Source organism: Heptranchias perlo, chromosome 25 (assembly GCF_035084215.1).
Source record: "Heptranchias perlo isolate sHepPer1 chromosome 25, sHepPer1.hap1, whole genome shotgun sequence".
NCBI lineage: Eukaryota > Metazoa > Chordata > Chondrichthyes > Hexanchiformes > Hexanchidae > Heptranchias > Heptranchias perlo.
In genome coordinates this window covers 25,257,605-25,318,552 of record NC_090349.1, presented here as the reverse complement: position 1 = coordinate 25,318,552, position 60,948 = coordinate 25,257,605, and the positions used below count along the sequence as shown (strand labels likewise).

General features: G+C 42.0%; 1 long non-coding RNA gene across 1 annotated transcript; it reads left to right on the top strand.

The window, feature by feature from the left end:
* Window positions 1-2,100: 2,100 nt before the first annotated feature.
* LOC137342118 (uncharacterized) lies at window positions 2,101-31,132 on the top strand. The gene is made up of 4 exons (XR_010967207.1): window positions 2,101-3,739; window positions 27,302-27,401; window positions 27,816-28,033; window positions 29,067-31,132. It is a non-coding gene; the product is annotated as an uncharacterized lncRNA (long non-coding RNA).
* Window positions 31,133-60,948: the final 29,816 nt, after the last annotated feature.

Below are 60,948 nucleotides of genomic sequence, written 5' to 3'. Positions count from 1 at the left end.
GGCAGTCTGTAAACACCATTTATTATTGTTCAATATGTATAAATGCGTAGGCTTCAAGGAGATCTTGAAACATTTGCCTGAGGAAGGAGAAAATCTCCGAAAGCTTGTGAATTTAAAATAAAATTGCTGGACTATAACTTGGTGTTGTAAAATTGTTTACGTTTTGACATGACAGTGAACTTTCTGTTTGCTGCTGTAAAGCACCTGCTCCAAACTGCCCAGTTCATATAATATTGTAAAATGGTGGCAGACATATGCCGTGTATTCTTTCGCCATCGCTTTTGTGGTTTTAAATTTTAGAAAAAAAGATTGTTTACCTGCACTAATAGTAGGATGTGCCCTTGAAGCTGTCCAGGAGTATAGTCAGGTCTATTCATGGTTTCAGTTGCTGAACCTGAATAACATAGAATTACATAGAATTTTACAGCACAGAAACAGGCCATTCGGCCCAACAGGTCCATGCCGGTGTTTATGTTCCCCACAAGCCTCCTCCCACCTCACTTCATCTCACCCAATCAACATATCCTTCTATTCCTTTCTCCCTCAAGTACTTATCTAGCTTTCCCTTAAATAAATCTATGCTATTCGCATATTCGGATTAGAGTGCATAATCTAGGCTGATACTTCGGTGCAATACTGAGGGAGTGCTGCGTTGTCTGAGTTGCTGTTTTTCAGAAGAGACATTAAACCTGTTTGGGCGGATGTAAAAGATCCCATGGCACTATTTTAAAAAGATTAGGGGAGTTCTCGTGGTGTCCTGGCCAACATTTATCCCTAAATAAACACATCTTAAACCAGGTTAACTGTTTCTCATTGCTGTGTGTGGGACCTTGCTGTGCACTAATTGGCTGCCTCGTATGCCTACAAAAACAACAGAGGTGTTTGGGATATCCTGCAGACATGAAAGCAACTATATAAATGCACGCTTATTCTTCCTATTTTTGGTCTGCACGTTGCTAGTGATGCAGGTTCTATAAGGGAATATAATTGATGCATGTTTTAGTTTCAATAAGCCTTTGAATATTATCTCAAGTATTTTTTTGAATTCCGAACTTTTGGTACACAGGTATGTCAGTGGATTAGCAACCAGAAATAATAAGTTCAAATCTCACCGTGTTATGAATTTGAAATAACACTAGAAAAATGACCATGCAATTTCCAGGTTATTGTAGAAACAGAACTGGTTTGCTAGTGTCTTTTTGATGAAGGGAACCTGTCACCCCAACCCAGCCAGACTTATACATGACACCAGTTCTACACTGTGATTGACTCTTAATGCCCTCTGAAGTGGCTGAGAAAGCCATTCAATTGTCAGATGGGCAGTAAATCCAGCCTTGCCAACATCACCTACACTCCAAAAACAAACTTTGGAAAAAAAATTCTATGATGTTGTTCATGGTGAGTTGGAGGATGTATTATTTTATTAAAATATAAATGCATCAGTTGGATTTAGTTGAGCCTAATTGCTGGAATGTTTGTATGATTCTTTTCCAAAATTACTTTTGTGGGGCGGGGGGGTGGGGGGGAGAGAAGAGAGATAAAAAGCTTTTTTAAAAAAACAAAATTCAAAAGCTGTATTCAGATAAAAATTTATATCAAGCTTTTTTTAAGAGACTGAGTAAGGGAGTGACTGCAAACATTATATACAGAAGAAAAGGAGACCCCGATTTTGGAAGCCTGATTTACTTAAGTTTTTCCAGATGGTAGCTGACTAGACTAGAATGTCCCAGATTAAATCCCTGTTCTGTATTCAGTTTGCTGATCTCAGTCAGGGCAGAGATATGGGCAGTATAATTGGCCTCTGATTTAGAGAGAAGGAAATCAGCCAGTGATCCCTATCCTGATCATTATCCAGCAACCTTTGGTGGAAGTGTATATGTGTGGGTGTTAGGAATGATTGTGGTGTTCCCTGTGGTCGAGCACTCACTCGAGGCTAAATGTGAATATGATCACTTAGGCAAGATATTGAGGGCAACCAATACTTTTGGAGCCATATTCCAGCAAGGAGTCGGTGCTGTCAGGAGAGATTAGATGGGATGGGGGGATGGCGGGGCGGGGGGGGGGGAGAGGCGGTTGATTTGATTTTTTTTTTTGCCTAAATTCCACACCTCTGAAACTCTGCTCTTGAACTTTGGGGATTCGTTTGTCATAGTCTTGGATCTCTTGAAAGCTTTTGACAGTTTTGCACTCAGCACTTCTGAACAGCTAACATCAGGTGTTCCACCATTTGGTGTTCCACTAACACTGTCCTTGGCCATTTAATTTCCTGTCAAATCACTCTATCTGTGCTGTAGTTAATGGCTCATCCTCAGACTTTTTTCCCCTACCAACATAAAGGTTCCTGAGGGCTCTGTTCTATTGCCCACTCAGTTTCTTCTCCATATCACCTACCTCTTTCATTATTAGACTTTACCCACTTCTGCTGCCAAGGCCACTCGTTCAATTTCTGTTAGATTGTTAAATCCTTATTGCACACCACTTCCATTCCCCTCGCAGTACAGTGGCTAAATCGCTCTTAATCTCATCCATGCCCTTGAATGGGCCAATGAAAATCTTTTTTTTATTCTTTAAAGGCACAGTTTCTTTGAGTCTCTGCAAGTTCAACAAAGTGACGACCTCTTGCCCTTGAAGGCTCCATTCTTAGTTTTTCATCTCTTGACATCCTTTGCCTCACTGTTTCTTCTGATCTCAAATGGAGCCCATATCTCCTCCATTGCTAAAATCTTCTCAATTTTTTTTCTCTCTAGAGCCCAAATCTGCCTAAAACTGAGAGTGAGACTTAAATCAATGAGGGCAAATTGTTCCAATAATTAGAACCATTGTGATCTCTACCCAGGATATTTTTCCAGTTTCATAGAGATGACTTATATGACATAATTGGACTTATTCTTTGGCTTAAAAAGTGGAAATATTAGCTCACTGAAGTTAATATTTATAAATGAGTATATTGGGAGAAATATCTCTTATATTTTGCCAATTTCCATGTTAGTAATGCTGGAAAAGAACTGCATCTGTGCAGTGTTCAAAATTTGATCAGGGGAGTGGGGGGGGGGATTTCTCTATGTAAGAAAGTGATAATGAAATTCTGGAAAATAGAAAGAGTGTCTGACCTGTTCCACTAAACTACCTGTAATGTGCTTCCCAACCATGGTCACTATTTCTGAAAAAATAATGGTCATTATTTGGTCATGGTATGGTCAATAAATAATATTAGAATTTACAGGGGAAGTTCATTTTCTGCACTTGTACATGTTCCGGTGAACACTTCTTTGCAATCCCTACATTGGCTGTGAAGCGCTTAGGCACATCCTGAGATCACGAAAGGAGTTATATAAATGCAATTTCTTTATTGGCAGCAATAAATTTAAAACCTGTTTTTTTTTAAATCATTGGACAGTGATAATTACTAAATAGGAAGCAAATCTGAGTTGGGACCCATATGAATAAACAACCTGACTGAATAAAGTCCAAAATGTCAAATGTTTAAAATACTGCAAATAATGAGGAAAAACATCTGTTTTCGTTCTGTGCTTCACCTGTTTTACCAATCTTGCTCAATTTTACTTAACGTTTTTTAAATTTTCTGAAACACTTCAGAGACTTTTGTTTGGATATGTGTGCTCTCTATTTTATTGTCCCTTTCTGTGGTCATTTTTAAAACAGATTAATTCCCATGGAATAGAAGAAAATGTTAATATTTGCAGTTAATGTCAAGATTCTGCAGTCGCTGTGTTAGGAGGTAGGCCTGAGGTTTTTGTACTTTTTCACGACTCAGTTTACGATGCAGTTTAATTTACATCTATTCTTAATAGCATTTGCTGGGTTAGCTCATTTATTAGCTTTTGGTTTGATTATTTGTATATTTTTAATGACCTAAATGTGCAGTGTTATTTTAACTGTAATAATGGTTTACATCCATACAGCAGTCTTGCAGACTATCACACTCGTTAAACAAGGGCAGCATACCTCTCCTTATAACATGAATTAAACTTCAACTATAATTTTTTGTGTAATTGTAGTCAAAATACTTTTCCAATTGATCAACATTGCATATAATGCTTCTGCTAAATACTTGCTAAACAGTTATGTGGAATTGATACTGAGTGGGTACTGTCTATGTTTGCAAAGTACATTTTATAGTTAATTGTATTTTAACAGTGCCTGTTTCAGCAGAATCTTTTGTATTTTGAGTGTGAATTGAAGATTTTTCTCCCTTTTGTAGCTATGTCTTTAATAAACCAAAACAGTGTGGTGCTGATCAAAAAATATGGAGTTCTATTAAATGTTTTTGATCTTTATTTTTATGTAACTTAGAATATTGAAAATGCAAAAGCTGAATTGAACAACAAATGGCAAACAATGTTGAATTTTCAGTCATCCCAATAAAGTTCTTGTTCATCTGTTTTGTATTTCTAAGATTTTATTGATCCAGCTTGATCAGCTGACATACTGCAGATCCATCTGGCTAATGATATACAATATGATGAGAGATGACTTGTGCTTCTCATAATAGCATGAATTTATTTCTAAATAACCAATCATCCATTAGCCACATTCTTGATGGAGGCTACCCAAGACTACGGGGATAAGCAATACAAGTTGTTTTTTGTAGTGAACTGGTGATAACTCTAAGTTGTGCTTCACCTGGGATCTGGAATTTCCTAACCCAAAAATGGGAGGAGGCCTGTTTTTATGCATAATTAATACACTCAGCTGTATGTTCCTGCAATTTTGTTACTTGATCATTAATAGTAGAGAAATAGGCATTCTCCCATATTTTAAGAGGAATTTTGGTTTCATAGTGAATACTGAAAGTATTGGAAAAATTGGGTTGGGATACCAGCAGGCAAGCCACAGATCTCTGTAGCCTCATGGCGCTAATTATTTTTTAACTGCAAATAGCAAGGAATTGCACGTTCTCATATGAACACATACAAGAGACTTCACAAAATGCTTTAATCTTTATGCACTAGTCTCATAAATAAACTTTTTGAAAACCTATTTCTAGTACAGAAACAGTGTAAGGATCCCTTTGTTTGCCATGTATACGAGGAACTTTAGGATTGAGCTGATGGCAGTTCATCTTTGGTAATTCAGGAAGTTTCATGAATAACTCTTAAATCCTCCAAAGAAAATTAATTGACTCCACTTGAATTGCTAAGAACAATGGAACACAGGTGCCAACCCAACACCAGAAATTATTTGAAAAGAAAAATTGAATGCTTGGTCAATGAGCTATTCAATCTTGATTTACAGCATGTGGTAGAAAGGAAACTGTGACAAAATAGGGAGAAGTTTGTATTTACTGTTGTATGATTCTGGATGAGCAGGATAAATCAGTTTAAAAAAATATCTTCAACCTCCTGTATCTTTAAGGGAACCCCACTGCTTCTGTGGTATTAATGACCAGTGCACATAACTGGCCAGGCCTATCTGCATATTCACTGGGAATTGTCTGTGCTGAATGGGTTTTCTTTATTCAGGAAAAAATATTTGGTGGCTAGAGCATTTATGTGCACATTGCTTCATGAAGGTCTATGAAAAGCTCAACCAAAAGCGCCTTTCCCTATCTAACTGTTCTGAATGGGGAAATTTTAACCCATGGTGGACTGTTTATTTTAAATACTGTATTTAATGCCTGCTGTGTCTTACTGCTATGTATTATTCAACCTGTAAATAAATCTTTGTTTTAGCCTCTACTCATTTGCCTGATACCATGGTATTTCTTAATTTTCAAAAGAGTAAGGGGAAGGTGTTGAAAATCCCACATGACCTCCAATGATTGTCTATTAGTGTGTCCAGGGTTAACAATTACCCCCTATCTTGGATACCAAGTATAATGAGACTTAGCCTGCTTATGGAAACCATCTTTTCACTATGCATGCAATGTTGTATTTCAGTTTCCAATTTACCTTGGTGATCATCCTCAGAATGGAGTCACTGAAGAAGAAATAGACATGGAATCTTTTCAATTGAGAATCCAAATGGCAGTGTGTGGGAACCGGTTGATGAACAAATCAATGCTACCATTGCAATCCTTAAAAAAAAAAAATCATCAACAATGCATCCATGCAAGTGCTCGACCTCAATTCATGGCTCAAAAAGCAAGTTTCCTTTTCATTCTCAAGGGGGATTTTGTCCAAAGGCCAAATGCCACTGCCATGGAGAACAGCAGTGTGAATGCAGAAAGCAGCTGGTTCCACTCCTTCACCTCTGCCAACCAGTGATTGCTTGCCACAAGATCACTGGGAGGTGGGAGAATATATTTTTGATTTATTGGCTATCTATTTAAAGCTCATTGCGCTTAGAGATCTTTTCCAGGATATTCCTGATCAACAAGGGATAGTTGAAAAACTTTTGAGAAGAATAGTCTACACATATCAGAAAAGCAATTTGAGAAGAACTGACAGGTTGTTATTTCTGATAAGGAAGCGAAACATTATGCATTTAAATTATATCTACAAAGGATTAGTTTTCTCTTAGATTTGGGATCTTATTATTTTGTCTACTCAAGTTAAATAAAAAATGTTCTATTAGAAAATTATAATAGATTATTCACTTGTTTATATAATAAATTCATTTCCTATTTTAAACTTTAAGTACAATCTCATCATGCTTTTGAAGTCTGAAATGGGATCCTTTGGAGAGATAAGATCGGCCAGAACCGAAAAGCCGTTATCGAACAGGATATGCTGTTTATTTTCCTAGTCGTGTTATCAAAATCTTATCTAGTCTCCAGGCAAGAATAGAGATTCTTGAGGTATGGGAAGTTGGTGCATGCGCATGAAGTATAACATTTTGCAGCACTTGTGGCCATTCGGCCTATTGCACCTGTGCTAGCTCTCAAAGAGCAACCCACTTATTACCGTTCCCCTGCCCTTTTCCTGTATGCTAGAGAACGTTATGGTTTCAGTCACTCTTTCCAAACTTGGAAGTGTAGTAAACAGTGAAGAGGATAGTTGCATACTTCAGGAGGAAATCCCCCAACCCTTCAGTACTCCTCGACCTTCCTACTCACCTGCCGCTATCGCAAACTTGCCTGCCTCTCAGATAAGCCTACAGCTTCCTTCTGTGCCTCTTGGCATCCTCCCAAAGACCCATCGAGGCACTCATCGCTGCCTCCTTATGAGCAACGACCTCAACTGCCCCATCCTACTCTCTCATCGACCTTCCTCCCCTGCTGGGGACTAATCTTGCAACTCTCCTTCCCGTTCCACTCACCCCTCCGAGGGCTGACCCTGTGGACTCTGCCAGCAGATCAGCTGTCACCGTCCCTCTCTGCATCTCCCTCCAGAATGTCCATTTGTGAACAGGGTCATTGCCATCTACAAGCCTATTGTGGATGATTGCATCGACATCATGGCCTTGACGGAAAACTGGCTGATGGGTGATGACACCTTCCCCCTTAAAGAAGCCTCCCCGTCTGGCTATATCTTCCGCCACTTTCCCCGCACAGACCACCACAGTGGCGGTGTGGCCCTTGTCACCAAATCGCACCTTGATCTGTCCACTATTCCTCTGGCACCGTCTCCTTCTTTGAGCAACTCACCTTGTTCCACCCTTCTCACCTCTCTTTTAAAATCCTCGTTCTCTACCACCCACCCAAGTACCACGCTAAGTTTCTCATCAAGATATCTTTACTGCTTTCCTCCCTCAGCCTCTGCACTGAGCGATTTCTCATCCTCGATGACTTCGACCTCCATCTCAACTCATCATGCCCTCTCTACACTGAGTTCACTCCCCTCCTATCCTCCCTTAATCTCTCCCTCCATATAAACTCCCCTACCCATATTCACGGCCACCCCCTCGACCTTGCCATCTTAGGTGACCTCTCTACTCCCATTGTGTCAATCACGGATAAGGCCATCTCTGATCACTTCCTTGTATCCCTCTTCACCCACATTACCCTTCCCCTTCCCAACCTTGTATCCTTCTGTGTCCAGCAATGGAAAAAAACTCATCCCCCAAGTCACAATGGCATTTTCAAATTCCCAACTGTCTAGCCTTTGCCCCTCCATTCACCACGACATTTCTGTAGCTACTGATGTGCTCAAATACACTCTCGCCTCCACCCTCGATGCCCCTGTCCCCATTAAAACCATTACCCCCTCTCTCTGGTTGTTTCCCCTGGTACGGCCCTCATTTCTGCTTCCTTAAGTCCAAGGGATGCAGACTTGAAGATTTATGGCGGACAACTGGTTTAGCCATTCATCGCCAGACCTGGCTGGACCACACAAAGCACTTTGGGTTCTGCTGTCCTCTGCCAGAACTGGTCACTATTCCTGGGTCGCTGGGTCAAAATCCTAGAACTCCCTAACAGCACTGTGGGAGAACCTTCACCACACGGACTGCAGCGGTTCAAGAAGGCGGCTCATCACCACCTTCTCGAGGGAAATTAGGGATGGGCAATAAATGCCGGCCTTGCCTGCGACGCCCACATCCCATGAACGAATTTTTTTTAAAAATCCCCAGCTTCTCTTCACTACAAGCCGTCTTCTTAAACCCCTATCCCCTGCCTCCTCCATCCTCACCTCCAAAAACAAGTGCAAGGAGCTCATGTAATCCTTTGTCACTAAGATTGAGACCATCCGTTCAGCTGCCTCTGCCGCTTCCTTCTCTTCCCCTAGCCCTGAACTCTCATCTTTCTCTAGTTTCTCTCCTATCTCCCCTCATGCCCTCTCTGAGCTCATCTTGACCATGAGACCCTCCTCCTGCTCCCTCGATCCTATTCCCACCAAACTGCTGACCACCCAACTTCTCTTCCTGGCCCCCATGTTAGCTGATATTGTTAATGGTTCCCTCTCCTTACGAACATACGAATTAAGAGCAGGAGTAGGGCATTCAGCCCCTCGAGCATGCTCTGCCATTTGATAAGATCATGGCTGATCTGATTGTGACCTCAACCCTACTTTCCCATCTACCTGCTATAACCTTTGATTCCCTTGTTAATCAGGAATCTATCTAACTCAGCCTTTAAAATATTCAATGACCCTGCCTTACCATACCATCCTCCTCCAACGCCTCTCCTCCATCGTCTAGCTGGGTGGGACTGCGCTCGCCTGGTTCCATTCTTATCCAGTCGTAGCCAGTGAATCACCTGCAACGGCTTCCCGCACTGTTACCTCTGGAGTCCCCCAAGGATCTATTCTTGGCCCCCTCCTATTTCTCATCTACAGGCTGCCCCTCGGCGACATCATCCGAAAACACAACTTCAGGTTCCACGTGTACGCTGATGACATCCAGTTCTACCTTACCACCACTTCCCTTTACCCCACCACTGTCTCTGATTTGCCATACTGCTTGTCCAACATTCAGTACTGGATGAGCAAAAATGTCCTCCAACTAAATATTGAGAAGATGATGCCATTGTCTTTGGTCCCCAAACTCCTAGCCACCGACTCCATCTCTCTCCCTGGCCAGTGTGTGAAGCTGAACCAGACTGTTTGCAACCTTGGCGTCCTATTTGACCCTGAGATGAGCTTCCGACCACATATCTGCTCCATCACCAAAACCGCCTACTTCCACTTCTGTAACATCGTGTGTCTCCGCCCCTGCCTCAGCTCATCTTTGCTGCTGAAACCCTCATCCAAGCGCTTGTTACCTCTACATTTGACTATTCCAATGATCTTCTGGCCGTCCTCCCATCTTTCACCCTCCATAAACTTGAGCTCATCCGAAACTCTGCTGTCCGCATCCTAACGCGCACCAAGTCCCATTCACCATCACCCCTGTGCTCGCTGACCTACATTGGCTCAATAGTTGGAACAAACTGTTAACTCGGACACAATCTATTCCCTTCATCATCTTATTAACCTTGATCAGATCACCTCAAAGTCTATAACTATTTTCTGCCTATGGCCTTCCAGCCAGTTTTCAATCCAGCTCAATATGTTACCACTAATACCAGAGGCTTCGAAGCCTCTTGTGCATTACTTTGTCAAAAGCTTTTTGGAAGCCTAAGTAGACAATGTCTACTTGGGCTTCCATCATCCACCATCAGATGCCTTTCAATTGTAGAAACATTTTTGTTTACATCTTATTTGTTTTTATATATGACCAGTCAGCCATCTTGGCTTTTTCTTACCACACTCCCTTTTTTGACTTTGGGGACATATTTGTCGTCTTCATTTTTTTAATCTTGTTCTTAAAAACTAACCAGTTAACCTGTTCCAAATCTTCTGCCATTTTAGCAAAGTTTGCCCTTTTGAAATCTGGTATGAGTTGTAGATTTTCAGTACCTTTGGTTGAAATTGAAACTGTATAATGTTGTGGTCACTTGCCCAGCTGTTCCCCCCCACATGAAGGCCTGATATGAGGACAGGCTCATTACTAAACACTCAATCTAATATATAATCATCCCTGGTTACTTCATTGACATGTTAAGTCAGGAAACAGTTGTGTATACTTTCAACAAGTTTTTCAGCTGGGATTGTTCTCCAGGGGAGATTTGATAGAAGTGTTTGAAATTATGAGGGGGTTTTGAAAGAGTAAATAAGGAGACACTGTTTCCACTGGCATGACGGTCAGTAACCAGAGGACATAGATTTAAGATAATTGGCAAAAGAACCAGAGGGGAGATGAGAAGAAATTTTTTAACGCAGTGAGTTGTTATGATCTGGAATGCACTGCCTTAAAGGCTGGTGGGAGCAGATTCGATAGTAACTTTCAAAAGGGATTTGAATATATACTTGAAAAGGAAAACTTTACAGGGCTATAGGGAAGAGCAGGAGAGTGGGACTAATTCATAGAATCATAGAAGTTTACAACATGGAAACAGGCCCTTCAGCCCAACATGTTCATGTCGCCCAGTTTATACCACTAAGCTAGTCCCAATTGCCTGCACTTGGCCCATATCCCTCCATACCCATCTTACCCATGTAACTGTCCAAGTGCTTTTTAAAAGACAACATTGTACCCGCCTCTACTACTGCCTCTGGCATAGCTCTTTCAAGCTCTTGGATAGCTCTTTCAACGAGCCGGCACAGGCACGATAGTCCGAATGACCGCCTCCTGTGCTCTGTGATTCTATGACTTACTGCTTGATTTTCCATGTCTCAGGGGAAAGTCCAGATCTATAGCACCTTCCTAATTATTCTGGCTGAGATTAGAAACTTGCCATTTTGAAAAATTACTGGGGGGAGACCCCATGTTCTAGAATTCCATAGTACATCAGTAACCTAACACAATCTCTCATTACTCGTTCTTTCCACTGCTTCATACTCCTCTGATCAAAACTTCAGTTTTCCAAGAAATAGATATGTAGATAACACAAATTCTGCTGAATTTCTGTATGATGATGATAAGCCCCAACGATAGAAAACATTACATTAGAGATGCAGTATCCTCCCCTCTTATGGTTACAACTTATACTTTTTGAAAAGGAACATTAGCAGGTCTCCTGTGGCATCGCTCACAGTCAGAAGATGAGCTCTTATCACAGCTCAATCACATTTTATATCGATGGCCTTGTTATTATCCTCTAATCACACAGAGGATAATATCAAAGCCGTTGATATAAAATGACTTCATAAAAATCAAATTTGACTTAATGATATTCGAGCATTTTCACCAGTACTTTGGGGATCAGATTTCACAACTCTGGCCATTATTCTTTGAAAACAGCAAAACCTTTGGGTAAAATAAATTAATTTCATTACATGTGTCGCATGTTCCATCAAAATGTCCTTTGTCAATGTTTCCTATGGAAAATCCAAATTAAAATGTCTATATTGCTGTGATGACACCAGGTTGTGTTGTATTGGTTGTTTCAAATGCTGAGTCCAGAAGTTGCATCTTGCCTGTTAGTGTTCTGCAGGGTGTTCATATCTTTTCCCCACAAATCATTTTTTTTTTGAAAAAAATCAGCTACCATTTTTGTCTCAGTAAGTGAAATTTCTAATGTTCAAAATAAGGTTTTAAACACAATTTTAAAAATACATATTTTATAATAACATTAAATTTATCCCAAAGGATTATTTTTGTGACTTTAAATGCCTTCATTAAAATTGTACTTGAAGGCCTCATCCTTTCCCAGAAAACTGGGTTAGAACTTGATTATTTTTGTGTGTATGATATAATAAAGTTACTTTGTAGTATTTTCTTGAATTTTCAATGAAAGGGAAATTGTAGGTTACAAAAATTCCATAAAATGTGTTGTTGTCTTTAAATAGACTACCGAGACCACCTATTGTCATTCACTTGTTCAATTAACACCAAGCGGGTTGTTTGAGTAAAACTTGGCTAAATCATCAAAAGGCAAGAAAACAAATCTGTAACAGGACCACTATGATGTATTATAAAAACCAACACTATACACCAGATACATCGACGACATTTTCTTTCTATGGACCCACGGCGAAGAATCACTGAAGAGACTACACGATAACATCAACAAGTTCCATCCCACCATCAAGCTCAGCATGGACTACTCCTCAGAATCAGTTTCTTTCTTGGACACACGAATCTCCATCAAAGACGGGCACCTCAGCACCTCACTCTACCGCAAGCCCACGGACAACCTCACGATGCTCCACTTTTCCAGCTTCCACCCTAACCACGTCAAAGAGGCCATCCCCTATGGACAGGCCCTGCGAATACACAGGGTCTGCTCAGACGAGGAGGAACGCGATGGACACCTACAGACGCTGAAAGACGCCCTCGTAAGAACGGGATATGACGCTCGACTCATCGATCGACAGTTCCGACGGGCCACAGCAAAAAATCGCATAGACCTCCTCAGGAGACTAACACGGGACGCAACCAACAGAGTACCCTTTGTCGTCCAGTACTTCCCCGGAGCGGAGAAACTACGCCATGTTCTCCGCAGCCTTCAACATGTCATCAATGACGACGAACACCTCGCTATGGCCATCCCCACACCTCCACTACTCGCCTTTAAACAGCCACGCAACCTCAAACAGACCATCGTTCGCAGCAAATTACCTAGCTTTCAAGAGAACAGCGTCCACGACACCACACAACCCTGCCGCGGTAACCTCTGCAAGACATGCCAGATCATCGACACAGATACCACCATCACACGAGAGGACACCACCCACCAGGTGCATGGTTCATACTCCTGTGACTCGGCCAACGTTGTCTACCTCATTCGTTGCAGGAAAGGATGCCCTAGAGCATGGTACATTGGCGAGACCATGCAGACACTGCGACAACGGATGAACGGACACCGCGCAACAATCGCCAAACAGGAGGGTTCCCTCCCAGTCAGGGAACACTTCAGCAGTCAAGGACATTCAGCCACCGACCTTCGGGTAAGCGTACTCCAAGGCGGCCTTCGAGACACACGACAATGCAAAATCGTCGAGCAGAAATTGATAGCCAAGTTCCGCACCCATGAGGACGGCCTCAACCGGGATCTTGGGTTCATGTCACGCTACACGTTACCCCACCAGCGAACAAATGTTATCTGTTTTTAATATAACGGGTCAGTTGCTGTCTTTTCTATGTTTCTACCTCTCTATCTCTGTTTTTTTTTGTTTGTTGTTTTTTTTGGTGATTTGTATATTCTGAGACCTGGCAGGTAACACCTGTCTGTCTGCACACTGATTGCCTTGGCAACGGGCAGTTGAAAAAACTGTCTGTTATCACCAAGCATTGTTCTGTGAATTATAAATGCGACTTCATTTCGAGGATTTCATTTCCACATTGTTCACCTGAGGAAGGAGGTAGCCTCCGAAAGCTTGTGAATTTAAAATAAAATTGCTGGACTATAACTTGGTGTTGTAAAATTGTTTACAATTGTCAACCCCAGTCCATCACCGGCATCTCCACATCGTATTATAAAGAGGGCATTTGGCATGATAGGCTGCCATGATAACTGTTGAAATATCAGGGCTCAATTTTAAAAGCCAAGTCCATGTGCGTTTGGGTGGGGGGGTGGGGGGGTGGGGGCAAAGAAAATCGGAGAAATCCGGAGTGGGAACAAATCCCGGCTCCAACCTGCTGACTTCCACATTTGACCCAGACCCATCTGGGTGCGCGCACTTCAGGAAGCCGGAAGTCCCGCCAGCAATCAGAGCAGGCGGGCTGATACTTAAACCAGTGATTAAGGGTGCTGAACTTGCTGAAGTACTTAATTTTATGTTGATTGAGGCATGGAAAGGATTTTAACTCCGCCTCAGCGTATTTCCCGTGCTGTGTGAAATACGCCATGTTGAAGGAGCCGTGTTTCAGCCGGCAGCTATTTGGATATTTAAATGCCTGTTTGACAGATGGGGATAAAAGGTGAGTTATTACAGCAGGGCACTCAGTTCTCTCAAACTTTTGGCTGGGAGATCTTTGTGTTTAGACTGAAAATTCTTGGTTTCCACTTAGAATTGTTCTGTTTACACATATTTACCAACTTTACAGAACACCTCAAACTGACACTATTAGGATGGGGGGGGGGAGCACGATGGCTGCATTCACCACTACATCCGAGGATGAGGAACATCACCATCCTCGCCAGGCACGGCGCGCATATCCGCCACTTGGAGTTCCACAACACAGTGCTGCGCCACAGGCACCCGCACAAGAACACAGAGGGGCACAACATAGGGAGCGATGTCGCAGGAGGCACTACCCTCTCTGAGGAGCAGTGCATAAGGAGGTTGAGAGTGAGTCGTTGGCCTGGCAGCATCTCATTACCCGTCGCAGTTAAAGCCACCACTGCCCTCAACTTCTTCGCCTTCGGATCATTCCAGGGTGCCACCGGTGACATCGCCAGAGTCTCTCAGTCGTCTGCACACAAGTGCATAAGGCAGGTCACCCATGGCTTGTTTCGCAGAGCCTCGCAATACGTCAACTTCCCCATGGACGACCCCAGCCAGACGGGGAGGGCAATGGGATTACACTCTGTGGCTGGCTTCCTATATGTTCAGGGTGTAATCGATTGCACGCATAGAGCAATCCGAGCATCTCCACACAAGCCAGGACTGTCCATCAATTGAAAGAGGTATCACTCCATCAACACTCAGCTCATTTGTGACCACCGCAAAAGATTCTGTCACGTGCGCGCCAGATTCCCTGGTAGCTGCCATGATTCGTTCATTCTGAGGGAATCCAACATCCCGGGCCTCTTCCACGCACCAAACGCCCTTAAGGACTGGGTCCTCGGAGACCAGGGTAACCCCCTGCACACGTGGCTCATGACACCTCTGAGGAACCCCATCAGCGAGTAACAGTGTCAATACGATGACAGCCACATCACCACCAGGTCTATAATTGAACATGCAATAGAGCAGCTCAAGATGCGATTTCGGTGCGACGATCATTCTGGGGAAGCGCCTCGATCGTTTTGGGGAAGCGCTTCGATATGCACCAGTGAGAGTGGGTCGCATTATGGTGTGTTGTGTCCTGCACAACATGGTGCAACAGAGAGGGGTACTGGTTGAGGAGGCCCCATCCCCTCACCCACCATCCACATTGAGGAGGAGCAGAAGGAGGAGGAGGAGGACAAACCCATGGGCAGAGCAGCGGCTCACCTGGCTGCTTGTGAGGCCAGGGAGTCACTCATATGTGAACGATTCCCATAAGAACAGAAAGTGAGAAGAGTCCAGTCCTCAACACCTGGAGAGACCAGCGTCAACACCTCCCTGCACAAAATAGTCCTGCAAATACACAAACACCCACTGTAAAGTGACCCACTGGGTGGCATCAAGAGTCACCGTTCATGGTGAAGCACATGAAAGGGCGTTACCACAAAAGCCAGTCAAGAATGGGCAAGATGTGGCAGTAGTGGTGAGAATGATAACATTTAATGTGACTTTAACATAAACCAAATATAAATGAAAACATGACAGTCTGTCAGACACCCTTGTGCATACCCTTTGTGATCACATCCTTAGCCTTTCTCTTCCTACCGCTTCTACGTGGTGCATCCCCTGTGGCTGCAGCAGAGGTAGTGGTAGGTTGCTCATGTCCATGGCCGGACCACTTAGATGCTTTCGGCCTACGCCCTCTTGGTTTTGGAGCCCGTGAGGGCCCCTCCAAAGACTGCTGCACCTGCACCTGTGCAGGAGCGGACTCGGCCACCTGGAGAGGAGGCAGCATTGCGGGTACTGGTTGAGAGGGGGGGCAACGGGTGAGATGTGGGTGCACTTCGAGTGGCATCCCCACTTCCATGACCCCTTTTGCCATCATCCCTCTCCTGGACCAGGCCCACATCACTCCTATCTTCCTGGTGGACAACAGTTTGGAGGACATACGTGATGCTTTGGAAGGCCACATCTAAAGTATCTGTCAGCCTGTTTAAGGCGGCAGAATTTTGTTCACCCTGAGTCCGAACGACCGTTGTCAGGGCCTGAATGGACTCATTTGTGAGCCGTGCTTGAAGCTTAACGGAGGCTGGCCTTCTCTCCATCGCAGACATTCCCACACCTACCTGCGACACCATCTCAGACATTTCCGCAGTTACCTGTGCCACTCTCTGACATTTCAGCAGTTACGTGCGACACTATCTCAGACAGTTACTCATGTCCCTGCGACACTATCTCAGAGATTCTCTCACGTACCTGTGCCACCATTCCACTCATGCAGGAGTTGGACTCCTCCATCCTCTATGCTTTTGTGGAGAGTGTGCGTGGCATCTGTACCGGTACTTGGCAAATGTGCTGCTGTACCTCGATCATTCTCCTTTTAAAGGATGGCCCCCGGGGTTTAGCATCTGAGTCCGCCTGAGCAGAGCCCGGAGAGGAGTGCGCCCACCAAAGCGGACTCTCCACAGCTGCCCCGGCCACCAGTGTTTGTTCATGCTCACTTGTGTGTGGTGACTCACCAGGTGCCAACCCTACTAACTGAATGCTAGGACCCACCGAGACGTGAGTATCTGCGCTGGTGGATGGCTCTCTAAGATGTGATGGTGCATCCTCAGAGGCCTGGAGCTTCTCTGAGGAACCGCCCTCTGCTGTCACAGCAATCGTTGAATGGCCTGTAAGAGAACAGAAGGAAATATTAAGAATCATCACAGATGTGTCATGTTGCAATGAGCATACTGAGGTGTTCAACATACCACGCATTGTTAACATCAATTCATGTTGTGTGTGATGAATGTTAAAGTTGTGTCACCAGACATTTGGGGAGTGCCAGTCTCACACTGGTCCTTTAAATCCAGACGCCCCAGCTGACAGCCTGTCATGCAGGTGCGCAGTCCCCCCACTGCGTAGCTTTCGGATGGCAAACCTGGAAGCCACGTAAAGGGCCACCAATTAAGTCACGATCGTGTGGGTAAAGATAAGTTTTTATTATCTGGGTTTGCCGCTTGCCCATTGGACCCCCCCACCGCCATCCTGCCACCCTTTTAAAATTGAGCCCCTACTCTCTACACTTTATTGTGTAGACGGTGGGTGCTGTTACGGTTCTGGCTTTTTAGATACTGGTTCTTGGGTCATCGGCTGCACCAGACTACCATCAAGCAGGCATTGGACAACAACTTAACTAGACTAGCTAAACACACAGAGGATAGTCTCAAGCATGCAAAAAGTCATCCAAGGAGCTGGTACTACTAAAGCTAGGTCCTAGAAATACCAAGTAGGCCTGGCGGCTTGGTAATGCTATTGCCACTGCAATTAAGCAGATTAGAGGAAGGTCTGTTTTGGAGAATTAGGTAGTCGAGATATCAAGTCAGCTATGTAAGCACTAGGTTTGCCATGTAATATCACAGTTTATAATGGTAGTGGTATTGACATGCTGCAGAATAGAATATGGGTTGCGTTTCCGTTCCCCATGTAGTGCTGAGTGGAGTCTAGGTACTTTCCCCACATGAAAGGAGAAAAGTGCACAGAGGTGAGTCAACCTCTGCCAACTCAAGCACCACTACAGCGTGGCACTGGTAGAGGCCAGAAATCAGGTTATGGAAAAGGGTATATTGAGGGTAGCACTCACTGAGGGAAGAGCAGAAAAAAATTACAAGGGAATTTTTGTTTAAATTCTGAGACCTCACAGTGAGGTGCAACTCATACCAGGCAGTCTTTTGTCATTGAATCTTTGATGGACCTTGCATGGCATGGTGTACAGAGGAGAGCAGATTCCACAGTCTGGGGCTTGCAGTGAGCAATGACCAGGGAATCGTGGCCTGATTTTCTGTCCAGTCATTTAAATGTATCAGGCAGTACGTGTCTGCAGGTTTCCCGCCCAGTGCTCCCTGTGAGCACCGTTTGATGCCCGGAGTGCCCAACTGCAGAATCAGCCCTTGGAAATCATTTTGTAAAATTAGCACGTTCACAAGTGCAAGCAGCATCTATACTGGCTCTATGCTTTCTACCTGTGGGTTAATCAAACACTGAACAATCCACTCCAAGATATATGGTGATGATTACAGTAATATGCTGATGAAGGGAGTAAAAGGATGTTTTACTAGTATGAGGTTGGCAGCAATTGATTAAAAAAGCAAAAGCTGTTTATTGAAACAGTCCACGTAGTTTTTATTTCATAGTACTAGAACCAAAAAGGACAGGGTTACAAATTCATTTATTGTTAAAATAATTATTATTTGAGCTCTTTTACATTAATGTCTCCGAACTCCCAAAATGCCTTGAAGCGGATGATTTTTTGTTTGGTCAGTAATAAATGCACTTAAAGCAGAGAGGCAGGTATGGCACTGCTTGTTCCCTGTCCCTCCCCAAAAGATATAGTGCCCTACATAGTCTGATTTGAGCACTCCTGTGCCTTTACTACCCAATACCCAGGGATTTGTAGCGAGCTCAGAAATCAAACAGAAAACTCTTACTACCACTGTATTTTGCCTACTGATGTTATCACATGTCGTCACGTGATTCTCCTTGACTTCAGAAGGTGGTAAAATAAATAGGTCAAGTGAGGTCATAGACTCCCAACAGATTTATTAACTCGTAAATGGATAAGCGAACTGAAGGAATAAAAAATTGTATATTTATTGTAGTTACAGGCTTATCTATCCCTTCTTGGAAGACAGAACAATACCAGTTGTGCCTGCTGTGCTACACTGCAGTGTAAACTGAATTGGACACAAGTTCCTTGAATATTGACCTTTTATGTAGTAGTTTGTTGTTGACCGTCCGTGGAGTCTCCATGGCCTACCTATCTCTCTCTGATGGCTTCAAATGGATTATCTAAGACAAGCTGAGAAATTATTTTCAAAAATGACTGGGATGATCAAAATTTAAATATGATGCAGATGCTGGAATTTAAATGTGTCTCTTAAACTCAAAAGAACTTCCAATCAAACAAATAAAACCCACAAGATGCTTGCATTTGAATTGAACAATCTGGCCTCTCCCTCAGACACCAGGCTAGTCACAACATAAAATCGCCAAATATTACAGCATGTAAGGAGGCCATTCAACCCATTGGACCTGTGCTGGCTTTCTGAACAAGCTATCTACTTAGTTTCATTCATTTGCTTTTTTCCTACACCCTTTTAAATCTTTCTTTCAAACTGATAACTTAAGGCATCTGAGCCATGAGAAGTAATTGAAGAGCATGGGATTGTTTACTCTGGAGAAGAGATGGCTTAGGGAAAATATTAAGTATTCAAAATTCTTAAGGGAACAGATACATTGAACTCCAATAAAAAGCATGCAGTTGTCACAAAATCTAAAATTCAGGAATATGAGCTCAGGCTTAAAATATGGAAGGTGCACAGTTTTGATTGAACTATGTAAGGGAAATTTGGAGATATCTTAGGGAGCGGGCAATTGAGCGGTATTATTTTGTGGGACTGACCTGATGGGCTGCAGTCTTTTCCTGTACTGACCTATATTATGTAAACTAATATTTCTAGCACCTCTCTGATAACATGGGCCTTTTTTCTGAGAGTAAAGTCAATGTGCACCTTCTAAGGGGTTTCCTGTGATACATGCCAGATTCTCTTCCAGCTAGAGAATGTGAATATAGTGTATCACTCCAAGTCCAGCTGGGTGGGACTGCGCTCGCCTGGTTCTATTCTTATCTATCCCGTCGTAGCCAGCGAATCACCTGCAAAGGCTTGTCTTTCCGCTCCAGCACCATTACCTCTGGAGTCCCCCAGGAGTCTATCCTTGGTCCCCTCCTATTTCTCATCTACATGCTGCCCCTTGGCGACATCATCTGAAAACACAACATCAAGTTCCACATGTATGCTGACGACACCCAGCTCTACCTCACCACCAGCTTCCTCGATCCCTCCACTGTTTCTGATTTGTTATACTGCTTGTCTGACATCCAGTACTGGAGGAGCAAAAATTTCCACCAGCTGAATATTGGGAAGACCGAAGCCATTGCCTTCGGTCCCCGCCACAAACTCCGTTCCCTAGCCATTGACTCCATCCCTCTCCGTGGCCACTGCCTAAAGAGTTCGCAACCTTGGCATCCTGCAATGAGCTTCCGACCACGTATCCGCTCCATCACCAAGACTGCCTACTTCCACCTCCGTAACATCGCCCGACTCCGCCCCTGCCTCAGCTCATCTGCTGCTGAAACCCTCATCCATGCCTTTGTTACCTCTAGACTTGACTATTCCAATGCTCTCCTAGCCGGCCTCCCATCTTCCACCCTCCACAAACTTGAGCTCATCCAAAACTCTGCTGCCCGTATCCTAACTCGCACCAAGTCCCGTTCACCCATCACCCCTGTGCTTGCTGACCTACATTGGCTCCCGGTCCGACGACAACTCGATTTTAAAATTCTTATCCTTGTTTTCAAATCCCTCCAAGGCCTCACCCCTCCCTATCTCTGTAACCTCCTCCAACCCTACAAATCTCTGAGATCTCTGCGCTCCTTCAAATCGTGCCTCTTGCGCATCCCTGATTTTAATCGCTCCACCGTTGGCGGCCGTACCTTCAGCTGCCTAGGCCCTAAGCTCTGCAATCCCCTACCTAAACGTCTCCACTTCTTTACCTCTCTCTTCTCCTTTCAAGATGTTCCTTAAAACCTATGTCTTTGACTAAGCTTTTGGTCACCTGTTCTGATATCTCCTTATGTAGCTTGGTGTCAAATTTTGTTTGATAATTGCTCTTGTGAAGTGCCTTGGGACGTTTTACTACGTTAAGGGCATGAATGCAAGTTGTTGATGGAATAGGAATGAAATGCTCACCATATGAGTATTGTGAGGGAAATGAAAACTAAGGGGATGTTATGTATCTGTTTTGATATGAATTAAAGTCAGTAGCTTAAGTGTGAGGTGATTGTTTCTCCAGGAAACCTCAAAGATTTAATACCATTATGACGTGTTTTGTAGGTACTAGGGCAGATTGTAAGATTAGTACTTTAGGGCTGTTGGTGGCAACAAAATGTACATTTTTACAGAAGGAAACAGACCAGACAAATCTGTGGTTTAGTGAGGTGGCAACCATTGAGGGTTTTCAAGATCTTGCAAACCAATCTAAAGTGGACATAGGGAACTAAAGGATTAAATCTGTTCACTAGAAATTGGTCTAGTGCATCTGCGGTTATGTACAGAGTTTGGGAATAAGGCAGGAGGCTGATTCTGACATCTTGAATCGATCACTATTACTGGAAAGTGCTCCTGAAGCATAAGGCTGCATATGTTTGATGTGAAATATCCATTTTTAAAAAATTTCCCTGTGCTCTGAAGATTTTGCTGGGATACAGCATAGATTTTCCAACTGGGGCTACTGAATCCCCGGGAGGTCTGTAGGTGCATAAGGATTCAATATTTTTCATATTTGATCACATGCAGGCATGTTATTTCTATTGTTAGATGCTAACAAAGTAATTTTCAGTATTTTCATTTGGGTAGCTGACACCGTCTTTTGGAAGTTAAGATGAGGAGTTCTCGGGAGTGTATCAAACTTTGCAAAGGCAACCCCCCACACAAAGAAAAGATTGAAAATCCCAGGTTGATCAGACTTACTCCAGTTCTGCTCTCCATCCAGTCTAATTGATTTGATACTGACATCCTCCAATCTCAAGTGAAAAAAAGCTGGCTTTCCTTGTGGAATGCTAGCGAGGTGACGCATTGATTGAAAGGCTCGTTATCAGCTTAGAAACACTGACTGTCGCCATGTATGTGGGATATAGTTCCACAGCCGGCAGCCATCCAATACTAGACCCAGGTGGCCATTCTTCATGAGCTTAGGCAGTGTCTATCAGGAGGCTACGCTTTTCGGGGTTATCATTGCTTGGGCTAGTATTTTTCCCACCCAACATCCATGAACACTTTCCAGTGAGGAAAAGCAATCAGCTCTGGTAATGGAGTTGGCTGATTTTTTCCATATCTGGTGCTGCAGCCGATTGTTTCACCCCTACTGTCATCCTGGCTGAAATCAGCTTACTCAGAACTGAATCTGGGTCCTTGAGGTCTGTATGGCTTAATATTACAGTGATCATTGGATGAGGTGTAATATTCATTTTGCGCTTTTTTATAATGTCATTTCAAAAAATATTTACATGAAAAGTAACAATATTAAATGTTAATTCTGCAAAAGAATGTTTTCTCTTTTATCCCAAAGAATCAAAAAAACCTACAGTATGATTTAAGAAACTTAATATTAGAATTTTTAAAGATTATTCAAAAATAAACCAATAGATATATAGATTAATTTCATAAGACACATAAACATGACAAAAATTTGAACCAATTCAGTAGTCAAATTGTTCGGACATATGACCAGAAACTTCATAATTTTACACATCTAACTCAGTCGGGAGATTTGTCTGTGGGAGCATTAGTTTTGTAATTTTATTTTTTTTGCACAATTTTATTAAAACATTTTGTTAGAAATTGTATTTTTAGGTGTAAATGGAGTGGGTTTGTTGAGTAACTAAATGATTGCTCAAAAAAATTGTATGATTTGGTTGTTTTTGTGCTAGTTATCATGCGACAAATTTTCTCGTAGCTTTGTTCGTTGCTTTTGAGTCAAAAAAAAATCTTGCATTTATAGAGTATCATATCACATCCTCAGGATTTCTCAAAGCTCTTCACAATCAATTAATTATTTTTCAAGTGCACCCACTGTTAAATAGGCAAATGTGATAGTCATTTTCACACCACATTGTCCCATAAATAGCAAATAAGATGAATAAGGGAGGTTTGTTGACCGGGACATCAGGAGAGCCTCCACATCCACCTGAAGCATTGGAACAGATAGATGGGGCCTCAGTTTAACATTTCATCCAAAAGACAATGCCTCTAGACAAGGCAATACTCCTTTAGTTCTAGAGCCCTGGAGTGGAGCTTGAACCCACAGCCTTCTGACTTGATGGCAAGAGTAGCACTGATTTCACTGCAAATGAAAATCGGGCAGGTCCTATAACGGTCTGGCGATCCTGGCCACAGCACAGACCCATGTGGAAATTGGCTTACCACGTCTTTTCATTCTCAGAAACCTTGTTTCACTCCTAGCCTTTGCCATCCGCCATCCATCTGTTTCTTTTCACACTGCGGCCACATTCTTGACAAGTACTCAACAACTGAAGTAGGATTGACTGGCCTATAATTTCCTGGTTTCACATTTGTCACTCTCCAGTCCCCGATCTTGGGAAATATGGTTGGTCACTTCATATGTGGTGAAACGCTGCGTCAGCGCGACTGCCCTAGCTTACTCTCCCTACTGGCTTCAGACTGACTATTAAGCTGAGCCCAGCGCGGACACGATGGCCTCCTTCTGTGCTGTAAATTTTCTATGATTCACAAGATCCTGGCCACAAAGCGGTCCATCAAAGGGATTACAAAGCCCTGTCCCCCAACACAGACCTGACACATGCCTACATCCCAGATATAGAGGTCAACATAAACCACTACCCCATGAAGTCGATCACTTTTTGCATTTGGAATCAAATGGATTCCCTTGATTCATTGATCTGTGCTCAAAGCTTTGAATTACCGCTAGATAGGTTCCCATCCAATGGTGATCAATTCAATCATACATAGCAAGCAGCTCCAGAGCTGCACAAGTCTCTGCTTGGCCCTGAGGTGTGAATGTTGGCTTGACTATAACGTAAATTCTATTCAGTGGGGTTCCGCAAGGCTCAGTCCTAGGTCCCTTGCTTTTTGTGATATATATTTAGTGGTTTGGACTTAAATGTAGGGGCATGATTAAGAAGTTTGCAGATGATACAAAAATTGGCCATGTGGTAGATAGTGAGGAGGAAAGCTGTAGACTGCCAGAAGATAGCAATGGACTGGTCAGGTGGGCAGAAAAGTGGCAAATGGAATTCAATCCATAGAAGTGTGAGGTAATGCATTTGGGGAGGGCAAACAAGGCAAGGGAGTACACAATAAATGGAAGGATACTGAAAGTTGTAGAGGAAGTGAGGTTCCTTGAAGTGCATGTCCACAGATCCCTGAAGGTAGTAGGACAGGTAGATAAGGTGGTTAAGAAGGCATTTGAAATGCTTTCCTTTATTAACTGAGGCACAGAATATAAGAATATAAGAGCAGGGAGGTTATGCTGGAATTGTATAAAACACTGGTTAGGCCACAGCTTGAGTACTATTTACAGTTCTGGTCACCACATTACAGGAAAGATATAATTGCACCATAGAGGGTACAGAGGAGATTTATGAGGATGTTGCCAGGGCTGGAGAATTTTAGCTATGAGAAAAGATTGGATAGGCTGGGGTTGTTCACTTTGGAACAGAGGAGGCTGAGGGGTGATTTAATTGAGGTGTACAAAATTATGAGGGGCCAGATAGAGTAGATAAGAAGGACCAATTTCCCTTAGCAGAGAGGATTAGAGGGGAGCTGAGGAAAACTTTTTTTTACCCAGAGGGTGGTAGGGATCTGGAACTCACTGCCTGAAAGGGTGGTAGAGGCAGAAACCCTCAAGTCATTTAAAAAGTACCTGGATGTGCACCTGAAGTGCTGTAACCTACAAGGCTACGGACTAAGTGCTGGAAAGTGGAATTAGGCTGGGTGGCTCATTTTTGGCCAGCGCGGACACGATGGCCTCCTTCTGTGCTGTAAATTTTCTATGATTCAACAACCTCAACAACTTGCATTTATGTAGCACCAAAGAATTGTCCTACGCCACTTCACAGAGGTGTAAGGAAAAAATGAACGTGTAGCCATGGAAGGAGATATTAGGAAGGCTGATCAAAAGCTTGGTCAAAGAGGTGGGTTTTAAGGGGGGACTTAAATGAAGAGAGGGAGGTGGGTGTGTCGAGGATTTCCAGAGCATGGGCTCTAGGTGATTGAAGGCTAGGTCACCAATGGTGGGGTGAAGGGAGGGGGGATGCACAAGAGGCCAGAGTCAAGGGAACAACCGGTTCAGAGGTGGGGGAGTGTTGGAGAGCTAGAGGAGTTTACAGAGATAGGGAGGGTCAAGGCCATAAAGGGATTTAAATATGAGGATGAGAATTTTAAATTGGAAGCACTGTAGGACCGGGAGCTAACGTAGGTCAGCGAAGACAAGGTTGATGGGTGAGCAAGACTTGGTGTGGGATAGGATACGGGCAGCAGAGTTTTGGATGAGCTGAAGTTTACAGAGGTTGGAGGATGGGACGTCTGCCAGAAGAGCATTGGAATAGTCGAGTCTGAAGGTGGTAAAGGCATGGGTGAGAGTTTTAGCAGCAGATGGGCCGAAGCAGGTGCGGAGGTGGGCGATGTGTTGAAGGTGCAAGTAGGCAGTCTTTTTGATCGAGAAGAGATGGGGTAGGAGACTTCGCTCAGGATCAGACATTCTGCAGGGAAATGCAGACAGTGATTGATCCACGGGCAGAATCCAAGGGGGCAGTGTTGAGTGGGTGGGTTGGGAAGGAGAACAGTGAGGTTAGGCTGCAGCAGGCACACTGGATAGGAAAATCGCCACGATAAAGTGATGGGAGGATAGGATTGCTCAATCACCAACAACACCTACTTCTACCTCCATAACATCACCGTCTCCACACCTACGCTGCTGAAACCCTCATCAATGCCTTTGTTACCTCTAGACTTAACTATTCCAATGGTCTCCTGGCTAGACTCCCATCTTCCACCCTTCACAACCTTGAGCTCATCCAAAACTCTGCTGCCCATATCCTAACTCGCACCAAGTTCCGTTCACCCATCACCCTTGTGCTCACTGGCCTACTTTGGCTCCTGGTCCAACAATGCCTCGATTTTAAAATTCTCATCCTTGTTTTCAAATTCTTCCATGGCCTTGCCCCTCCCTATCTCTGTAACCTCCTCCAGCCCTATAATCCTCCGAGATCTCTGCGCTCCTCCAATTCTTGCCTCTTGTGCATCCCCGATTTTAATCGCTCGACCATTGGCGGGCGTGCCTTCAGCTGCCTAGGCCCCAAGCTCTGTAATCCCCTACCTAAACCTCTCCACCTCTTTACCTCTCTCTCCTCCTTTAAGATGCTCCTTTAAAACCTACGTCTTTGACCAAGCTTTTGGTCACCTGTCCTAATATCTCCTTATGTGGCGCAGTGTCAAATTTTGTTTGATAATTGCTCCTGTGGAGTGCATTGGGATGTTATACAACGTTAAAGATGTGATATAAATGCGGTTGTTGATGTTGTTATAAGGAGACAGCGACAGGCCCTTCGGAGAATGCTAAGAGAGGCACAGAGGCTAGCTGTGGGATTATTTAAGGGGAATTCAAGCCTGCAACAGCAGCAGGAGAATAGGAAGGCAGAGTAGAAGTGTTGGGTCGAGGGGGGGGGTGCAAAGTACCCAAAAGGGGGGGAAATGAAATTGGCAAGACTGAGCAACGGCATGAGGAGGCATGAGAGAGGGGCCAAGAGAAAAATAAGGTTGATAGGAGTAATGGGCTTGGGTCCGGAGCAGCAGCCAAAACGTTCACGCGAACTGACACAAAGGAAATTTGAGTTACACAGGCATGGTGGAGATTAGAAAAGGCATGTCCTGATTGTATTCAGCCTTCAGAAAGCTGCTAGCAATAACTGACCTTAACGTTGGAATGAAATGGCTAACAATAAAGGATCCACCAGATAATCTAACACTTGATTTTTGTCACAACATTTTCCATCTCCCAGCAAAAAGCTGCCTCCTATGAATGTCCAATATCTTATTTGTGAGGACCGTGTGCACAGTGCTTCTTATATCACCATGCTAGCCTCAGGGTTCCATGGCTGTAGGTGTGACCTGACTAGGATATTTGGAGAAGTTATGCTGATGTTGAGGTAGGGTTCCATCACCTGAATTTGAGTTTGTAAATCTGAATTTGTAACCCAGATAGATTAGGAGGGCAGTGTGATGCAAGGAGCTTCTTGCTCGTCTGGTGGTTATGGGCTCTTATTAATTGTGGAGGGTTTTGTGGTAGGTTTTAGGAGTAGCTTGCCTAGGAGGATGGGTGCTTTGTCAGCTCTAGACATAGCCTGTGCATCACTCACTCTGATTGTGAAATATACAATAAATGTTTTGTCTATCTGTTTCTTGCAGGGGAAGGGGGTTGTTGGTTTGTACCCCAATTGCAGGATGCACACTGTAACTCACTGCTAGGAGCAAGTACTCTGGCAGCCATCCCAATTTCAATGGCCAGGTAAGTACTGCTTATTTGTGACTTGCTTCCAAGTAAATAAATAAAACCAATGGCATGTGGACATTTTAAATAAGGCTGAGTGTAGTCTCACATCAGTAGGATTTGAAGTTTCAAACGCAAATATAGAAATAGTAAGGTTGAAGAATTTAAATGATAAATAAGGTTAACATTAGATCCAAGCACTGTTTAAATTACACCCAAGCACTGTATCAAACAAATGAAAATATTAAGGAAGGATTTCATTTAGTAAGTTTTAAAAACTAAAAGCAATCCCCATTTTTCAACTGTGCCGTGCAACAACAAGAAAAGGCTCAACAGAAAGGAAACTGCTTATCTGTGGTTAATCAAATTTCAGTGTTCCATTACACGCGAACTTTTATTCTAAAGCTTTGCTTTGAACTTGCATATTTACAGGTACTTACAAACTTATCGCTTCGTGTATGTGTATCTTTACCGGAAACTGGAGCACAGAAACCACCAGTACAAAAACAGCTATAGGGGTTATTGCAAGCAAGGGGATAAGCAGCAATTCCCACAGTGTGGGAACACTGTGAAGACGGGGGAAAAAAGACCAAGCTTGGGGAGAGAAAGAGAGCAAGAGAAGGGCTCAATGTTGGTGAGAGTCCTTCAAGGTATTTTTTAATTGAGCTTCTCACCAATGTCTCAAATAACTAAACTGGCACTTTCACAGGTGGACAAAGCCATTCCATGGTGCTGGAACATAGAATTGAATTCCATGTCTAAGGCTGCTGTTATCAACGTGAAGCATTTTTCGATGTGCATCAGTGTAAAAACATCGGTACAACTCAGGGATTTGGTTCTAATCTGACTCTTGAAGGTACTGACACAAGGAGGTGTAAAACCACCTCAAGTAGGTAGTCTTCCATTATTTAGGCTGTGGTGATTTCTTGAATTTAGTATGGACGTTTTAATGTTATGAGAGAAATGATAGTCCCATTTGCTGAATTGGGTTTGCCAACTGCAAATCACGCTACACATATCAGCCAGTGTCTAAAACAGAATTCATTTATTTTTCAGTTGGTATTTAGCAACAATGTAAACAATGTAAAATAGGACCCATATTTGTCATATTGAAAATGTTGTATTAGATTCCTATTAAGAAAATGTTTCCGTGCAAAATGAGATACTTTTGAGATTAGATTTTTTTAATAAATAGAACAGATATAGTTGGCAGAATTTTCAATGTATCGCAATTAAATGCAGAACCCCGCACATCACTTAATTTTTCTGATAATGTATGACAGAAATATCAACATAAGCTGAAATTTTGACCACATCGTTTGAAAATATGACAAACAATTGGGTTCAATCTTCAAAACTGAGTATACTTATAATATCCACAAGTGTTGATATTTGAAATTGTTAAGAGTATAGAATTCAACAAGATAATTTGTAAAATTAAAATCTGACAATTGAGATGTTGTGATATATATATATATATAAATAATTTAGAGAAACATGTCCTAACAAATAAATATGTAATAATTAATAAATATTTAATAAATATATTTTAATAAGATTTCAATAGGCTTTTTATCTACAAACCAATTTAATATATAAATTACGGGCATGTTAAATAAATGTTGTTGGAGCCCAGTAAATTGACTAGCAGGGGTACAATAAATGCATTCCCTTGCTTTGCAGTGCAGCACTTTGTCAGCTCTGGGTTAGGTCAACAGGCCTAATCTGAAGATGGAGGGGAAAATGGACATGGAATAATTTGCCTCATGTGACCCCACCCCCTGTAGGACAGACATGGAGCAGCTTGAATAAAACATAGATAAAAATGTAAGTGTGTAAAAAAAAGTGTGTATATATACACATAATATATATATAAAATGCTTGTGTGTCATAAGTGAGTGAAAATAGCCTTATGTCAAGTGTGTCTGTCACACATGCAATATCTATGTCATACTTACACTTGGTTGACTTAAAACAACAAATCACAACTGTACAGATAGAAACTATCAATGAACATATAGCATCTTTAAAAAAAAGTCCTTTTTTGCCAGAGTCTTCTGACCTGGAGTTTGGTTTTATAAGCAGCTACCAAGTAACACATTTTCTTCATCAACTGCAATTTGTCTCCAAATGACCTCATGAGATGCAATTAGACTTCATAGCCTTACAAAGTCAGGCTAGTTTAAACATGGCTGCATTTCAGCAACAGAATAATACGCAGAACATCGCTCCTGCTCATAAAACAGCAAATCCTACAACTTTGAGCAACTCCATAAGAGAGCATCAATAAATATAAAATAAGTTTAAAAACCTGATCTTAAAATCAAAATATTCAGATCTACATCTTACAAAAATATTTCTTCAATGCATCTAACCACTTCACATACAGCACAAGTACTTTGTAGCCGGATTTCTTCTTTTCAAAATTAGATTCTATTAGTGTACTTGGGATGCAGACTGGGGGTGCAATGGAAGTGTAAATATCCAATGCTTTCCTGATCTCGTTGGTAATTGTGCTCATCTGGTATTCGTGAAATTTGAGTTCTGCCATCATATCTTGAAGACTGTTTGTATTTTGGTTTTCATGCATCTTGGAAAAGTACAATGTAAAACATTTGAAGGCTGTGTAGAACTGGGAGAGAAGCTCAGTTTTATCCATTGATGCCATATCATTTAATTTTGGAATACCTTCAACAGTCAATGTTTGGTTCCTTAGACCCAAATCTATGGAAGTGAATCCTTGCTTCTCGACCTATGTAAAATGGACAGAACAGAGTAAAGAATAGGTCACTTAAAATAAGTTGGCAGAATTTAACACAATCAATTATTTAAAAGTAACATTAAACTTGGGACACAAAGCAATAGACTGAAAAGTGGTAGTTAATCTTTACACTTCTTAAAATGTTCTAACTGTGAATATTAGCCCCAAACAAGACAGTGTAAACAAAGGTAATGTACGTTGAAATGCCTAAGTCATGATATGTGTTGGTGTAGCATCTGTATACGTGTAGCATATCAGTGAGTGGATTCAATATCTATTCTCATTGATGGTAACATCTAATGTGCTTTACTGGTAGAAGCTAAACAGTTTTAATTGAAGATAACAGAAATAAGGAACAATGAACTTTTACAAAAAGTAAATGAATACTACAATAATGTTAGAAGGACATTCAGTCTGTAGTTTCTGTGTATTAGAAATGTAAGTTAAAGTAACCACAGACCAACAATTTGTTGGCCTCATATCTCTGGCTATATGTCTCATAGAAAATTATTAGAAAAAATTGCCAAAAAAATATTTGGGCAGGATGGCAACTTAAAATATACTCACATAGAGTTGTAAGAGTTTTGACTCAGGTTCCAGTTGTTCAGCTATTTGGCACGAATGCTTCAGCCGGCACAGTGAATGGCAATAAACTGCACTGAACAGTAAAATAAAGCAGAGTTCTCTGATTCCTGGAATGACACATGAAATGTGTGTTAAATAAATTAAATGTTACAAATAGCTTTTAACATTTAAAAAATTAAATATAAATGAAACTATATTAAATCAGTTTTAAAGAGTTTTACCTGTTGTGAAGTTCATTGTGAAATACTGACTTTAACCAGTGAGCACGGACCTGAACTCTTCTTGCAGTAGATTTCTTTGAATGGTGACAGTAGCACAACATCCATATTTATATCTTTAAACCAAAGTTGGAATTTTTGCTGATTGAAAATGGAATAAATCACCTGACCTTAATGACCTTAAACTGATATGATGTCATTCATTTAAACTCCACCTTCAAATTTCTGTGATTCTATGGTTTTTAACTACATACATTTAAGATGAAATTTTGATTCGGAAATATAACTTATTTTCTTACTAATTTTCTTCTTTTCTTAAGACATAGAGGGTGAAATTGGTCTTGGATGGTAGTGCAAAATGGACGATAGTGCATCGACAGCCCATTTTACACTCTGCCTAATTTTCAAATAGGGAGGAATTATATTTTCAATTATAATCTGTTTAGCTTTATTAATTGTTCAGAAATTGATTTTATATTATCCACACATCAAAACCATCATCAATAAAGATGTAACATTAGAATGTATTTAGATTTTTGCAGTATTTACATAGCAAATTTATTTACTCCCAATTCCAGAGATTCCCCACCTCCCTCGATTGGGGAGCATATCAACATTTAAGAAAAAAGGAACAATATTCCATTTTTCCTTTGCAGCTTAATGAATCCAATAAGTCAATCAGCCTCGGGGTTGGCCGTTGAAGAAAGCTGCATCGACATTGTCATTATTCCAACAGTAGTCTATCTAAGTAGTTTTCTACTTTGAAGAATAGATTAATATCAATTTATAATCACCTTGGCTAAATCAGCCAAATGCAAATCCAGTGTTCAGAGCATCACTAGGCAGGATCTCTCCAACTGCTTGCCTAAGTTTAGGTGACTATGGAATACGACCATGTGATGTTCACTGATTCATTGGAAGCTTTCGGCAACAGATGGGGGATGCAAGGAATTGAGTGGATTATCAGCCTGAACTTGAAAATGACTAGATGTTAATTTTAGCTTGGCCAGGCTGCCCATTTTGTTTTATTAATGCTGTCCTCCATTTACTGGGTGCTTGGGATGTTTTGGTGGCATTGTCGGTCTATACAAAACAGAATACTGCCTTGTTCTGTAAAATGTGCATTTCCCATTGCTTGAGGTCATGGGTTTGTGTTAACGGAATGGGAACTCTTATCTCTTCGAGATTTTCCCGGATTTCCTGCCTCCATCATTAAGAAACCTGTCAATCCATTAATGTTCTTTGCTTTTTCTTTCCTTGATCTTGCATTAATCATGAGCTGAAATCTAGCTGTCCAAATCTTCCAGCAATTTCTCTTAAACTTTTGTTTCCCTTTTTCTCTTAACTTACTGTTGCCATTGTGTTTAAATCATCTGATCAGACATAATAAGCATATGGTGGTGTAGTGGGTTATGGTTCTGGACTAGTAGCCCAGAGGTTCAAATTTTACCGTGGCAAGTTGTGAAATTGAATTCAGTAAATCTGATCATTTGTGGGCTGGCACCAGAAACAAATGGCCATGAAACCTACCGGATTGTTCTAAAAGTCCAACTGGTCCTTCAGGGAAGGGAGCCTGCCACCCGAGCCTGATCTGGCCTACATGAGACTCCAGTCCCATACTATTTGGTTAATTCTTATTGCCCTCTGAAGTGGCCTAGCACAAATACAATCGCTAAGCAGGCGGTGGGGCATGTAGGATTGGCCAATATAAAAAAAATGTGGTTTTGGCAGTGCTGCCCACATCCTAAGAATGAATTTTTTAAAATCATTAAATGCAATCATGGAAATTTATCGGTTTAGTAGTAGGAAATAAAATGCTTCACCTTTGTCCATGAGTCAGATTTCACTTCTGATGGTAATACAGGAATAATGACTCGTAAAACAGAGATGTGACCTACTTCTTGAGGAGCATGAGCCTGGTGTATTTGATGAGCTAGTTTGTCAGGATGGGATGGGGCAATTGTGAATTTCAAAAGCCATGTGCCTGCAATAATTGCATGTTGAGCTACCTGATCCAAATGAGCTCTCCTATGAGAAAATACATCAGAATGGATCCAGAGAACTGCAGAGAGGGTGGGATAGGAGAAGGTAGGTTACAAAAGAAATCTAGAAGCAAGGGTAAAGAGGAAGCTGTGTCACCCAAGAACTACCTTTGGTTACAGAAAGGAAAGCGCTGTTGAATTCCACAGGATGAGTGGGGTCAACACAACCACACTGATTCTGAAGTAGTCATTTTGTTAAAATTCACATGATCACAATTATCGTCATTTTAAATATTGACCACGTCATTTATGACGGTGCAACATAGGTACGGAAAGCTCATTTGGTGATGCTGAGTTTAATGTACTATGTTGAGTTTTCATATCTAATCAGATGAATCATCCATCTCTAAAACCCCAGCCTGGTCTGGTATCTCTCTAAAAATCCCTGTGGTACCTCTGAGAAGCAGGATGAAGATGAAGAAATAGAGCAAGTGCGGGGGTGGGGTGGGGGGTGCACGCTGCTGCGGTCCCAGCGGCATAACAGAACCAATAGCAGAAGCTGGAAAACTATCTTCTCAGGTACAAGATTCTCCACAGGGTGAGCTCACAAAAGCTTGTCCTTGGTTGTATCTGGGGAAAGGATACTATAATAAATTCATATGATAGTAAAGTCAAGACAGAAAAGGAGTAATGTTCCTTTAAATTTAATGCATACCCCTCGATCTTAGAATTGCTGTTGCTCAGCAACTGGAAATTATAGCTCTTAGCAACTGTGAGGTCAAACTATGAACACTTGAGTGTCAGTAAACAACATTTGTAAGTTCTGTGGCTCACTGTACATTGGAGGAACTAAACCTTGCTTTAGGGATCACCCTTTTTTTTTGTTAGACATTGCCAAACTATCTACCTAATATATCTGTATGCATCCACAGTACTTGGAGCCATATACTTGAGATCAAATGGACACTGCATGATATCAGCACCTTGAGGTTCAAACTACATATTTTAGACTTCTTGAATGTTTAGAAATGGCCGCTGTTTCTGCTTTCATAGTTTTCCAGTAACAGATAAAGACTTTGTACCTGAACGACTTTCCTTGTGGCAGTGGGAGCTGGGTAAGGAATGAACAGCCTATTCCAGTCATAGGGTTTGTAAACTCAACGGAATGATTCCCAGGCAGAAGAACCAATGTTGAAACTATGACTGGGCCTATGAAAAACTGGTCTGAAATTTAAAATTCTTAATAGATTTTGTTATATACTGTAATTTCTTCAAATATTCTGATTACAGCTAAACCACAATTAGATTATTATCGGCACATTATGAATTTGTGATCTAAAGCAAGAGGTCCTGTTAGTTTTATCTTCAATGGATGAGAATTTTTACACTTGTGATATCAAACAATTTGTGATATTGATGGATGTGGACTTATCAGGATGTATCCACATGATTTGTGAGAAATTATTTTATTGATTTATGCCATTTAGTTGTTACTGAAAGAAATACAGTCCCCACCACTTAAAACGTCTACGTTTAAAATGGGCAGTCGCTTATATCGGCCAAAAAGCGATAACCATTAACCATTTTCATTAACTTCAATTTCAAAGTTGCCGGTTGTAGCGTCTTAATGCTCCGTTAATTTTGGATAGAAACAGCTTACTCACTAGTTTGCATCTTGTTATGGTGCACTTCTTATTTATGAGGCTCCTCAGATGAGTAACTAGAACTTCATTTATTTTCTTGGGGATTCTAGGGTGTATATTCCTCCAGATGAAAGCATTGAATTCCTGGTCTCGGTCACATCTAACTAACCTAATAGAGTTCTTTGGAATCATTGAGGTGATACGTAAATGAGGATCTATAGGTGTCATTATTTTGATTTTCAGGCAGTGCCAGGAAATTCTCATGCTCTATGCTAAGGCCCACGCCCATAAGCAAGCATTCACTCCCTGCAAATTGAAGTATAACATTATATGCGCAATTGCTGGTAAAATAGCGGTTGAACAGATCTCCCTTATTACAATTATTACTGAAATTTGATTACTGGAAATGACATGAGCCATCTTGTGTCTTCCTAGTCTTCAGACAATGGAATAATCATACTGTAAAACTGTATGATTTAGGGTAGGAACATAGGAACAGGAGTAGGCCATTCAGCCCCTCGTGCCTGCTCCGCCATTTGATAAGATCATGGCTGATCTGTGATCTAACTCCATATACCTGCCTTTGGCCCATATCCCTTAATACCTTTGGTTGCCAAAAAGCTATCTATCTCAGATTTAAATTTAGCAATTGAGCTAGTATCAATTGCCATTTGCGGAAGAGAGTTCCAAACTTCTACAACTCTTTGTGTGTAGAAATGTTTTCTAATCTCGCTCCTGAAAGGTCTGGCTCTAATTTTTAGACTGTGCCCCCTACTCCTAAAATCCCCAACCAGCGGAAATAGTTTCTCTCTATCCACCCTATCTGTTCCCTTTAATATCTTATAAACTTTGATCAGATCACCCCTTAACCTTCGAAACTCTAGAGAATACAACCCCAATTTGTGTAATCTCTCCTCATAACTTAACCCTTGAAGTCCGGGTATCATTCTAGTAAACCTACGCTGCACTCCCTCCAAGGCCAATATGTCCTTCCAAAGGTGTGGTGCCCAGAACTGCTCACAGTACTCCAGGTGCGGTCTAACCAGGGTTTTGTATAGCTGCAGCATAACTTCTGCCCCCTTGAACTCTAGATATAAAGGCCAACATTCCATTTGCCTTCTTGATTATTTTCTGCACCTGTTCATGACACTTCAATGATCTATGTACCTGAACCCCTAAGTCCCTTTGGACATCCACTGTTTTTAACTTTTTACCATTTAGAAAGTACCCTGTTCTATCCTTTTTTGATCCAAAGTGGATGACTTCACATTTGTCTACATTGAATTCCATTTGCCACAGTTTTGCCCATTCACCTAATCTATCAATATCGCTTTGTAATTTTATGTTTTCATCTACACTGCTTACAATGCCACCAATCTTTGTGTCATCGGCAAACTTAGATATGAGACTTTCTATGCCTTCATCTAAGTCGTTAATAAATATTGTGAATAATTGAGGCCCCAAGACAGATCCCTGCGGGACTCCACTAGTCACATCCTGCCAATGTGAGTACCTTCCCATTACCCCTACTCTCTGTCGCTTTTCGCTCAGCCAACTTCCTAACCAAGTCCGTACTTTTCCCTCGATTCCATGGGCTTCTATCTTAGCTAACAGTCTCTTATGTGGGACCTTATCAAATGCCTTCTGGAGGTCCATATAAATAACATCCATTGACATTCCCCTGTCCACTACTTTAGTCACCTCTTCAAAAAATTCAATCAGGTTTGTCAGGCATGACCTACCTTTCACAAATCCATGCTGGCTCTCTCTGATTAACTGAAAATTCTCGAGGTGTTCAGTCACCCTATCCTTAATTATAGACTCCAGCATTTTCCCCACAACAGATGTTAGGCTAACTGGTCTATAATTCCCCGGTTTCCCTCTCTCTCCTTTCTTAAAAAGCGGAATGATATGTGCAATTTTCCAATCTATGAATCATATTTATTAAAAGGTAAAAATTAACAGGAGCAAGCAATTAGAACAACAAGTTTCATTATCTTACAACATAAAACTCTAATTTCCTGGTTGCTAAACAATAAAAGAAGCAACACTTCACTAATTCTGAATAACTCTGAACATGGATATCATCCATAATAAAAACTTAGACATGAGGTTGAGTTCACCCTACAAAGTCTTCACACATTCACTTCCACACTGATAGAACTGCAAGAACTGGTGAACTTGCCAAAAGCTGCAGAATATATTTCTCTGCCTGGGCATGGAGCTATCAGCCAGCAATCAGAAGATACCCTGGCACCAGATTAGCTGAAATACCTGCTAACACCATACTTGCCTCTTGGCTGGGTTGACGATGAGCTCTGTCCCTGTAAATAAGTTCTGAAACAATGACAACTTCCTTGCTCTCAAGTGAGCATCAAAGGCCATTGATATCATCTGATTATACTTGCCCCCATATAACACCTAACCTTTCAGAACAACTTGTTTATATAGTTGAGACCGGGCATCTGAGACACCTGAAACTGACTTTAGATATTAGCCTGACGTGTGACTATGGATTGTTTTCCAACACTGAGAAGCACACCTGCAGTAATCAATTTAAAATAAAAATCTCACCAGCCTTAATAATAAAAAAAAGGAGACATTCCTGTGATATTAAACAGGTCAGATTTCTGATTTGTCACAATTGTATCCATTTGACAAGGTTCCATATAAGAGATTGTTGGCCAAAACCGAGGTACATATAATTAGGGGCAATCTCAAGACACGGGTAGGAGATTGGTTGCGAGTTTGAAGGCAGAATGTTGGGATAAAGAGGACCGGGGTAACTTAAAACTTCGACAAGGGCTGGAAACTGGCGGTATAGGATTGGCCGCCCGTTACACATTCAATGGGAAGGAAAATCTTGTGGGGTGTATAACGGATGGCCGATCCCATGCCGCCAGTTTTCTGCCCCGCCGAAGTACTGAGGGAGTGCTGCACTGTCAGAGGTGCCATCTTTCAGATAAGATGTTAAAGTGAAGCCCCGCCTGCCTTCTCAGGTGGATGTAAAAGATCTCATGGCACTATTTGAAGAAGATTAGGGGAGTTCTCCCATTGTCCTGGCCAATATTTATCACTCAAACAACACCTCAAAAATAGATTATCTGGTCACTTACCTCAATGCTATTTGTGGGACCTGGCTGTGTGCAAATTGGCTGCTATGTTTGCTTATATAAATTCAAGTTCTTTAATTATTTTCAAGAACAAAATTGTTGTTAATGTTGGCACTATGTACAAAGTTGTACACAGGTGAGTGCTAATATAAAATTACAAAACTAAAATTAACAGTGAAGAGTAATCCCTGACCATGTGTGATCTGAAATACAATAATGGTAACAGCTTTGCCCTCTGGTGTTCAACATGAGAGCTACTGGATTATGTTACAACCTATGGGAGTATAGGTATAAGCCCATTCTAAACATGGACCTGAATAACAGAGTGACCTGCATCAGCCTATTCTTCATCCTATCATCCAATAAATTGGGCAAGTTACTGTTCTCAAACTTTGTAAATCATTGGTTCGGCCTCAGCTGGAGTATTGTGTCCAATTCTGGACACCACACGTTAGGAAAGATGTCAAGGCCTTGGAGAGGGTGCAGAGGAGATTTACTAGAATGGTACCAGGGATGAGAGACTTCAGTTATGTGGAGAAAATAGTGAAGCTGGGATTGTTCCCCTTAGAGCAGAGGAGGTTAAGGGAAGATTTAATAGAAGTGATCAAAACTATGAAGGGATTTGATAGAGAAAATAAGGAGAAACTGTTTCCACTGGCAGGAGGGTTGGTAATCAGAGGACACAGATTTAAGGTAATTGGCAAAAGAAGCAGAGACGAGATAAGGAGAATTATTTTTCGCAGTGACTTGTTACAATCTGGAATGCATTGCCTGAAAGGGTGGTGGAAACAGATTCAGTGGTAACTTTTAAATCCTTACAAAGGAAACATTTGCAGAGCAGTGGGGAAAGAGCAGGGGAGTGGGACTAATTGGATAGCACTTTCAAAGAGCCGGCACAGGTACAATGGGCCGAATGGTCTCCTTCTGTGATGTATGATTCTATGAAATCTCTCATTACAACAGCTTCTCAGCACATTACTTGAAATGTTCTTTAAAAAAAATACTTACATACTTGTACTGCACCAAAGAATAAAAAAAGGCAGCATTCTCAGATCTCAGCACTGAATTGTGAAGTGTGTGTTAAATAAATGAAACATAACAAATAACCTAACATCCGAGAAGTAAAATGTAAATGAAACAACTTTTAATAACTTTAAAAGAGTTTTACTTTCTGGGATGTTCGTTATGGAAATATTGGCTTTAATCAGTAATATCTGAAGAACTGAACGTTTCTTTCACTGGATGTCAGGGACAGCTGTATAACATCCATACTTACAGAGTTATTGGTTGAGTAAAAAGGGAATTGATCACCTGACATTAACCTTAAATCTGTTGCAGTTTCGTTCATTCAAACTGAGGCAGTACACGCAATTCTTTTGGAATAAAGTTTTACATAAAATGTTTGGTTTTATTTCATCTAACCTTATTTTAATTTAGTAATCTATCTTTTATTCAAAGAATACTTTGGACAGGATGGTACCTTAAAATACACTCACAGAGGATTGTAAGAGTTGTGTCTGAGGTTCCAGTTGTTCGGCTACTATGTACGAATGTTTCATCCAGGGCTGTGAAACGCAATGCATTGCACCAAACAATAAAATAAAGCAGAGTTCTCTGATTCCTGGAATGACACATGAAATGTATGTTAAATAAATGAAATATTACAAATAACTTTTAATATTAAAAAAAATTAAACGTACATGAAATAATATTAAATAGGTTTTGAAGAGTTTTACCTGATGTGACGTTCGTTGTGAAATATTGAGTTTAACCAGTGAGCATGGACCTGAACTCTTCTTGCAGTAGATTTCTTTTAGAATGGTGACAGTAGCACAACATCCATATTTATATCTTTAAACCAAAGTTGGAATTTTTGCTGATTGATTCCATTTTCAATCACCTGACCTTAATGAACTTAAACTGATATGATGTCACTCATTTAAACTCCACCTTCAAAATTTCTATGATTCTATGGTGATTAACTACGTATATTTAAGATGAAATTTTGATTCGGAAATATAACTTATTTTCTTACTAATTTTCTTCTTTTCTTAAGACATAGAGGGTGAAATTGGTCTTGGATGGTAGTGCAAAATGGGCAACAGTGCAAAATGAGCGATAGTGCATCGACAGCCCATTTTACACTCCGCCTAATTTTCAAATAGGGAGGAATTATATTTTCAAATATAATCTGTTTAGCTTTATTAATTGTTCAGAAATTGATTTTATATTATCCACACATGAAAACCAATATCAATAAAGATGTAACATTAGAATGTATTTAGATTTTGATTACAGACCTGAACTCTTCTTTAAGTAGATGTCCTTTACAATGTCCGGTAACAGCAGCACAACATCCATATGTATATCTGAACCATTTGCTGGAATTTTTGCTGATTGAAAATGGAATAAATCACCAATAACCTTAAATCTGAAGATGTTACTCATTCAAACTCCACCTTCAGATCGTGATTAATGACATACATTTAAGATGAAATTTTTATTCAGCCAAATATAACTTTTTCCTCGCTAATTTTATTAAGACATTAGCCCCGATTTCAACCCTGCCCACCTGGCAGGAACGGTGCAGGCGGGGGGTTAAAATGGCGATCAGGTATTCCCGCTGTGTTTGTGTTTGCCCCCCTTTTTACTCCCGGGTTTTCAGGAGTGTCGACGCCCTCGCACTGCAGACAGCCTGGGGCCTCATGAATATTGAAATGTCAGGGTCCGATGATGTAATTCAGACCCGACATGATTTTAGCTGGGGATCAAGACTGCGACACCCAGTGTTGGAGCTGCCAGGGAAAGCTGGTGACAGAAAAGATCCTGGGCCAGAAAAGGCTAGGATAAGTGATTTTTAATTTTTTCTAAATGTTTTCTTTTGGCCAAGAGGGGCAAGAGTGCTCTAACCAGCCCCACAAGGAAGCCTTAGGCCTCTCCTACCTGGGCTTCACCCCCCCTCCCCCCGGCTGCGATTCTCATTGGACCCCCCCCCCCCAATGACAGTGCCGGGGACCATTCCCTCGGGACCCCGGCATCGACCTCCAGCCACCCGATATCCAACTCCTGTCTGTTGGCCTCCACATCATTCCCGCCAGCTTCAGGCAGGAATCCTATTTCTGTCATTAAAGTGAGGCCCGGGAGTTAAAATGGCCCCAGCCACATACTGGTGTCATGGATGCTTCCCTCCGGCCCAGCCCCCGCACGGCGCACTCCCACCTAAGGTTAAAATTGGGGCCTGCAGTATCTCACTCTAGAGGCAGTCATTCATGTTTAAGCTTTTTGTGTCACGATTTTGGTCCGATGATGTCATCAGACCCCAACTGCAAGTCTAACTGTGGCCTGAGTGGGGAAGCCACTGCAGCATTCCTGCCAGGTGAAGACAGCAGGAAGAGGATCCAGGGACCAGAAGAAGCCCAAACAGGTACGTTGTTTTACTTTCATTGTGGGGCCAGGAGCAGCAGGAGTGCCTTCTTGCCATCGAGCCTCCCTCTGTTGCTGGTCGACATCCTCCAACCACCTGAACTTCGGTTCCCACCCACTAGTCAGATGCCGCAACCCACCTGTTTCGGGCAGGTAGCTTACCGGCGGCATGCAGATGAGACCCCGGCGATGCCTCTCGCTGTGAAGGTCGGTAGGTTTGGTGCTTGCCCCACCGCCCACCCAAATCCCACTCCAGGTTAAAATCGGGGCTAAAGATTTAGGGTAAATAGGTGTTGCTCTGACCGGAGAAAAGTTAGAAGCGGTGTACCCAGGGAGCCTGTGCTGGGTCCACTTTTGTTCTCGGTAAATATATAGATGATTTAGGCTTGGTTATAAGGAACACAATCTCAAAATTTGCTGATGACACAAAAGTAGGAGGTTTGGCAAACAGTGAGGACGATTGTAAAAAGCTTCAGGACGATGTGGGCAGGTTAGCGGAATGAGCTGATAGGTGGAAGGTACAATTTAATGTGGATAATTATGAGGTATTAAATTTTGGGAGAAAAACAAGGAATGGGAATATACACTCAATGGAAAGACATTGAAGGTGTGGTGAACAGAAAGATCTAGAGGTTCAAATATGTAATTCCCTAAAAGTACGTGTGCAGGTAGATAAAGCTATAAGAGGCCAACAGAATTTTGAGTTTTATGAATAGTGTTGCAAGAGTACAAGAATAATGAAGTAAAGATAAATTTATACAAAGCTTTGGTTAGGCCACTGTTAGAGTAATGTGTGCAGTTTTAGGTGGCCCATTATAGAAAGGACATTAAAGCCAAGTACAGCATAGATTCACCAGGATGATGCTATGGGTGAGAAACTATAGTAATGAAAAGAGACTTGAGGTACTCAAACTATCTTCACTAGTGTAAACAATTTTACAACACCAAGTTATAGTCCAGCAATTTTATTTTAAATTCACAAGCTTTCGGAGGCTTCCTCCTTCCTCAGGTAAAACATTTACCTGAGGAAGGAGGAAGCCTCCGAAAGCTTGTGAATTTAAAATAAAATTGCTGGACTATAACTTGGTGTTGTAAAATTGTTTACAATTGTCAACCCCAGTCCATCACCGGCATCTCCACATCATATCTTCACTAGAGCAGAGGAGATTAAGATGAGACTTCATAGAAGTATTTAAAATTATGAAGGGTTTTGTCAAGGTGAATCAGGAAAAACTATTCCCTCTACACGGAGTTACAAGGGGCCATCAATTAAAATTGTCACAGAGTAAGGAGAGAGGTTAGGAGAAATTTTTATGGGAAGATTGGATAAATATTTGAAGCCGAGGAAGATACAAGGATATGGGAAGAGTGAGGCAGTGGGATGAACTTTAGATTGCTCCAGCAAAAACTTAGCATAGATGCGATGGGTCAAATGGCCTCTGTGCTGTGTGAACTTCTATGATTCCCAAAGTTCCAATACGGAGGGAGCAGTATTAGATCCTATTTCAAATGCTCTTCATTGACACCATGGTTAGTGCTCAGAAAATGATACAAAATAGTAACAGCTTTTTGTGTGCTGCTTCTTAATTATTTGATTTAATTGCTGATTATTTACTTTTCTGTGGTAATTAATTTGTGACTAACTGAAGGTGTTAGATGTAAATTAGCATTTACGATGACCAAGGTAGACTGAATGGACATAAAATGATTTAACACTAATACTTCTCAAACGCTCTGGTTTGTTATTTCTATATAGAATCCAGGTCATTATAACACTTATAGTTAGATTTTTCATAAACAAATCATCCTGCTTGGTTTTATCTCTAAAAAGTTTCTTTTGTTTTTATTACAGCCATTATAATTAAATCTGCTCACATTGATGGGCAAATTATTAAATATATGATAGCAGAACTAGATCAGAGAAAAGGAACATTGTCTCTTTAAATTACATCCATATGCTTCTATCTTAGAACTGCAGCTTTTGTTGTTGCTTGGCAACTGGGAATTAATTGTACCTCCTAGCAACTGTGATATCAAGCTACGTAAACGACTGTCACTAAACACCATTTGTAAACAATGTGGCTTACCGTATATTGGGAAAACGAAGCCATAAATTTGGGATTTTTTTTCAAACATCTGTGAACTAAACATATTTACATGTATGTGTATCCACCGTACCTGGAGCCATATACTCGATCAAATGGACACTGCATGATATCAGCACCTGGGGAATCAAACTTCATATAATAGACATTTTGAATGTTTCGAAATGGCCACAGTTTCTGCTTTCATAGCTTTCCAGCAACAGATGAAGACTTTGTGCCTGAATGACTTTCCTTGTGGTATTGGGAGCTGGGTAAGGAATGAACAGCCTATTCTATTCAAAGGGTTTGAAAACTAAGCTGAGGTGATTGTCATGGAAAGTACGACTGGGCCTATGAAAAACTGATCTGAAACTTAACTAAAGAAATGAAAATTCCTAACAGATTTTCTTACATATTGTAATTTCTTCACAAATTTTGATTACATCTAAAGGACGATTAGATTATTCTCAGCACAGAATGAATGTGTAATCTAAAGTAACTGGTCTTGTTAACTTTATCCTAAATGGATGAGAATAAAACACATTTTTTACACTTGTGATACAAAACAATTTGTGATATTGACAGATATGCATTTGTAGAAAAGTGAGTTAATCAGCATGAGGTAGGTCCTGATTGGACAATCTTATAGAATTCTTTTGAACAAGTAACGAAGGATAATTGAAGGAAATGCAGAGATTGTGGTTTATATGGATTTTCAATAAACATTTGACAAGGTAACACAAGAGATTTATGGCAAAAATAACAGCACATGGAATTAAGAAGAGCATGGCTGCACAGATCGAAAGATGGTTGGAGAGCTGACAACTTTCACAATAGGTGATGAGACATCCGAAACTGTCTTTAACTCCAGCCAGTCATGTGAATTTTCCCAACGTAGAGAAGCGGCATCTGCAGTAATCAACTTAAAAGGGTAATATGACAAGCCTTAATAATAATCCATATCATGGATGACATAACGGATAAGGTTGATGTTTTGTATATGGACCTTGGAAAGGCATTTGATGAAGTACCACATAATAGACTTATAAGCAAAATGAAAGCCCATGGGATTAAAGGGATAGTGGCAGCGTGGATTCAAAATTGGCTAGGGGCAGAAAGCAGAGAGTAGTGGTCAATGGTGGTTTTTCAGATTGGAGGGAAGTATACAGTGGTGTTCCCCAAGGGTCAATATTAGGACCACTGCTCTTTTTGATATATATTAATGACCTGGACTTGGGTATAGAGGGTATAATTTCAAAGTTTGCAGATGACACGAAAGTCGGAAAGGTAGTAAACAATGTGGAGGATAGTAACAGACTTCAAGAGGGTATAGACAGACTGGTGAAATGGGCAGACACATGCAAATGAAATGTAACACAGAGAAGTGTGAAGCGATACATTTTGGTAGGATGAATGAGGAGAGGCAATATAAACTAAATGGTACAATTTTAAAGGGGGTGCATGAACAGAGAGACCTGGGGCTGCACATACACAAATCTTTGACGGTGGCAGGACAAGTTGAGAAGGCTGTTTAAAAAAAGCATAGGGGATCCTGGGCTTTATTATTAGAGGCATAGAGTACAGAAACAAAGAAGTTATGCTAAACCTTTACAAAGCACTGGTTAGGCCTCAGCTGGAGTATTGTGTTCAATTCTGGGCACCACACTTTCGGAAGGTTTACAAGGCCTTACAGAGGTGCAGAAGAGATTTATTAGAATGTGCCAAGGATGAACGACTTCAGTTATGTGGAGAGATTGGAGAAGCTGGGATTGTTCTCTTTAGAACAGATCCACATGGCAGAGTGGTCAAAAAAGTAAAGGCCCATGGGATCCAAGGGAATGTGGCAAATTGGATCCAAAATTGGCTCAGTGGCAGGAAGCAAAGGGTAATGGTCTACGGGTATTTTTGCAACTGGAAGGCTGTTTCCAGTGGGGTGCCACAGGGCTTGCTACTAGGTCCTTTTGCTTTTTGTGGTATAACAATTTGGACTTAAATGTAGGGGGCGTGATTAAGAAATTTGCGAATGACACAAAGATAGACTGTGTGGTTGATAGTGAGGAGGAAAGCTGTAGACTGCAGGAAGATATCAATGGACTGGTCAGATGGGCAGAAAAGTGGCAAATGGAGTTCAATCCAGAGAAGTGTGAGGTAATGCATTTGGAGTCAGCAAACAAGGCAAGGGAATACACAATAAATGGGAGGATACTGAGAGGTATAGAGGAAGTGAGGGACCTTGGAGTGCATGTCCACAGATCCCTGAAGGTAGCAGGACAGGTAGATAAGGTGGTTAAGAAGGCATATGGAATGCTTTCCTTTATTAGACAAGGCATAGAATATAAAAGCAGGGATGTTATGCTGGAACTGTATAAAAACCTAGTTAGGCCACAGCTTGAGTACTGTGCACAGTTCTGGTAATCACATTACAGGAAGGATGTAATTGCACTAGAGAGGGTGCAGAGGAGATTTACGTAGATGTTGCCAAGACTGGAGAATTTTAGCTATGATGACAGATTGGATAGGCTGGGCTTGTTTTCCTTGGAAAAGAGGAAGCTGAGGCGTGAACCTGCAATTGAACTTGAAGGCAAAGACATAAGAACATAAGAAATAGGAGCAGGAGTAGGCCAATCGGCCCATCGCGCCTGCTCCGCCATTCAATAAGATCATGGCTGATCTGATCCTAACCTCAAATCTAAATTCATGTCCAATTTCCTGCCCGCTCCCCGTAACCCCTAATTCCCTTTACTTCTAGGAAACTGTCTATTTCTGTTTTAAATTTATTTAATGATGTAGCTTCCACAGCTTCCTGGAGCAGCAAATTCCACAGACCTACTACCCTCTGAGTGAAGAAGTTTCTCCTCATCTCAGTTTTGAAAGAGCAGCCCCTTATTCTAAGATTATGCCCCCTAGTTCTAGTTTCACCCATCCTTGGGAACATCCTTACCGCATCCACCCGATCAAGCCCCTTCACAATCTTATATGTTTCAATAAGATCGCCTCTCATTCTTCTGAACTCCAATGAGTAGAGTCCCAATCTACTCAACCTCTCCTCATATGTCCACCCCCTCATCCCCGGGATTAACCGAGTGAACCTTCTTTGTACTGCCTCGAGAGCAAGTATGTCTTTTCTTAAGTATGGAGACCAAAACTGTATGCAGTATTCCAGGTGCGGTCTCACCAATACCTTATATAACTGCAGCAATACCTCCCTGTTTTTATATTCTATCCCCCGAGCAATAAAAGCCAACATTCCGTTGGCCTTCTTGATCACCTGCTGCACCTGCAAACTAACCTTTTGATTTTCTTGCACTGGGACCCCCAGATCCCTTTGTACTGCAGTACTTTCCAGTTTCTCGCCATTAAGATAATAACTTGCTCTCTGATTTTTCCTGCCAAAGTGCATAACCTCACATTTTCCAATATTGTATTGCATCTGCCAAATCTCCGCCCACTCACCCAGCCTGTCTATATCCCCTTGTAGGTTTTTTATGTCCTCCTCACTCTCTACTTTCCCTCCCATCTTTGTATCATCTGCAAACTTTGATATGTTACACTCGGTCCCCTCCTCCAAATCGTTAATATAGATTGTAAAGAGTTGGGGACCCAGCACCGACCCCTGTGGAACACCACTGGCTACAGGTTGCCAGTCCGAGAATGTACCATTTATCCCAACTCTCTGCTTCCTGTTAGATAACCAATCCTCCACCCATGCCAGAATATTACCCCCAATCCAGTGATTCTTTATCTTGAGCAATAATCTTTTATGTGGCACCTTGTCGAATGCCTTCTGGAAGTCCAAATACACTACGTCCACTGGTTCCCCTTTATCCACCCTGTACGTTATATCCTCAAAGAACTCAAGCAAATTTGTCAGACATGACTTCCCCTTTGTAAAGCCATGCTGATTTTGTCCTATTAAATTATGTTTATCCAAATGTTCTGCTACTGTCTCCTTAATAACAGACTCCAAAATTTTACCCACCACAGATGTTAAGCTAACTGGTCTATAATTTCCAGCCTTCTGCCTACTACCTTTTTTAAATAAGGGTGTTACATTGGCAGTTTTCCAATCTGCCGGGACCTTTGCCGAGTCCAGAGAATTTTGGAAAATTATTACCGAAGCATCCACAATCCCGACTGCCACTTCCCTCAAGACCCTAGGATGTAAGCCATCAGGTCCAGGGGATTTATCCGCCTTGAGTCCCATTAATTTACTGAGTACCAATTCCTTAGTGATTTTAATCGTGTTTAGCTCCTCCCCCCCTAGAGCCCCCTGTTTGTCCAGTGTTGGGATATTCTTAGTGTCCTCTACCGTAAAGACTGAAACAAAATATTTGTTCAGCGTTTTTGCCATCTCCATGTTTCCCACCATTAATTTCCCGGTCTCATCCTCTAAAGGACCTACGTTTGCCTTAGCCACCCTTTTTCTTTTTATATAACTGTAGAAACTCTTGCTATCTGTTTTTATATTTTTTGCTAATTTATTTTCATAATCTATCTTCCCTTTCTTAATCAATCCTTTTGTTACTTTTTGCTGTCTTTTGAAGACTTCCCAATCTTCTATCCTCCCACTAAGTTTGGCTACTTTATATGTCCTTGTTTTTAGTCGGATCCTATCCTTAATTTCTTTACTTAGCCACGGATGGCTGTCATTTCTTTTACACCCTTTTTTCCTCAGTGGAATATATTTGTTTTGAAAGTTGTAAAATAACTCCTTAAATGAACACCACTGCTCATGTACCGTCTTACCCTTTAATCTATTTTCCCAGTCCACTTTAATCAATTCCGCTCTCATACCATCATAGTCTCCTTTATTCAAGCTCAGTACGCTTGTTTGAGAACCAACCTTCTCACCCTCTAATTGGATATGGAATGTAACCATGTTATGGTCACTCATTCCAAGGGGATCCTTAACTAGGACATTATTAATTAATCCTGGCTCATTACACAGGACCAGGCCCAAGGTTGCTTGCCCCCTTGTTGGTTCAGTTACATACTGCTCAAGAAATCCATCCCTAATACACTCAATAAACTCTTCCTCAAGGCTGCCCTGCCCAATTTGATTTGTCCAGTTAATATGATAGTTAAAATCCCCCATAATTATAGCTGTTCCCTTATTACATGCCCCGACTATTTCCTGATTAATACTTCTTCCAGCAGAGTTGCAACTATTAGGAGGCCTATATACTACGCCCACGAGTGTTTTTTGCCCCTTATTATTCCTTATCTCTACCCAAACTGTTTCATTATCCTGATCCTTTGTCCCAATATCTTTTGTCTGTATTACAGTGATTCCTTCCCTTATTAACATAGCCACCCCACCTCCCCTTCCTGCCTGTCCTTCCTGATTGTTAAATACCCTGGCATATTTAATTCCCAGTCGTTGTCACCCTGCAGCCATGTTTCTGTAATGGCCACAAGATCATACCCATACGTCATTATTTGTGCCGTTAACTCGTCCATTTTGTTACGAATGCTACGTGCATTCAGATAAAGAACTTTCAAATATGTTTTGTGACACTTAGTTCCTGCTTTTTCCTTTTTTAACACTTTACCTTTTACTCCATACCTTCTATCCCTTCCTGATATGCTTTCCTCTGTCTCCCTGCTCAGGTTCCCAACCCCCTGCCACAGCTTTGATGCTGAGTTAATCGCCTTACGCCTTCTAGTTTTCATTTTATCTGTCGTGCCTAAAGTATCTAAAGTGCCTAAAGTACACTTTCTTTCCGCTGCTCTATGCTTTTCCCTTTCACTTGTTCTTGAACAACTGTTTGTACTATTTGTATTGTAGATTTCCCCTGGGTCTTCCCCTCTCTTGCTGCTCTCAACTTTATTCCCTTCTGACTCCCCGCTCAGGTTCCCATCCCCCTGCCACTCTAGTTTAAACCTTCCCCAACAGCTCTAGCAAACACCCCCGCGAGGACATTTGTCCCGGTCCTGCTCGGGTGTAACCCGTCACGCTTGTACAGGTCCCACCTTCCCCAGAACCGGTCCCAATGTCCCAGGAATCTAAATCCCTCCCTCCTACACCATCCCTGCAGCCACGCATTCATCCTGTCTATTCTCCTGTTCCTATACTCACTAGCACGTGGCACCGGTAGTAATCCTGAGATCACTACCTTTGAAGTCCTGCTTTTTAATTTATCTCCTAACTCCTTAAATTCACCTTGCAGGACCTCATCCCTTTTTTTACCTATGTCGTTGGTACCAATATGGACCACGACTACTGGCTGTTCACCCTCCCCCTCCAGAATGCCCTGCAGCCGCTCAGTGACATCCTTGACCCTAGCACCAGGGAGGCAACTTACCATCCTGGAGTCACGTTTGCGGCCGCAGAAACGCGTATCTGTTCCCCTTACAATTGAATCCCCTATCACTATAGCCCTGCCACTCTTCTTCCTCCCCTCCTGTGCAGCAGAGCCACCCGTGGTGCCCCGAACCTGGCTCTTGCTGCTTTCCCCTGATAAGCCATCTCCCCCAACAGCATCCAAAGCAGAATATCTGTTTGAGAGGGAGATGGCCCCAGGGGACTCCTGCTCCACCTGCCTCGTCCTTTTACTCTGCCTGGCGGTCACCCATTTCCTTTCTGCCTGCGTATTCTTTACCTGCGGTGTGACCACCTCAGTGAACGTGCTATCCACGATAGTCTCAGCATCGCGGATGCTCCACAGTGAGTCCACCCGCAGCTCCAGCTCTGAAAGACGGTTAGCCAGTAGCTGCAGCTGGACACACTTCCTGCACACATGGTCGCCAGGGACACTGGTAGTGTCCATGACTTCCCACATAGTGCAGGAGGAGCATATCACGGGTGCGAGCTGTGCTGCCATGACTTGCCTTAGACTCCTAGACTCTCTTCCCGCTCTAGGCCTCCCCTTTTATACTCTGCTCACCTCTCGGACTCTCCTGCCTCACCTGTGATGTCGCACAGTAGTTGTCTCTTGGTGCAGGTCTGCTGCTGCTTTTATTCCAAAATCTCAGTCTTCTACTCTCAGGTCAACTGCTGCTCTGCGGGAAAAGTTCGGAAAAGCAAGGCAAAGCAGCACCTCCTTCCCCCAACTCCCAGACTTACCGAACTCTCAGCACACCGTCCTAACCCTCTACATACCACTCAATCCCCATCCTGAGAGTGCTTCATTTTTGTGACAAGCCTACTTGCAATTTAGTGCTCAAAAGGAAGAAAACATATTGGCCTAGAAAATGGATCACGTCTGAATCATGCGCCTAATGAGGCCAATGACAGGATCACAGCAAATGAGTCCTCCGGCCTCTTTAGGATAATACCGGCAAGCTGCGGGCACCATTTGCGGTCCCAGAGGTGGTTTGCTGATCACGGGGAGGCAGTAAAATTATCTGGCTGGGACACCGGTTGAGGGCCTCAGAGGAGTCTGGGGTGGGGGGAGGTAATCGAGGGGGGGAAGGGGCGAGTGGTGGCCGGTAGTGGCCTGCAGTTTTAATGTGGAGCCGGGAGAAGTAGCCCTGTTCCTCCTGGCTCCACAATAAGCTTTGTTTAAAATAATTGTCAATAAAATAAAATAATTGTCAATAATTTATGATTTAAAAAAAACAATCATTTTAACTGATATTCTCTCCCAATTACACTTTCTTCTGCTATGCATGATAGTCCACATCAGAAAAAAGATTTTAAACTGCAAATGTCACTGTTTATTTCCTCCATAGAAAATAGTTGGTAAATTAATTATTTTAAAGCTATATGCTTAAGATATTTTTAATCAATTATTTTAAACATAAGATTTTTGTAATATCATCTTAAGTATTCCTCAAATATTAATAATTTTCATCACCCATTTTAAAAATCAAATTCCACAGAAAATGGAGAATGGCATCAATTATTTGCACATTGCAATTTCCCGGAATTTGATGGGATTTTACAGATGTCAGCTCCAAAAATCCATGCTGCAGTTTACACCCCCATTACTTGAGTCTGCTGGTGATTTGTACACTGTACCCAGCAGAATGAATGGGGTTAGATTATTTAAATATGCATCAAAGTGCCAGAAGTGCAACTCCCATGCAACACTGGAGTAAATAATTGGTGGGGGGGGAGGGGGAGGAAACTGGTGGCACCCTCGGGTACGGTAGCATAATGGTTATGTTAGTGGACTCATAATCCAGAGGCCCGGACTAATAATCCGGAATCATGAGTTCAAATCCCACCACAGCAGTTGGGGAATTTAAATTCAATTAATTAAATAAAATCTGGAATTAAAAAAACTAGTATCAGTAATGGTGACCATGAAACTACCGGATTGTCGTAAAAACCCATCTGATTCACTAATGTCCTTTAGGGAAGGAAACCTGCCGTCCTTACCTGGTCTGGCCTATATGTGACTCCAGACACACATGGGCCAGACCGGGTAAGAATCACAGCAATGTCGTTGATTCTTAATCGCTCTCTGAAATGGCCAAGCAAGCCACTCAGTTGTACAATCTCGCTACAGAAAGTCACAATAAGAATAAAACCAGACAGACCACTAGGCACCGGACACAAAGGCAAACCAAGCCCAGCCGACCCTGCAAAGTCCTCCTCACTAACATCTGGGGACTTGTGCCAAAATTGGGAGAGCTGTCCCACAGACTAGTCAGCCTGACATAGCCATACTCACAGAATCATACCTTTCAGCCAACGTCCCAGACTCTTCCATCACCATCCCGGGGAAGACCAGTCCCACCGGCAGGACAGACCCACCAGAGGTGGCGGTACAGTGATATACAGTCAGGAGGGAGTGGCCCTGGGAGTCCTCAACATTGACTCTGGACCCCATGAAATCTCATGGCATCAGGTCAAACATGGGCAAGGAAACCTCCTGCTGATTACCACCTACCGTCCTCCCTCAGCTGATGAATCAGTCCTCCTCCATGTTGAGCACCACTTGGAGGAAGCACTGAGGGTAGCAAGTGCACAAAATATACTCTGGGTGGAGGACTTCAATGTCCAGCACCCAGGCTTGGGCTTATAAGTGGCAAGTAACATTCGCGCCAGACAAGTGACAGGTAACGACCACCTCCAACAAGAGAGAGTCTAACCATCTTCCCTTGACATTCAATGGCATTACCATCGCCAAATCCCCCACCATCAACATCCTGGGGGTCACCATTGACCAGAAACTTAACTGGACCAGCCACATAAATACTGTGGCTACAAGAGCAGGTCAGAGGCTAGGTATTCTGTGGCGAGTGACTCACCTCCTGACTCCTCAAAGGCTTTCCACCATCTACAAGGCACAAGTCAGGAGTGTGATGGAATACTCTCCACTTGCCTGGATGATTGCAGCTCCAACAACACTCAAGGAGCTCGACACCATCCAGGATACTTGATTGGCACCCCATCCACCACCTTAAACATTCACTTCCTTCACCACCAGCGCAGCGTGGCTGCAGTGTGTACCATCTACAGGATGCACTGCAGCAACTCGTCAAGGTGAGTTGGCAGCACCTCCCAAACCCGCGACCTCTACCACCTAGAAGGACAAGGGCAGCAGGCACATGGGAACAACACCACCTGCACATTCCCCTCCAAGTCACACACCATCCCGACTTGGAAATATATCGCCGTTCCTTCATCGTCGCTGGGTCAAAATCATGGAACTCCCTACCTAACAGCACTGTGGGAGAACCTTCGCCACACGGACTGCAGCGGTTCAAGAAGGCGGCTCACCACCACCTTCTCAAGGGCAATTGTAAACAATTTTACAACACCAAGTTATAGTCCAGCAATTTTATTTTAAATTCACAAGCTTTCGGAGGCTACCTCCTTCCTCAGGTGAACGATGTGAAAATGAAATCCTCGAAATGAAATCGCATTTATAATTCACAGAACAATGCTTGGTGATTACAGACAGTTTTTTCAACTGCCCGTTGCCAAGGCAATCAGTGTGCAGACAGACAGGTGTTACCTGCAAGTTCTCAGAATATACAAATCACCAAAAAAAACAACAAACAAAAAAAACAGAGATAGAGAGGTACAAACATAGAAAAGACAGCAACTGACCCGTTATATTAAAAACAGATAAGGGCAATTAGGGATGGGCAATTAATGCTGGCCTTGCCAGCGACGCCCACATCCCATGAACGAATAAAAAAAAAATCCCAAGTTGTGTGTGGATCAACGAACATGCATCTACCTATTTTTGGAAACATGATTTGGGGGGCACAACTTCCCAGGCTTGTTGACAATTGGTCTATTTCAGTGCAACCGTTAAAGTTTGTCTTGAAGTATTATGGGCACGCATGTGCAAGTGTGAAAGAATTCTCCAAGGTTGCCATGCATCACTGCAAAGATGTGATTAGCAGACTAATATAATGCACTTTGTATCGGCAAAAGCTCAGTATTCTTAACCTAGCATTCTTCCTGGGCTGCTAAACGTCTCATGCATTTGCTCCCATGACTTCTGGATGCATTAACTCTTTCAGCTACCTCTTCCCTTGCATTTCAGACAGCTGTACAGAGAGGAGGGTGCCCCTCAGGCCAAAGAGAACAACCTTCCTTTGCTGAACCTCATCCAACAACACTTCAAGGGCAGCATCCTCAATTACATCCTTCTCTTTGTTCTATGCTGCCCTTTAAATAGCATCAGCAAGGCTTCAAAATATTAGCTCCTCTGCCCCATGAGCAATTCCTTCTGCTAGGCCTGCTTCACAGATGGAGCTTCCAGATCATATGTTAATTAGCTGACCTCGCAACTTGATGGGAAATCAGCGAGTGCTTCACTTGCATTGATCTGTCCCACCGGCTCTGTTCAGGACTAGAAAATTGACCCTTATGTCATAAATAATAATTTCTGGTAACTCATTCAGCTCCCCATCTATTTAGTGCAAAGTTCTTCAGTCTAGCTGCCAAAAATCAGTAGTCTGTGCATTAAATAAAAAAGAACCTGCACAAATCAATTATTACCTTATGAAGGTTTCATAATACAAAAGTATTTGTATATTGTAGTGTGCTTTATGATCACAAATTATTTTCATTTTATCAATTGTGATGAGCTAGAAAAATGCATGGTATTTCTACATTAGGATCAATTGAATCAGAAAAAGGGAAGATATTTTAGTCTCAGTGCTAATAAAGATTAAATGTATTAATTAATTTTCTGAAAGATCAATCAACCTTTTAATACTTACCCAACTCAGTTCCAGGCCCTTACAAATGTATAACATCCTAAACATTAATTTTAACAATGACATTAAGGTCAACGTAGGAAACACCATGTTACAGATCGATGCTTGTTTTTCATTTATAGAACAGATCAAAGTGTTCAGCGAAGGAGGCCAAAAATCTCAAACTACTGAAATATCGTGGAGAGAAGGAAAGTGAAGAGGATAAAGATGTAAATGAGGAAGAGCTTGATGCCTTGAAAGAATACCTAACTTGCAAGCAGTCACCTTGGCAAACAGATGACTTGAGGCCAGATACCCTACATCTGAGGGAGATGGCAATCATTTCACCATCTTCTGTGGATGAACACTTCATTTGTTCCTATTTAAAATCCTTAAGAATTGTTGCTCAACAGGTGAGCAGGTTATTTTATTCAAATACTTTTTGTAGGAAAAGAGGATTGGGAATGTTTGCTTATTTTACTTTAATAAATAGTTAAAGATCTAATCAATATTCCACTGCTGTTGCTACTCCAGAGAAGACACCAGGTGATGTTAATCACTATTCAAGGAAGTGACATCACAATGACAGTGAATAAGAATATTCAATTATAATGATGAAAGCCACCACTCTGTATTAGACATCGCTGTTCATTGAGGCTGCTTAATGTTTGTGGAATAGCATGGTAATTCTTCATAATTTCCACAGCTTTTCTTTCAGTATGGGCTTTTTACAGGCCTTCAGCAATGTTCTCACTTTTCCATTGACTTCTAACCAATATGGGATTACCTTTCTGTGAGAGAATCTAAGCTAGTGAGAATTATTGGAATTCTGTACTTTTAAATGATCAGTCTTGATACTATCCCCAACTTCTGGAGGCACCCTTCAGTCAATCTACACAAACAGAACTTTAGCATTGTATAAGATAGCTGATTTGCTTATTCAAATTTTAAAATGTTTCTGTAGATTTTTTTCCAATGGTAATTTCCTTTCCCTGTCTATAACAATATTTACTTGAACATCATGGGAACACCATCACCTCCAAGTTCCCCTTCAACTCACACACCATCCTGGCTTGGATATATATTGCCTTTCATTCATCATCTTGGGGTTCAAAACTTGAAATTCAGTACCTTCCACTGTCGTGAGAGCAGCATCAGCACAAGGACTGCAGTGATTCAAGGAGAAAGCCCATCACCGCCCTCTCAGGGCAACTAGGGATGGGCGAGAAAAGTGGTCTTGCTCTTGAACAAATTTTTTAAAAGGGACATTTGGAGGCATGCAGGGGAGCTTTGTACAATATAACTGCACTCACAGCATCTGCGGACACATAAGGGGACATTTTGCAAGGTGGCACTCCTGATTTTCCAGTGATTAAAATTAATGACTTGGCACGCTGACCCCTGTGCCCGATCTACACTCCTGTTGATTAAAGTTCCATGCTGGGATGCATTGCCTCACAAAATTTAGCCTTTAATGATTATTAAAAAATGTCCCAAACAATTCACAAAGGATATTAAGACCGTAGTTTATAAAACTACAATGCTGTCTGACTATAGGAATTTCTGAAAAAGATATAAAATTAATTTTATGTTTACCTACTTTGGTAGCACTCTCGCCTCTGCACCACAAGGTTGTGGGATCAAGTCCCACTCCAGAGATTTAAGCACGTAATCCAGGATGACACCTCAGTGCAGTACTGAAGGAGTATTGCACTGTCAACTTTTGGACATGGCATTTGACACCATTTGATCTTAGAACACCAGGTCTTGGTAATGATATTGGTACAATAGGTGTTGAGTACCTGCCACGAAACCCCTAGCTCCCTCACCTGGCTGAGTGGAAGGTCAGGTGAGACAGCTGGGTGTTAAGTGGTAGATATTAGTGTAACTAGCTAAATACCACATGGTGACTCAAAGGCTAAGCATAGTAAACTACTTTAAAATTGCCCATTTTTTCTTTAAAAAAGCCAACAGTTTTGCACTGTTGATGCACAGTATTTAAAAAATAATTATATTGAGATTGAACAGACTTGCTGCAGAATTTTTAATCTCATACCACAGAAATTGGTTAGGCGTGTTGCAGAAATTGGCCTTGAGGTGTTGCAGAATTCTTGTGGTTTTATAGTTACTGGACTAGTAATTCAGAGAATGTGAGCTCAAATCCCATCCAAGTTTGAGAATTTTAATTCAGCTTAAAAATCAGGAAATAAAAAGCTGGTATCAGTAAAAGTGACCATGAAGCTGTCAGATTGTCATAAACATCAAACTGGTTCACTAATATCTGCAGGGAAGGAAACCTGCTGTCCTTACTTGGTCTGGCCTATATATGAACTCCAGTCTCACAACAATGTGGTTGACTCTTAACTGTTCTCTGATGTGGCCTAGTAAGCCATTCAGGTGTAACTAGGGATGGACAATAAATGCTGGCCTTGCCAATGATGCCCACATCCTGAGAATAAATTATTAAAAAATAACTGCCTGGAGTAGCCACATTGACCTGTTCAAACACATCAAGAACACATGTTGCCATTGAAAAGGTCATGAGGGAAGCAAACTGATACTTGCCCAAAGCAATGTGTCATCTACGTGTACTGTTGCATACATACCAAACATCCATGTTTAACGTGAACAGTCAGTGTTTTGGAATCAATGTCCAATTGTCTGCATTTGTGGTTGAAAGTTCATACTGCTTCTGGTGCTGCCCCTGCCTGCTGCTCCTGGCTTCACCCCTCCCCATTGTTCCCTGCTCCTACGTTCCAGCTGCTGTGGAGAACTGAATATTGCTTCGTGCTGCTAGTGGGAATTCTCACAATAGTTTAGTGAGATCAGAAATTCCAGCTATGGTGTACATCAGAGTTCCATCCCCCAGAGCAGCAACATCTGATAGGAGCCAGAAGAGGCATGAACTGAGAGGTAAGGGGCAAGGAGAGGTGAACAAAGGGAGAGTGGCAGTATTAACTTAAAGGGGAGGAAGGCACCAGCATGATCTGAGGGGGGAAGTGGAGATGAATGACAGGTGAACTGGGGGTGGGGGTTGGCAAAGAATGGCAGCGTAAACTGGGCACCAGACTAATGCCAGGATGAACTGGGAGAAGGAACTGAATGGGGAGAGGGAGAAGAGTGCCAATGTGAATTGGAGGGGCAGGAGAATGCCTAGTTTTCTAGGTTGACCTGCATGTTTTGTATTCCTATTGTTTTCAGTGGAGGAACAAGGTCTTTTCCCAGCTTTCCTTTAACATACAGGCTAACCTGGAAAACTACCTGACCAACATCTTCAAAAAATCAGCCCTAAAAATAGGCTTATGACATGCAGTTATGCTAAAAGTGCAGTTAGGCACCAGATTATCGTAACGTAAGTTACTGGTGTACCCAAAATTTTATCACTTATACAATAAACGAATAAGGCAAAAAATGTGGGGTCTTTCCCTCATTTATTCGAGAGAAAGTGTGGCTATTGTTGATGTGTATTGATACAAGGCACCTTCTTCTCACTCTTTCACCCAGAGACACTCATCATCTTCCGCCCCCCCCCCACACTCCCCCTCTAGTTCATGCTGGTGCTTTTCCCCTTTCAAGTGTCACCTTTGGATGAGGTGTTAAATCAAGGCCCGTCTGCCTCTTCCAGTGATTCACGTGGACATTAAAGAACCTATTTGAAGGTGATCATTTGCCTACAAAACAGTGCCCACACTTCAAAGTAATTAATTGTCCATGAAGCACTTTGGGATGTTTCTAAGAGATGTGATAAGGCACTATAATAATGCATGTTCTTTCTTTCCCTCCAGTTCATGCTGGCACTCTTCTTCTCCTCCCCTTTTCACGCTGACAGTCTCCTCTCTTATGCGGCGTGAATGATACCTTCCACTTGTCTGATCAAGCCTGGATGTTGTCCAGGTCCTCTGGAGACTGGAATGGTCTGCTTCATTGCTGGAGGAGTCTCAGACTCCCCGAGTCACGTTGTTTCCACAGATCAATCAGATCGTCAAAGGAACAGTGGGGAGCATGGGTGATGTGATTCTTACTGAACTATTAAATCACCAGAAGAAGGTGGCACAGACTGAATGGCCAACGGATAGCCAGAAGAGGAAACAAACTCAACATTTTTAATAATAACAATGGTGACTACATTTCAGAAGTAATTAATTGGCTGTGAAGCACTTTGGGACATCCTGAGGACTATATAAATGAAAGTTCTTTCTTCTAATGTAAATAGATTGTTAATTTGATTTACTAACTATTTTTAACTTTAAACTAATAAGAAGGGGGAGAGTTCAGGTAAGGGTAAATTTAAAGTCTAAAGAGAAAAGTCAAGGCTGTAGAGCAGAGTAGCGATTTGGGTAAAAACAAGCAGAATGTCTCCGGAAGGGACAGAGAGTTTAACAAAGGTAATAGGGCATTAGTGACTAAGGTCACATCAGGGAAAAATAGTAAAAAGTTGAAATTAAAGGCACTATATCTGAATGCACGAAGCATTCGTAACAAGATAGATGAATTAATGGCACAAATAGAGATAAATGGGTTTGATCTAGTAGACATTACTGAGACGTGGTTGCAGGGTGACCAAGATTGGGAACTAAATATTTTAGGGTACTTGACTTTTAGTAAAGATAGGCAAAATGGAAAAGGAAGCGGGGGGAATAGCCGTGATAATAAAGGATGAGATAAAGACAGTAGTGAGAAAGGATCTTAGATCAGGAAATCTGGATGTAGAATCAGTATGGGTGGAGCTAAGAAATAAACAAGGGGCAGAAAACACTGGTGGCAGTAGCTTATAGGCCCCCTAACAGTAGTTATAGTGTTGAACAGATTATAAACCAGGAAATTAGAGGAGCATGTAACAAGGGTAATGCAATAATCATGGAGGACTTTAATCTTCATCTAGACTGGGCAAACCAAATTGGCAAAAGTAGTTTGGAGGACGAGTTCATGGAATGCACTCGAGACAGTTTTCTAGAACAATATGTCGAGGAACCAACCAGGGAACAGGCTATTTTAGATCTAGTATTGTGTAATGAGATAGAGTTAATTAGTAATCTTGTAATTAAGGATCCTCTGGGGCAGAGTGATCATAATATGATAGAATTTCATATTGAGTTTGAGTGATGTAGTTAAGTCTGAAACTAGGGTCTTAAATTTAAACAAAGTCAATTACATAGGTATAAGGGGCGAGTTGGCTGAGATAGATTGGGAAATTGGATTAAAAGATATGATGGTAGATAAGCAATGGCGAACATTTAAAGAAATAATTCATAATTCTCAACGAATATACATTCCCTTGAGGAATAAAAACTCCACGGGAAAAGTAATCCAACCTTGGCTAACTAGAGAAGTTAATGATAGTATTAGATTAAAAGAGGATGCTTACAATGTTGCCAAAAAGAGTAGTAAGCCTGAGGATTTGGAAAGTTTTAGAAATCAGCAAAGGATGACCAAAAAATTGCTAAAGAGGGAGAAAATTGAATATGAGAGTAAACTAACAAGAAATATAAAAACAGATTGTAAGAGCTTCCACAAATTTGTAAAAAGGATGAGATTAGGGAAAGTAAGCGTGGGTACCTCAGAGGCAACGGCAGGAGAAATTATAATGGGGAATAAGCAAATGGCAGAGACGTTAAACAAATATTTTGTATCTGTCTTCACAGTAGAAGACTCAAAAACATACCAGAAATAGTGGGGAACCAAAGGTCGAATGGGAGTGAGGAACTTAAAGTAATTACGATTAGTAAAGAAGTAGTACTGGAGAAATTAATGAGACTAAAAGCCAACAAAACCCCTGAACCTGATGGCCTACATCCTAGGGTTTTAAAGAGGTGGCTGCAGAGATAGTGGATGCATTGGTTTTGATCTCCCAGAATTCCCTAGATTCTAGAATGGTCCCCAGGGATTGGAAGGGTTTTTTTATTCGTTCATGGGATGTGGGCGTCGCTGGCAAGTCCAGCATTTATTGCCCATCCCTGATTGCCCTTGAGAAGGTGGTGGTGAGCTGCCTTCTTGAACCGCTGCAGTCCGTGTGGTGAAGGTTCTCCCACAGTGCTGTTAGGAAGGGAGTTCCAGGATTTTGACCCAGCGACGATGAAGGAACAGCGATATATTTCCAAGTCGGGATGGTGTGTGAATTGGAGGGGAATGTGTAGGTGGTGTTGTTCCCATGTGCCTGCTGCCCTTGTCCTTCTAGGTTTTAGAGGTCGCAGGTTGGGAGGTGCTGTCGAAGAAGCCTTGACGAGTTGCTGCAGTGCATCCTGTGGATGGTACACACTGCAGCCATAGTGCGCCGGTGGTGAAGGGAGTGGATGTTTAGGATGGTGGATGGGGTGCCAATCAAGTGGGCTGCTTTGTCCTGGATGGTGTCGAGCTTCTTGAGTGTTGTTAGAGCTGCACTCATCCAGGCAAGTGGAGAGTATTCCATCACACTCCTGAATTGTGCCTTGTAGATGGTGGAAAGGCTTTGGGGAATCAGGAGGTGAGTCTCTCGCCACAGAATATCCAGCCTCTGATCTGCTCTTGTAGCCACAGTATTTATGTGGCTGGTCCAATTAAGTTTCTGGTCCATTGTGAACCCCAGGATGTTGATGGTGGGGGATTCGGCGATGGAAGGACAAAGGCAGCGGGCACATGGGAAAACACCACCTGCACATTCCCCTCCAAGT